At 48.9% G+C, this 72,089-nt stretch overlaps 2 protein-coding genes and 1 pseudogene across 6 annotated transcripts; 2 read left to right on the top strand and 1 right to left on the bottom strand.

The window, feature by feature from the left end:
- Positions 1–18,908: 18,908 nt before the first annotated feature.
- LOC147979889 (uncharacterized) lies at positions 18,909–19,788 on the top strand (annotated as a pseudogene).
- Positions 19,789–24,615: 4,827 nt separating this feature from the next.
- On the bottom strand, positions 24,616–35,768 carry ABCG10 (ABC-2 type transporter family protein). Of its 5 annotated transcripts, none has more exons than XM_087547225.1 (9): positions 35,454–35,768; positions 34,433–34,524; positions 33,848–33,968; positions 30,937–31,209; positions 30,740–30,856; positions 30,486–30,616; positions 29,428–29,493; positions 28,964–29,042; positions 24,616–28,843 (listed from the first exon to the last, which is right to left on the bottom strand). In XM_087547225.1, the coding sequence occupies exon 9, from the start codon at positions 26,740–26,742 to the stop codon at positions 24,925–24,927; it is 1,818 nt and encodes a 605-aa protein (XP_087403351.1). In that variant the 5' UTR covers positions 26,743–28,843; positions 28,964–29,042; positions 29,428–29,493; positions 30,486–30,616; positions 30,740–30,856; positions 30,937–31,209; positions 33,848–33,968; positions 34,433–34,524; positions 35,454–35,768; the 3' UTR covers positions 24,616–24,924. The 5 variants fall into 5 exon arrangements, with proteins under 5 accessions (XP_087403351.1, XP_087403349.1, XP_087403348.1 ...); XM_087547223.1 differs by having other exon boundaries at positions 28,964–29,051; XM_087547222.1 differs by adding an exon at positions 31,427–31,591 and having other exon boundaries at positions 24,616–29,051.
- Positions 32,003–32,714, top strand: LOC147979890 (uncharacterized). The gene is made up of 2 exons (XM_087515382.1): positions 32,003–32,021; positions 32,203–32,714. Exons 1-2 carry the CDS (start codon positions 32,003–32,005, stop codon positions 32,712–32,714), a joined length of 531 nt encoding a protein of 176 aa, XP_087371508.1.
- Positions 35,769–72,089: the final 36,321 nt, after the last annotated feature.

A 72,089-nucleotide genomic window follows, 5' to 3' on the forward strand; every position in this document is an offset into this window, starting at 1 on the left:
CAAGGCATCAACGATATGTTTAGTAAACGCTTTATTTTGACTATAAGCTGAGGAGAATTTAGCATGGATTGCAATAAGGAAATACAATCAATCAAAGATCAATTTTCATAGTTAAATTCCTTGAAATCCATAATAGTGGGTTTAGCAACATCTAGGGTTTTAATTTCTTCAATCCCACTTTTATCAAATTTAGCATCAAGATCAACAAATTCCGAATTCTTGGAACGCCTTCTAGGTAAAGGTGGATCATATTCAGTCCCATCATTATCAAGATTCATATTGCAAAACAAAGATTTAATAGGGGACACATCAATAACTTTTAGATCTTCATCTTTATTTTTATAGGAACTAGAAGAACACGCTCTTATAAAGGCATCTTTCTTAGCACGCATCCTAGCGGTTCTTTATTTGCACTCATCAATGAAAATTCTCATGGCCTTGAGAGACTCATTGATATCATGCTTAGGTGGAATAGATCTAAGTTTAAAAGAATCAACATCAAGAGAAATTCTATCAACGTTCCTAGCCAAATCATCAATCTTAAGCAATTTTTCTTCAATCATAGCATTAAAATTCTTTTGCGAAGTAATAAATTATTTAATATTAGATTCAAAATCAGAGGGAATCTTATTATAATTTCCATAAGAATTGTTGTAGGAATTACCATAATTATTAGAGGGATTACTAGGATAAGGCCTAGGATTGAAATTTCCTCTATACGCGTTGTTACCAAAATTGTTCCTACCAACAAAATTCACATACATAGATTCATTATTATTCTCAATCAAAGTATACAAGGGCATATCATTAGGATCAGAAGAAACACTCTTATTAGCAAATAATTTCATAAGTTCATCCATCTTTCCACTCAAAACATTAATTTCTTCTATAGCATGCACATTTTTATTAGTAGATCTTTCAGTATGCCATTGAGAATAATTAACCATAATATTATCTAGGAGTTTAGTAGCTTCTCCTAAAGTTATTTCCATAAAAGTGCCTGTCGTGGCCAAATCTAAAGATTTCTAGTAGCAAAATTCAATCCGGCATAAAAATTTTGTATAATCATCCACAAATTTAAACCATGAGTAGGGCAATTACGTATCATTAATTTCATTCTCTCCCAAGCTTGTGCAACATGTTCATGATCAAGTTGCTTAAAATTCATAATATCATTTCTAAGAGAGATGATCTTATCGGGAGGAAAATACTTAGAGATAAAAGCATCTTTGCACTTGTTCCATGAATCAATACTATTTTTAGGAAAAGACGAAAACCAAGCTTTAGCACGATCTCTAAGCGAAAAAGGAAATAGCTTCAATTTAACAATATCATTATCCACATCTTTCTTCTTTTGCATGTCACACAAATCAACGAAGCTATTTAGATGGGTAGCGGCATCTTCACTAGGAAGGGCGGAAAACGGATCTTTCATGACAAGATTCAGCAAAGCAGTATTAATTTCACAAGATTCAGCATCGGTAAGAGGAGTAATCGGAGTGCTAATAAAATCATTATTGTTGGTATTGGTGAAGTCACACAATTTAGTATTATCTTGAGCCATCGTGACAAGCAAGAAAACTAACACACAAGCAAACAAAAAGCAAGCGGGAAAAAAGAGGCAAGTAGAGAAAGAGAGGGAGGATAGAGAGAGAGGGCGAATAAAACAAAAAGGGTGAAGTGGGGGAGAGGAAAATGAGAGGAAAATGGAAAATAATGTAATGCGGGAGATAAGGGTATGTGATGGGTACTTGGTATGTTGACTTTTACGTAGACCTCCCTGGCAACGGCGCCAGAAATCCTTCTTACTACCTCTTGAGCACTGCGTTGGTTTTCCCCGAAGAGGAAGGGATGATGCAGCAAAGTAGCGTAAGTATTTCCCCTCAGTTTTTGAGAACCAAGGTATCAATCCATTAGGAGGCTACGCGCGAGTCCCTCGTACCTGCACAAAACAAATAAATCCTCGCAACCAACGCAAATAGGGGTTGTCAATCCCTATAAGGCCACTTACGAGAGTGAGATCTGATAGATATGATAAGATAATATTTTTGGTATTTTTATGATAAAGATGCAAAGTAAAATAAAGGCAAAGTAAATAGCAAAGGAAATAACTAAGTAGTAGGAGATTAATATGATGAATATGGATCCGGGGGCCATAGGTTTCACTAGTGGCTTCTCTCGAGAGCATAAGTATTCTACGGTGGGTGAACAAATTACTGTTGAGCAATTGATAGAATTGAGCATAGTTATGAGAATATCTAGGTATGATCATGTATATAGGCATCACGTCCGAGACAAGTAGACCGACTCCTGCCTGCATCTACTACTATTACTCCACTCATCGACCGCTATCCAGCATGCATCTAGAGTATTAAGTTCAAAATAGAGTAACGCCTTAAGCAAGATGACATGATGTAGAGGGATAGACTCATGCAATATGAAGAAAACCCCATCTTGTTATCCTCGATGGCAACAATACAATACGTGCCTTGCTGCCCCTACTATCACTGGGAAAGGACACCGCAAGATTGAACCCAAAGCTAAGCACTTCTCCTATTGCAAGAAAGATCAATCTAGTAGGCCAAACCAAACTGACAATTCGAAGAGACTTGCAAAGATAACCAATTATACATAAAAGAATTCAGAGAAGATTAAAATATTATTTATAGATAGACTTGATCATAAACCCACAATTCATCGATCTCAACAAACACACCACAAAAAGAAGATTACATCGAATAGTTCTCCACAAGAGAGGGGGAGAACATTGTATTGAGATCCAAAAAGAGAGAAGAAGCCATCTAGCTACTAACTATGGACCCGTAGGTCTGAGGTAAACTACTAACACTTCATCCGAGAGGCTATGGTGTTGATGTAGAAGTCCTCCATGATCGATGCCCCCTCCGGCAGAGCTCCGGAACAGGCCCCAAGATGGGATCTCGTGGATACAGAAAGTTACGGCGATGGAATTAGGGTTTTGGCTCTGTTTCTGATCATTTGGGGGTACGTAGGTATATATAGGAGGAAGGAGTACGTCGGTGGAGCAACAGGGGGGCCATGAGGGTGGAGGGCGCGCCTGGGGGGTAGGCGCGCCCCCCTACCTCGTGGCCTCCTCTTTTCTTTCTTGACGTAGGGTCCAAATCTCCCGGGTCTTGTTCGTTGAGAAAAACACGTTCCCAAAGGTTTCATTCCGTTTGGACTCCTTTTGATATTCCTTTTCTTCGAAACCCTAAAACAGGCAAAAAAACAGCAATTCTGGGCTGGGCCTCCGGTTACTAGGTTAGTCCCAAAAATAATATAAAAGTGGATAATAAAGCCCAATAATGTCCAAAACAGTAGATAATATAGCATGGAGCAATTAAAAATTATAGATACGTTAGAGATGTATCACCTTGTTGGTCAAATTAACCTCTCTCTTGTTGTATATGTTCAACTGGTCGACGACGACCTCGTGGGCCCAGAGAGAGAGGCACATGTGAGTGAGTGTCATAGGAAAAAACCACCGTGTGCATGTGCACGTGTGTTATGTGATGTTTGAATATCCAACGCATAACTTTGACATGGCACATGCTTCGCAAACCGAAAACGCACTACACCACCATACGTAGCCCCCTCACTTCAAGCTGGTGGGAGGGTGTGTATGCGCGTGATCGAACTTTGATATGTAATTTCACCATGATCCACACACACATGCCGAGATGAATCCATCTTTTGGTCAAATGCCTCTCGTTGTCGATGGAAACTGAAAACCTTTGCGGGCTAACGAATGGGCATGTCGTTGATAACTGCATGAGGGAGAGTGTCCGAGAGGACCACCAATGCATCCATGTGGCCCAAACATGTATGTATGAAAGGGTTGTGTAATGCTTTAAATAACCAATTCACGACTTTGATGTGGCATATATATATATATATGACTCACAAAATGATGAATAATCCCACACGGAGGTTCATGACTCGTAGTGTACTGCCGGACCCCCCCCCCCCATACACACAGACATACACATCCCGCACCACCACAGCCACTTTGAGGCATATCAAACTTTTTCTGCAGTGAACATGTGACCAAAGGCGGAGTGTCGTGTTAAAAAAACCAGACATCATTCGACCGTTTTTATACATTGATTGATTTCGTAGGGATCTAATGTGCAAAAATCAAATTTGAGCTACATGTGCACCAAAATGGATTACAAAATCATATGTGTCCCTGGGTGCATGTTTCCCTGTGCAAGAGATTTCAAAACATTGATAATATAAATTTTTAAAATTCAGTAAATCCAAACTTAGTTGAAATTCATGAAACTTATCGTGGTGTTATATATGGACACTAGTAGACTGTGATATTGTATTCTTTCATCAAATTTGAGACCCGTTTTGATATAATCTTCTTACAAACGGGAGAGTATTAAAAACTGGCAACCAATATCTCATACAGATTATTTATTCGGACCGTGTGCGTTCGACCGTGCCATGCTTCGGTTAAGCAGTAAAGCGGCGGAATGAATCATCAATAAACCAAAAAATATATGTGCTGCCACATGCCCCGTGTGCCGTGCGAGCAGGCGTTAGTTGACGGGACGCATGCGAGCAGTCCACCGCACAGCCTTTGACCGCCGCCCGCCTTGCTCCCACTGGTCCGTACTAATTACGCACCCGAGCCGCCGACCATAATAGGTGGTTGCACCCCCGGTCCATAGTGGTCACCAACGTCTGGACTCTGAAGTGTATGAGGATGCCGCCGAAGCGCACCATCGGATGGAGTGGCGACGCCGGGGCTGGTGAAGCACCCGCACAACGCGTGAAGCTGGGCGCAGAGGTTGATGTCGCCATTGACGAGGTCTTGCGCGGGTAGCAACACAACCTTGACTTCGTCGAAGCTGTTGTGCCCCCCCCCAGCCGGAGCCGGAGGTCAACAGCAACTCCGGCAACAACTGCGACTCCGACGGAAAACCGGTTAGTCATCTATACACCCATTTGTGCAGCAAACATATCATGTGTTTTCTCTGGTTACTCCTCCCTATAATTTTTTTGGAATACAAATCCTATGGTTATGTTCTCTTAGTGCATGAAATCAGAGTAATTAAGATCCGTTAGATGCACGTAGTGTATTGATTGTTTGAATGTTATCCCTATAGAGTTAGTGATTAATTGTTTGTTCTATACAGATGATTTTTTCTAATAATCCGACTAGGGTTAGCTTGCGTGCTAATAATTCGTGGCCAGATCTTGAGAATTGATTTTGAATGTCCTACATATATGTTTGTGCCTTTTTTCTTCCATTTCTTGAGAATTGATTTTGAATGTACTACATGTATGTTTCTGCCATTTTTTTTCTTTCAGATTGATATGTACACAAATGAGGCTCCGGCCAGCGCCACCGCCGGATATAGATCTTGGACCCGGCTGCACCATCAGAAGCGGCCACGGCCCCCCGGACCTGAGGAACCAGTAGAATCTCTGACGGACCACATCAGCGATCAGTAGAATCTCCAGTACTACCTCTGTCATAGTTTATTCTTTATTGGTCCCCTTCGTATTATGTAGTACCAAATTTTGAACTTAGATTTAACTAAGAATATATTAATACATGTCATCGAAAATAATATTGTTGGACGGCTATTCCCGGCTATGTTCATCTGCTATATGCAATAATTATCCATGTGCTTGCTCGCCGTTTAGGTGGCCGCGGCGCGCTCTGCTCGCGTGCCTTCACGCGCTCTACTCGTCGTTTAGATGCCCTCGGGTCGCGTCCCTCTGCGCGCTCTGCTCGCCATTTAGGCGCCAAGTCTCGCTCGAGTCACGTCGTCCCTCCGCGCGCGCTCTGCTAGCGGTTGGGGAAGCTTTAGTTATTTAATCTTAGATTATGTTAATTAATTATATCTCCAGAGTCGGAATCATCCGGCTCTGAAGGTATGTATGTATAATTAACCTAAACTATGATCTCCGGCGCCCGTTCTCGTCGCGCAACTCCATCCTGTTATCGGCTGTTGGGGGTATGCCGGTATGTGTGGGTAACTAGCTAGCAAGTGGATCAATAGCGAGTAGCCGCCGACGGCCATTGTTGTGGTTATTTATAGCTAGCAGCTGGCTAGGGGATTGGGGATTTTACAATTCACCTATGTGGAGCGCGGGAAGACTTGAGCACACAACCCGACAACCATATGCGTTATCATGTGTTACCGGATACGTGTTAACATAACGAAACGTATGTGTAACCTACTAATCATCGCACATGAGTACTCGCACATGCATCGTGTGTGATACTTCTAGCCATCGCAAGTAACTAGTATGCATTTTCAAAGTTTTTAGTACACACATAATCGCACATGAATTAACTCTAGTAACCGTGTGTGTTATATTTTCTCATCGCAAACAGTTCATCCGAGTGGGCTGTTTGCCGCGTATCACACACATCTTGTTTACATGAATCGTTTGTGTTTTTTTGGCTCATCGCAAACAGTTCATCTATGTGAACTGTCTGCAGCATATCACACATCTTATTAAGTTGAACCGTTTCTATTGTGTTCCCTAATCGAAAACAATTCGTCCGAGTGAACCGTATGCGGTATCGGTATATCACACACACCTTGATCTGGCTGACCATTTCTGTTGCATTCCCTAATAGCAAACAGTTCATCGGAGCGAACTGTATGCCGTATATCGCACACACATTGATATGGCTGCCCATTTAAGTTGTTCTATCTAATCGCAAACAGTTCGTATGGATCAACCGTATGCCCCGCATCGCACACGTAACTAAAATCTGAACCGTGTTTGATGTCTCCGCCATCGCAAACGTTTTGCATCTTTTTTTGACGGATTTTTACATCCCCGTTTGCGATTAATGCATCGCACACAGTTTTGTCAAAAGGTCTCTGATCGTAGTGTCGCGTTAGCAGCATCCTGCAGTAGTGTTAGGTACCAAGAAGACCCTCTCGGAGATGCTCGGAACGATGGACAAGTCCCCAAGTACACGGATGAAGCAGCACGACAAGAGGAAACGGAGAAAGGCTACAGGACCCGGACATCCGGCCCCTGAAGATGTCAACGACAGCAGCAGGCTAGCAGCCGAAGTGCTACAGGGCCCGGACATCCGCCCCGACGCGGGCCACCGGACATCCCCCCCTGCCCGAAAATCCGACCCGTCTTCAAGAATGCAAGCCCACTCCTGCCAGGACATCCGCCCCCATGCCCCGGACATCCGGCCCATCCTCGAACACCCGGACATCCGGCCCGATGCCCAGACGTCCGGCATGTGTGTGGTGCCAACCGGCCAGAGAGCCTTGTATCCTCCCCTCTCTCACCCCTTCGCCCCTGGCACTATAAATAGACCTCCTCCTCCCCTCTTCTAGGGTTAGCAATGTGATAGCTCATTTGTATGTGAGCTTTGCTCTTACCTACTCTACTCTTGAGAGAGAGAGATACCACTCCCATGGAGTTCAAGGCCTTCATGTGAGAATATCCCTAGTGGATTCAAGACCCCATCTAAGGAAGATCCTCCAATGATTCAAGACCTCCTTCATGGAGATGAACTAGTTCCTATGTATCCCCCTTTGTTGGATTTGAACCTCTGTATCCCCTTTTGTTGTGTTGTCGTTGATAGGTCAGGCCTGTCAGGCGGATGCGCCCGGGCCGCCTTATATTTGGGTTGGATATAACGGATGCTGGTCAGTTCAGGCGTTTGTCCATGGTTTAAGAGGTTCAGTTGGGTTATTTTTTTGACTGATCAGTGATCGGACGGTCTGCCCAAATATTTGAGAGATGTACAAGAGATCCGGCTGTAGATGTCCTAATTGCTGGCCTCCTTGCACTCCACCGATTGACAGCAAAAGTGCGGCATGTTTCGTCTGTCCATTTTGTGAGTGCGCCCACAGCATAATCTCCATTTCCCTGCACACCTTTTGACCAGCATACCATGTAACGTACTAGTACTCATGATGGTGTACGTACTAGGCTCGATCATAGACACGGGCACCCATACACAGTTGGGTTGGGTGGGTGGGAATCGGATATACATACACGGTAAAGAAAAGGAGCCGGCCAATGGAATCGCCGAGTAGATCGTGATGGAGTGGGGCATGCGTGCTTTGCTTTTGCATCGTCCTCACATCATTGATCACCTGGATCTCATGAACGCACCACATCCGAGAGCACCCATTGGATGCGCCAATGAACCGAGGCCAATCACATACCTCACCGTCAACCCACACCCTGCGTGCCGACGCCACACATTCTCCAGCTTACGGTGCGCGGCGTGTGCATGCGTGCACATGCCGGCCGGCCGCCTATGCGAAGCACGCTTCGTAGTGGCGGACACCGCCGCAAAGCCGCAAAGGTAGCCAAGGGCGTCGAGGACTCGTTCTTCGCGCGGGTCGCCGATCGACCGCGACGCGCGCGCGCCCCCGCCCGCAATAATATCTTCCTCCAATCGTAGTATCGAGTGGAGTGATGGACGCACCCAACAATACGGAGCACGAGAGAGCATGCATGTCACTGCCGCTAGACGAAATGGGTTGGGAGTGTCAGAGCAACTCTAACACACCCCGCATCCCGTCGCGCTACAAAATACGTTTGCAATTCACGCAAAACCGTTTTTATGGGACGGCGCGGGCTGTCATAGATGCAGACCTCGTATAATGGATCCGTAAAAAAGCATATTCGCGGAATATGCTTTTTTACGGGTCGGCTTCTGCAGGTTCTGATCTGACGCGGCTCCTTTCAACCCGTAAAACTTAGATTTGCAACTTAAATTGATCTAGCATAATGTTTTTCTTTACTTTTGCAACAACATTAGATACAAAAGATATCACCAAATCTTGACTAGAATAGTAAAACCAAAGAAAACAAGAACCACAAGTATGCATTTCAGAAGATTTCCAACTTCCATAACTGCTCCCACTAGTTGAGGCAATATCTTCTCCATGCACTCATTGTTGATCTGCGGATTCTTGATCTTACTTTCTTCATTCTTCATTTTTGGTTTCAAAGAAGTAGACGTTACTTTCCCTCTAGTTGCACATGCAGCCGCATTATTGCCTTCGATTGTACCAAGGAGTGCACTAACATCTATTAAATTTCTTTCTATCAATAAATCAATGTATTGACCTTCCCAAAACCAAAATGAGCATCCTTCGTCCGACACAAAAGAAGCTAAAAGTGAGCTACCGCAATCGAACTAAAGAATGAGCTATGAAACGAGCTACCGCAAGTGCACGTACCCCGTCGTTTTCGCATTTGAAGAACACCCATCCGGGGTGCTTCAGCGTGCTCGAAGTGAGCTGCAGTACTTTCCACGTGCAGCCGTCGCACTCTATGAGTGGCATCGACAAGCCACAAAGACGATGCGCGAGCGCCGAGCCCGGTGGACGGCCGGATGAGTCCATGCCCGCAAACCTTCGGCGACGGCGGGCGGACGAACTCGCACCTGCATGCGGCGATGCGCCCTTGCCTGGGCTGCGGGAGAGGCTCCCCGACCACTCCATAGCTTGGGGCAGCAACCGGCGGCCCGAAAAAGCCAAATCCGGCGGCCCACGATGAACTGCCGCAGATCTGCAAATCTGGCGTCCCGCCGACGTAGGGGGGAGGGGGAGGCCTCGTGTGCGTGGCGGCCTTCCGGCGTGCTCCTGCCGGCTGCGGTCGCCGGAATCTTGGGCAGCGGTCGGCGGCGGCGCGAGAGGGGAGAGGAGAGGTGGTTGGTGGGAGAAAGCGCGGGATGAAATGTCCCCCCACCAACCACTTCCGCTTATATGCATGGCACCGCAGCCGCGAGGGAGAAACCCGCGTTTTCCCTGGTTGGACTCGGGATTTTGCCGCGCCCCCTAAAAAATTTTGCGGACCGGGGCGGGATGCGGGGTCTGATTGGGCGGGTTTTTCTGTCCGGCCCGCATTTTGACAATTATTTTACGGGTCGAGGCGGGATGCGGGGTCCGCTAGAGTTGCTCTCACTCCGGTCTCTAGATCATCTGCCGACGTCGTTTAACTCACCAGCCGCCTCCTTTGCGTCAAAAGCGACTGCCACTCGCACACTCACTGTGCCGCTTGAATTGGGCTCACGCATTAGGGCATCTCCAGCCGTTCGTGTTGGGGAACGCAGTAATTTCAAAAAAATTCCTACGCACACGCAAGATCATGGTGATGCATAGCAACGAGAGGGGAGAGTGTTGTCTACGTACCCACGCAGACCGACTGCGGAAGCGTTGACACAACGTAGAGGAAGTAGTCGTACGTCTTCCCGATCCGACCGATCCAAGCACCGTTACTCCGGCACCTCCGAGTTCTTAGCACACGTACAGCTCGATGACGCTCCCCGGGCTCCGATCCAGCAAAGCTTCGGAGAAGAGTTCCGTCAGCACGACGGCGTGGTGACGATGATGATGTTCTAACGACGCAGGGCTTCGCCTAAGCACTACAATGGTATGACCGAGGTGGAATATGGTGACAGGGGGCACCGCACACGGCTAAGGAACGATCACGAAGATCAACTTGTGTGTCCTAGGGTGCCCCCCTGCCCCCGTATATAAAGGAGCAAGGGGGAGGGGTGCGGCCGGCCAGGAGGTGGGCGCAGGAGGAGTCCTACTCCTACCGGGAGTAGGACTCCCCTCCCCGTTCCTTGTCCAACTAGGAGAGGTGGAGGGAGAATAGGAAAGGGGGGCGCCGCCCCTCCCTCCTTGTCCAATTCGGACTAGGGGAAGAGGGGGCGCGCGGCTTGCCCTGGCAGCCCCTTCCTCTTCTCCACATTAGGCCCATAAGGCCCATTAACCCCCGGGGGGTTCCGGTAACCCCTCCGGCACTCCGGTTTTATCCGAAACTTCTCCGGAACCCTTCTGGTGTCCGAATATAGTCATCCAATATATCAATCTTTATGTCTCGACCATTCCGAGACTCCTCGTCATGTCCGTGATCATATCCGGGACTCCGAACTAACTTCGGTACATCAAAATGCATAAATTCATAATAACTGTCATCGTAACTTTAAGCATGCGGACCCTACGGTTCGAGAACAATGTAGACATGACCGAGACACGTCTCCGGTCAATAACCAATAGCGGGACCTGGATGCCCATATTGGCTCCTACATATTCTACGAAGATCTTTATCGGTCAGACCGCATAACAACATACGTTGTTCCTTTTGTCATCGGTATGTTACTTGCCCGAGATTCGATCGTCGGTATCCAATACCTAGTTCAATCTCGTTACCGGCAAGTCTCTTTACTCGTTCCGTAATACATCATCTCACAACTAACATATTAGTTGTAATGCTTGCAAGGCTTATGTGATGTGCATTACCGAGAGGGCCCAGAGATACCTCTCCGACAATCGGAGTGACAAATCCTAATCTCGAAATACGCCAACCCAACATGTACCTTTGGAGACACCTGTAATGCTCCTTTATAATCACCCAGTTACGTTGTGACGTTTGGTAGCACCCAAAGTGTTCCTTCGGCAAACGGGAGTTGCATAATCTCATAGTCATAGGAACATGTATAAGTCATGAAGAAAGCAATAGCAACATACTAAACGATCGGATGCTAAGCTAATGGAATGGGTCATGTCAATCAGATCATTCAACTAATGATGTGACCTCGTTAATCAAATAACAACTCTTTGTTCATGGTTAGAAAACATAACCATCTTTGATTAACGAGCTAGTCAAGTAGAGGCATACTAGTGACACTCTGTTTGTCTATGTATTCACACATGTATTATGTTTCCGGTTAATACAATTCTAGCATGAATAATAAACATTTATCATGATATAATAAATAATAACTTTATTATTGCCTCTAGGGCATATTTCCTTCAGTTTGCCCCCCCCCGGGGCGCCTAAATAGAGCGGCCTGGGGGCGTGCCGGCGCTAGTTCGGCCCCTGGGGGCGACCTAGCTCCCAGTCACGCCCCCACGCGCCGGCCCCTGGATGCGGGAAATTTAAACTTGGTCGTTCCCGCTCTCAAAAGACGCCGCTACGTCTGGCGTTACAAAAAACAGAGCGCCGCCGCCGCAAGTTCGCGTGCGCAATGATTCATCACTCGGCGGGGTCGGCTCCAGGCGTTGGCGGAGTCGGCGTGCGCGGGCTCGGCGGTGTCGGAGCTGCTTCGGTGCTGGGCTGTGTCACGTTTGGGTTGAACCCACCGTGCGCGTCGCCGTCGGCGTAGCCGGGCGACAATGAACCCCATGGAGATCCGACGCCTTGCTATCCCCAGGGCGCGTACTGGGCGTGGCTGACGACGGGTGGATTCATCCCCACCTGGTCGACCGATGAGGAAGACGCCGCCGCGCGCGCCGCGTTGTCGCGGGCCTTCTTCGCTATGGCCCTGTTCCGCCGGTCGGCGGTGACTGCTTCGCGCCGCTGAACTTCCACCCTCCACTCGGCGTTCGACAGGCCCGATGGCTTCGATGGCGGCGCCCTCGGCTTCCTCTGCTTCGGCTGGGCCACGGTGCCAGTAGCGGCTGCCGCCGCGCGCGGCATGGCGTACTTCTTCGGCGGCATGGCGGCGACTGGGAGGCGAGCGGGAGGGGGTTTGGCGGGAGAAAGGCAGAGGATGGCGGGAGGAAGGCGAGCGAGTGGGGGAGATGCGAGGGAAAAGCGTTAAGAAACGGCGGGAAAAGGCCCTCGGGTCGCCTCCAGGGCGGGCCCACGCGCCTTTTTCGCTTGTGCCGGCTCCCCAAGCGCCCCCCAGGGCGCCGGGTTCGGCCTGGGTCCGCCGGCACCAGTTTTGGCCCAAGCCGGCGAAAAACGGGCTTCTGGGGCGTGAATGGGGCCTTTTTTACGCGCCGGCGCGGCAAAATCGCCTGGGGAGGACCTGTTGGGGACGCGGCTGGAGATGCCCTTAGTCAGGGATGCAAGAGCTTCCCTAGCTAGGCTATGAGCAACAAGATTTGCATCGCCTCAAAAAAACAAGATTTGCATCCCTATTACAGAAAGAAAACTCAACTCTACCAAATACAGTAGCCTGAATACAAATATCCTCACAAAACGGAGGAGTTGCTGTGGACGAGAATCCTCATCCATTCATAGTTTCAATGGCCTCAAGACCAAAAAGAAATTTGTTATAAGACTAGCTATAGTAAAGAGTAACTTAGAATAGTAACATGCATTTACTAGTCATTGTAATCGTGAATCAAACATGGTAGCTCAGGAGCTAGCTCAGTTTGAACATGTTCATCCACCAAATATGTGGTTGGACTCGTCTCCCATCATTATTTTTGAACTTCTCGTGGATGATGTAAGCGTTATTTAATTTTAATAAAACTAGCCATGAAGGCCTTTCCCTAAAGAAAAGTCTATGTTACTATATTTATAGTGGAGAATAACATATTTGTGGTGTCATGCAACACTTTATTTATTAACTTATAGATTCATCTTGTTTTGGTATGTGTAATGTTACTCATAACAAGAGTAACTAGCTATGTTACCACACACCTCGCTTTCCTCATTAGTTACTTGCTACATCATCTATTTTGCTTAGATATTGTGATGTTACCACCTATATTATTCCCACTATGGATAGTCTAACCCATCTCATTTGCCAAAGCGATTCCACGTCAAATAGCTAGTGCAAATTTTTACTAGTACAAAACTTATTACATTTCCCTACACATAGTCATATTTTTGTTTCTGAATTTGCCGTGTCACTAGCAAATTTTGACTGATTTTTGCCATGTCGAAGTACAATTTTTTCTACATTTTGACTACATAGAGACATTTAAAGTCTCCGAGTTTTCCATGTCACTCATACACACTTTCTTCTTTTTTGCAATGAATTAGAGAAAATACTTTCTAATTTTTTCCATATCTTCTATATAGGCTTTTAGTTTTGCCATGGATCATGCCAAATTTGCTATTTTTTGTGTGTTTTTTAAAGATCATGGCAAATTTTATATGTGCTTGTGTTCACTTTTTCATTTAGTTTTTGCCATGGATCATGGCAAATTTGTTGTATGTAATTTGTGTATCATGGCATTTTTTGTTACATCTAGAAGAATGTGTAGGCACATTTGTGTCTGCGACATCACAAAGTTAAGGAAGATTTATTCTAGTGACATGGCATGTTCAGGAAATTTGTGTCGTGTCACTAGTGAAAATTTATTACACTTCCCTATACATATTGATATTTTTGTCTCAATTTCCCATCTAACTAGACAATTTTTTATTGATTTTGCCATGTCAAATTAAAAATAATCCTACATTTTGTCTTCATATGGACATATAAAATTTACCATTTTTTCATGTGATAAGTTAATATTTTTTCCAAAAAGCTGCCATGTTATGATTACAAAATTTCCAAAAAAATTGCTAGTTTTTATGTAAAAAAATCCTTGATTACAAGTACAAACTTTTTCGCTAACTTTTCCATGATCTATGGAACATTTTCTATCAAAGTTGCACGTGACCATGGAAATTTTTTAACTCTGCATGTTTTCTCACACAAATACAATTCTAATTTTTATCCTGCATATGTTTTTTAATGTATTTGTACCATGGAAAATTTATTGGACATGCCATGGCAAAATTATTTATCATTTCACGGCAAATTCTTTTTTGTATGCATCATGGCAATTCTATATCACATGAAGGCAGAATTTTTTCATTGTATCATGGCAATTTCTCTATGCTTTTTATAATTTTATTCATGTATATGAAATCTTGAAACAGAACAATTTTTATTTTTATATGTAGGGTGATTTTAATTATGATCATAAAAAACTCACTTGTTATATGAATTTGCCCCCCTTTTCTTGTTTTTCTATATGACAATTTTTTGGGCCCAGCAAATATGCTTTTTAGGAGAAAATTATGCTTTTGTTGATGGCAATATTTTTGCAAAAAACAACTGACTGGACAAGCCTGTTTATTCTGGGCCAGTTTGCGGTCGCGCTGAACATCCGCTGGAGCGAACGTTCTAGGGAACGTTTAACATTCACTCCGTTGCTCGGGGGGTACCTCCTGAGCTGATGTTCCCTGGTATTGGCATCCTAATTTGAAGGATCACATCTATAATTGTGTTTTGGTGATCCACAATATGGCTCATTGAGTTGCTTTTATGCTACATGATGGTTTCTCACTGGGAATGGCCTAGCAAAACTTGCTAGCTCATGTGCCATAGACCCATAGTATTCGACTATGGCAGAGAGTGTGCTGAAGGACGGCATTCACGAGCTGTAGTGACATCTGGTAGCAACATGGAAACATTTGCCTACTTGTGCTGTATAAACTTTTTGTATCCACAACCAGCTTGAGTATGGCTGAGATTTGCTCTATATGAAAGTTGCCACGCGACCTTTTTCCCCACAAATATATACACTTTGCCACGTTTGATGAGATTTTTTTCCTAAATTACCATGTAACCATTCATTTTTCTGCAATTTTGCCATGACATATAGAGCAAATCTGTTCTTTGCCATGTCACTTGTACTATGTTTTTCTATTTTTGTCATCATGTGTAGTACTTAGGCGACAACTGTTTTATCTGGTGACATGGTATTTTCATTGTATATGACATGTTTAAAATGTTTTTTTGTTGCATCTAAAGAAAAAATAGGTAGATTTGTGTTTGTGACATGGAATTTTTTAAGAAAAAATGATTTAGTCACATTGTCATGGTAATTTTAAAAATAATTTGCCATGTTACTTGTACACATTTTATTCCATTTCCCTACACATATTCATATTTTTCTTTCTGAATTTGCCATGTCACTAGTCGAAATTTTGATTGATTTTTGCCATGTCAAAGTTCAAAATTTTCTACATTTCACCTGCATATAGACATTTAATATCTCCAAGTTTGCCATGTCACTCACACATACTTTCATATCTTTTGTAATGAATTAGAGGACATCTTTTCTATTTTTTGCCATGACTGTTTAGATGCTTTTAGTTTTGCCATGGATCATGAAAAATTTGCTATCTTTTTGTGTGTGTTTTTAAATATCATGGCAAATTTGATATGTGCTTGTCTTCACTTTTTCATTTAGTTTTTGCCATGGATCATGGCAAATTTGTTGTACATAACTTGTGTATCATGCCATTTTTTTTGTTGCATCTAAGAGAATGTGTAGGTACATTTGTGTTTGCAACATCGCAAATTTAAGGAAGATTTATTCTAGTGACATGGCATTTTTAGGATATTTCTGTCGTATCACTAGTAAAAATTTCTTACACTTCCCTACACATATTCATATTTTTTTTGTCTCAATTTGCCATGTTACTAGACAAATTTTCATTGGTTTTTGCCATGTCAAATTACAAAATTCCTACATTTTGTCTTCATATGGACATATAAAATTTACTAATTTATCATGTGACATGTTAATATTTTTCCAAAAATTGCATGATTACAAATTTCCAACAATTTACCATGTGATAAGTTAATCTTTTTCCAAAAACTTGCCACGCGATGATTATAAAATTTGCAGTCCTTGTTTTATGTAAAAACAATCCTTAATTACAAGTACAAACTTTTTCGCTAAGTTTTGCATGATCTATAGAATATTTTCTATCAAAGTTCCAATGGATCATGTCAAAATTTTAACTTTGCATGTTTTCTCATACAAATACCATGGTAATTTTTATCCTGTGTATGTTTTTTTAAGTATTTGTACCATGAAAAATTTACTGTATATACCATGGCAACTTTATTGATCATTTCACGGCAAATCCTTTTTTTGCATGTATCATGGCAATTTCTCTATGTTTTTTATATTTTTATTCATGTATATGAAATCTTGAAACGTAACAATTTTTTTATGCAGGGTAATTTTAATCATGATCATAGCAGACTCTCATTTTAAATGAATCCCCCCCCCCCTTTTTTTTTGAGATGACGATATTTTGTCCCGTCAAAATTATGCTTTTGTTGTTGGCAATATTTTTGCATAAAACAGCTAATTGGGCCTAGTCCGTTTATTCCGGCCCAGTTTGACGTTCGCTCATTCGATCCGGGGATGGCCTAGCCAAACTTGCTGGGAGGTCCTATCTACCGCTCTTTGCAGCAGAATGTCGACCTGACGCACAGAGGGTCTCCCGACTGGGCCGGCCCATATCGCTAGCGACCAGTACCGAACGAAAAAATGCAGCGCTCGATAAAAAGAATGCCCTAAATTGGTTCGAACCTGAGACAAGAAGCTTCAAAGAAGTACAGCTTGCCAATTGAGTTAGAGAGCTACCTGGTTTGTAACGCATCACAACATCTTAAGAACAAAACCGAGCGCACAGCTGGATTTTCTTTTTTATTACGCAAAATGTTATGTTTGAGAAAAACAGTGAAGGTCGTGAAACAACGAGAGCTTCTAGAAATTGTGAATAAAAATTGAAAAAAATCACCAATTCGAAAAACGCAAACAATTTTTGGAAACGGGAACATTTTTGTAAAATCTCCCAGAAATAGAAAACGTGAAAGTTTTTTTGAAAACCCAAACATTTTTCAAATTCAAAAACAAATTTTGGATACTCACACATTTTTTTAAACTCCCGAACAAACCTTGAACACATGAACAGTTTTTAAAACATGCATACATTTTTTGAAACTCCCGAACAAAAATTGAAAATTAACATTTTTAGAATTTGCGAACAATTCTTTAAATGGAACATTTATGGAAACACGCAACCAAATTTGAAAACATGAACATTTTTTAAAACGTGCATACATTTTTTGAAACTCCCGAACAAAAATTGAAATATGAACGTTTTTTAGAATTTGCGAAGAATTCTTTAAATGGAAACATTTATGGAACTCGCAACAAAATTTGAAAACATAAACATTTTTTAAAACATGCGTACATTTTTTGAAACTCCAGAACAAAAATTGAAGCATGAACATTTTTTAGAATTTGCGAACAATTCTTTAAATGGGAACATTTATGGAAACTCGGAACAAAATTTGAAAACATGAACTCTTTTTAAATTGGTGAACAAATTTTGAAATGGGAAGATTTTTTGAAATCCCAAACGTAATTTGAGAACGTTAACATTTTGTGAACTTATAGACATTTTTCGAAAAGCAAATATTTTCAATAATATGGGAATATATTTTTGAAAATGAAGATTTTTTTAATTATTGAACAAAAATTAATAACAAGAACATTTTTTGAACTTCTGAACATTTTTAGAATTTTAGAAAAGAATTTGAAATTCTTAAGAACAAAAAGTAAATAAAAGGAGAAGAAGAAGGAATTGAAAAATGAAATAAGGGAACAGAAAATAAAGAAAGAAAAAAAACAGAAAAAACCAAAAAGAGAAGACAAACAGAATAAAACCAGTGAAAACTCGGTTCAAGAACCTTCTAGAAGGTTCCTAAAACCGGACGCTGTAGCGCGGGCGCTATTTCCTAATTGGGCCGGCCCATCTTGATCGCTTAGGTCGCTCCCCTCCCTCTGTGCGAAGCCTCGACAAGTTGACGCAACGGCACAAAATCATTTGTAATGTGCGCCTTTTTCCCTCTAGTTAGGGTTTCGTTCCTCTCGCCGCCTCGAGCGTCGTTGAGATCTACCTTCCCTCTTGCCGGGGGTTTCAAGCTTTGCGCCTGGGATCGAGGCAACCTTGTCGCTGTCAAGGCCCGGTGCTGGTTTATCACCATCGGGGGCTAGGGTTTTTGCGGTTTCGATCAGATCGTCCGCCTCGACCGCCTGTTCAAGATGGCGGGCCGGGGGAGTTCGTCGACGGCCGATCGCAAAGGAAAAGGCAACCTGGAGGAGATGATGAAGGAGCTGGCCCTCAAGGAAGATGACCTTGATGATGTAATCTTTGAGGATGATGATGCACCTGCAGAGGAGTCGCTCCGCTGGATGATTTTAGCCCGAGTTCATATGGACAAGGACTTTAGCTCCTATTGGTTCTTCCGCAACATGAAAACAGCATGGGATCTAGCAAGGCCGGGGAAGATCAAAACCTTGGAGGAGAACCTTTTCCAGATGCAATTTGACTGCTTGGGAGATTGGGAGCGTGTGACCCAGGGCGGACCATGGCACTTCAGGGGAAACCTAGTACTAATTGCCCCATATGATGGTTACACAAAACCCTCTTCTATTGAGCTTTTCACCTTCGAGATTTGGGCAAGGATCATCGAGCTTCCATATCGCTTTCCATGGAAAGGTCAAGGCGCTTGCATCAAAGATTGGGGTGTTTGTGGACTTTGAGCCTTCATCGTTTGATTTCGAAGGCAACTTTTTTAGAGTCAGAGTAAGATTGGACGTCCGTCATCCTCTGAAGAAAGCTATATCCTTGGTCCGGGGAGGAGAGAGGGAGATTTTTGCTGTAAAGTATGAGATTTTTCCCGATTGGTGTCAGGTCTGCGGCATGATGGGCCATGAATTCAAGGAGCATGGCGATGGGGTGCACCCCCCCTCTGCACTGGTGTTCAAAAATCTCCGGGCGCCAGCTACCACTGCGTGGGGAACTCGACGCCGGAACAGAAAGCAGCAGAACCAGAGGCAAGAGATGCATGCGGAATTCAGTCCAGAGGCAAGCCAGCAAGAGGCACATGTAGATGAAGGTATGGACCTAGATAACAACAGGAAGCGTACTTCCGATCAGGTTATTAGCTCTCCAAACCCTAAATCGACGGGGTTGGAGCTGGTGGCGGTGACGAAGCCAAGTGGGAGCACGGTGCCGATTAGTCCTCCTCCAAAGCAGGACCCGAAGAGGTCTAAACTCACGGGGCAGATGGGGAAGACAGGCGCTTCGGGCGATAAGGACGGGACAGTTGGTGTGCTGAAGAAAAACCCCGGTGGGGGGAAAAGCTCGGACGCGAGATTGGCGGCCTCCTCGGCGGAGGACCGCCGGACGCAATGAATCTGTTATGCTGGAACTGTCGGGGGATTGGCAATGCCCCGACAGTTCAAGAGTTGCGCGAACTCGCGAATAAGTTTGCCCCTAGAGTGCTTTGTCTAGTTGAAACCCAGATTAGTGGGGTTAGAGCTGAGAATTTGAAGAGTACTTTAGGTTATGATTGTTCTTTTGCTGTTGATGCCTCTGGTAGGAGTGGAGGCTTGGCTATTTTCTGGAATGATGAAATAAAGACTGAAATTTTGGGTTATTCTAAGTATCATATTGATTGCAAACTCGTTGGCGTAGGAGACCAACCATGGAGGCTATCTTGTTTCTATGGCGAAGCTCAGACGCATCTTCGCCATCACACTTGGAATACAATGAAAAACCTGTCCACCCTACAAGATCTGCCGTGGGTGTGCATAGGCGACTTCAATGAGGTGCTGAGACACGATGAGCATGACGGGATTGGCTCGAGAAGTCAATCGCAGATCCAGGGCTTCAGAGATGCGGTTGACGTGTGTGGCTTACTTGATCTCGGATACAAAGGTGTAAAATGGACTTATGAGAAGAAGGTAACAGGAGGCTCGTATACCCGAGTCAGGCTGGATAGAGCTCTGGATTCGGTGGATTGGTGTGGTATGTTTCCGTTAGCGGCTGTTGAACATGTCACGGTAGCGACTTCGGACCATTCGGCCATAGTGCTACAGCTAAGCCAACCGAATGGAGGAGCCAAGAAGGCCAAGCAGTTTAGGTATGAGGTCATGTGGGAGACCCACCCCGATCTGAAACCTGTGGTGCAGGCAGCGTGGGAGCCCAATGGCCATAATCTAACGGCGGGTGAAGTCTGCGCAAATCTCAAGGCCTTAGCGAATAATCTGGGAGACTGGTCACGTACCACTTTTGGAAGCGTCAGAGGAGAAATACGCAGTTTAAAGAAGGAGCTAGACCGCCTGTGTAGTGACTGCATGAGAGCTGGTCCTTCACATGTGGAAATCAAGATCAAGGACCGCCTTATTGAACTCTATCTGCGAGAAGAGCTGATGTGGCGTCAGAGGTCTCGGGTTGAGTGGTTATCAACAGGGGATCGGAACTCCCGTTTCTTTCATATGCGGGCATCTATGCGGAGGAGAAAGAACTTGATCAAGGCACTGCACAAACCAGATGGGCAAGTGACCATGGAGCTAACGGAGATGCAGCAGATGGCAACTGATTTTTACAAAAAACTATACACTTCAGAGGGAGTTGAGGGCCTGCAAGATGTTCTTCAACATGTGCCTTTGAAGGTTACTCCGGAGATGAATGCATCGTTGCTGGCCCCGTATGAGGCGAAGGAGGTCAAGAGTGCTCTTTTTCATATGTTTCCTACCAAAGCACCAGGTCCGGACGGGTTTCCAGCTCATTTCTTCCAGAGACATTGGGATGTTTGTGGTGAAACAGTCACCAGAGCCGTCCTGGCTATAGTCAGGGGTGAAGAGAGCCCTGCTTGCTTGAATGATACCCTACTGGTTCTGATTTCGAAGGTATCTAACCCAACCTTGCTCTCACAGTTTCGCCCTATAAGTTTGTGTAATGTTTTTTACAAGATAGCTTCAAAAGTGCTTGCAAATCGGCTCAAGGTAATCCTCCCGGATATTATATCAGAGGAGCAGTCAGCTTTCGTCCCCGGAAGACTTATTACTGACAACATTATATCGGCTTATGAATGTTTACACTTCATGAAGCGTAACAGATCAAAGAACAACAATTATGCAGCTCTGAAACTTGATATGATGAAGGCTTATGACCGGGTTGAGTGGACGTATTTGAAATCAGTGATGGAAAAGTTAGGCTTTGCAGCACCATGGGTGTCTGTTGTGATGAACATGGTGAGCTCTGTATCATTTTCAGTCATGTTCAATGGTGTGAAGTCAGAAGTTTTTAAACCTACAAGGGGTATTCGACAGGGAGATCCAATCTCTCCATATCTTTTCTTGTTAGCAGCAGAGGGCCTTTCGTGCCTCTTAAAATCTCAGAATCAATCATCCCAGCTCAGCGGCATTAAGGTGGCACCGTCGGCACCGGCGGTAAACCACCTTTTATTCGCGGATGATAGCCTGCTGTTTTTTAGGGTAAGTGTTGATGGAGCTGAAGCAGTGTCAAACCTGTTGGAAACGTATTGTAAGGCATCAGGTCAAAGGATAAATAAAGAGAAGTCTTCAATTTTCTTTAGCAAGGGCTGCCCCGAGATAGTCCGTGACGCTGTCAAAGGCTACTTGCAGGTTCCTAATGAATCGTTAAGTGACAGATATTTGGGTATGCCAACGGATGTGGGTCATTCTAAGAAGGGGACTTTCAAATATTTGAGTGACAGAGTTTGGGACAAAGTAAAGGGTTGGATGAGCAAATGCCTGTCTGCGGGGGGTAAGGATGTGCTAATCAAGTCGGTAGCTCAGGCTATCCCGGTGTTCTCTATGTCATGCTTTAAGCTGCCTCGAGGCTTGTGTGATCATATCAAATCCATCATAAGGAAATCTTGGTGGGGCTGCAAGCAGGGTGAACGCAAACCGGCTTGGGTGTCATGGGATGTGATGACACGTCCAAAACACCTAGGCGGGCTGGGATTCAGAGATTTGGAGATTTTCAACCTAGCTTTGTTGTCACGTCAGGCCTGGAGACTCTTGCAAGAACCTCTGAGTTTGAGTGCAAGGATTTTGAAGGCTGTATACTACCCTGACAGTTCGATACTTAATGCTGAGTTGGGATCTCGACCTTCTCAAATTTGGCGAGCTATCATGGAGGGGCTAGATTTGGTAAAGCAAGGAATTATTCGCAGGATCGGTAATGGACAAACAACGGAAATATGGAATGACAACTGGATACCGAAGGAGATGACGCCACGGCCCATCACGTCGTTGGTCGCCAATCCCCCAAGGTTTGTATCGGAGTTGCTGTCTCCAGCAACAGCCTCATGGAATGAAACTCTAGTCCGGTCAGTTTTCTTGCCGATAGATGCGGATGCTATTCTGAAGATCCCGGTATGCACGCGTAATATAGAGGATTTCTGGGCTTGGAACCCGGACAAGAAAGGCAATTTCAGTGTTAGCTCAGCCTATAAGTTTTTGCTCAAGACAAAGTTGCAAAGAGAGGAGTGGCTGTACGGGGGGAGTGGATCATCTCATTCTGAGAGAGATGAACAAGCCTGGACCTCGTTATGGAAATTGAAAATTCCGTCGAAGGTGCGAATCTTCCTTTGGAGGCTTGCACATCATTCATTACCCACAACGGATGTTTTGAAGAGGCGAAAAATGTCAGAACGAGATGTATGCCCCTTGTGCGGAGGGGAGGATTCATGGCGCCATGCCTTGGTTGCATGCACGATGGCCCGTTGCGTTTGGGCGCTGTCGGATGAAGCACTGGTGTCAATCATGTCTGAACACGAGGAATCCAACGCAAGAATTTGGTTATTCGAGCTGAGTGAGAAGATGGACCATGCAAGCTTCACGAGGATGGTTATAACGTTGTGGTCATTATGGTTATATGAATCGATTTTTCAGAACCCTCAACAAACAACGTCCTTTATAAATAACTATATTGATAAGCTAGGCCAAGTGAACGCCAAGGGAGTCCATGAAGGCACTCCTAGTGTTGCACCACCAAGACCGAAGCGGTGGCTTCGCCCGCCGAGTGGCAATGCAAAGATTAATGTCGATGGGGCTGTGGTGAGAACACGGAGAGGTGGAGCTGTTGCAGCTCTATGCCGCGACCAAGACGGACAATACTTGGGGTCATCGGCGGTGGTTTACTATGGGATCACTGATCCCTTAACTTTGGAGACTTTTGCATGCCGCGAGGCCCTTGCTTTGGCGGAAGATCTCGGAGAGCAGAGGATCTGTGTGGCCTCGGACTGCCAAGAGGCGGTGAATGATATAAACAGGGGAACAGGAGGCCCCAATGCTGCGTTGGTACATGAAATAATGAATCACTGTAATAGTTTTATTTCTTACTCTTTTGTTTTCGAGCGTAGGAACTTTAATTTTGAAGCTCATAATCTCGCCAAGTTTGCTTGTAACCTAGATATAGGTAGACATGTTTGGTTGGGCACCCCCATGACCCAAGCCTTGTACCTATGACAATTGCTTATGAATAAATAAAGCAGGCGAGATTTCTCAAAAAAAGAAAAGACAAGTTGACGCAACGAGGGTCCGTTAGGATATTCCAAACTTGCTAGCTCATGTGCAGCAGTATTCGCCTATGGCAGACATTGTGCTCAAATACGGCATTCACGAACTCTGGTGACATGTGTTAGCAACGTGGAATTATCTGCCTACTTGTGCTCTTTAATTTTATTTTTTGTATCAACGACCAGCTTGCTGACAAGACTAGTTTGAAAATAAACAGGTTATCTTTTTTTTTTGCGGGTGAAATAAACAGGTTATCTATCAGAATCCATCTCAGAACCAAAAAAAGAATACATCTCAGCCGGAGGGAAAATGTTAGTATCTCATCACGAAAATCAAGAGACGAGTTAGTCATATTGCGTGGATCTATCGTCTTCGCTGAGCGAACAAAACCAGCAGGACTCCTGTCAGTTAACACCTGGATCTTGGATACACCAGTTTTTTCATCCAGACAGATACAGATTAGGCATGTTTCCGACCTGCTGTGGTGTTGCCCGCACTTTTTCATCACTTACGACTGGGACTTGGTCTTGCTTTTCTCAGCTACCCCTTGCCCACAAACAAAGGCCTTCGACTAGACAAATTGCAAAATCCAACAAGAATGTGACAGCTTCCCTTTTGAGTTGGGAAGGAACACACCCAAAAAGTAACGATTTTTTAAACCCAAACAAGAACCGACTAAGAATCTCCTGATCATTTTCTTTCTATGAATCAGATCTAGTATTTACCTATTCGCAATTTCGTATCATCCATAAACTGCATTGTTGCTGTTGATACAGAAGAACAACATCCACTGGAACAGTAGAACTTGATCAACCTCTTCCCCCCGACAAATAAATATAGATAATCTTATCGGCCTAATCGGATCCAAGATTAAAATATCTTCAGAAAAATCACAGCAAAAAAAAACTGAAAGAGATTAAATTCAGATGATGACCAATTACAATTTGCATGCATGGCAATGGCAATGGCATGCTCTGCCGTCTCTGCACGCGCCTCTTCACCTCCTCATGCGGTGGCACCTGTACCACAGGAACACGAAGCAGAGCACCCTGTACCCGACCACGAACCCGAGCATGACTCCCAGGTTGCTCCACCTCATGCTCTCCCGCATCCCCTGCTGCCGCAGCAGCATGGTGCCGTCGAGGACGCACATGCCGCCGCCGGGGGCCGAGGCGAGGCACTCCTGCCCGCCGCGCGCGCCGCCGTACTCGTTCACGATGAGGGCCTCGAAGGGGTACTTGAACAGGCTGATGTAGTGCATGAACACCCAGTACTGCGGGATGTCCTTGCTCGCCACGAAGTAGCCGGAGAAGAGGAAGAAGCAGCCGATGAAGCCGGCGATGAGGGAGTTGCCGACGATGTAGTTGGGCGCCAGCGCGCTGAGGCAGGCGGTGAATGAGTTGGCGGTGAGCATGACGAGCCAGATGACGAGCGCGAAGTAGGCGAAGCTGGCTGGCTCGCGCGCCAGGCCGACGAGCCAGTACACGGGCGTCGCGTAGAGGAGCGCCGCGGCGAGGAGGAAAGGGAGGAACACGGCGGCGTTGGAGGCGACGTAGGAGGACACGCGGTACGCGCCCCGGGTGGTCTCCCTTTCCAGGATGCGGCGCTCCTGGAGGAACACCGGGAGGCCCTCGGTGGTGGAGGAGAGCACGAAGGTGAGGTTGAAGGCGAAGAAGCCCAGCCGGGACTGCAGGTCGGTGGTGCCCAGGAAGATCGTGCCGAGGAACACTCCGACCACCGCCGACTGCACCATTCGCGCCGCGAACAGCTGCGGCGTCCGCAGCACCGTCTTCACGAAGCGCCCCGACAGGATGCAAACCTCCTCCGCCGCCGAGTTGGCGTACGCCGCGCGGCGCGCTGACGAGGACGAGGGCGAGGGCACCGGCGCGGCAACATCTTGGTATGTGAGCGCGGTGGCGATGACGACGTCCGGCTTGAGGGTGTCGATGGTCTCCATGGCGTACTCGAGGACGTTGACGTGGGCGGGGATGGAGTGGCCGGAGCCGGCGAGGCGGGCCTCGAGGAACGGCAGGGAGCCGTGGTGCCGGACGGCGCCGTCGGCGAGGAGGACGACGCGGTCGAGCAGCTCGAGGATGCGGAAGCCGGGCTGGTGGATGGTGAGCACGACGGTCTTGCCGTGCGCGGTGGCCATGTCCCTGAGCATCTTGACAATGTGCAGCGCGGAGCCGGAGTCGAGCCCGGACGTGGGCTCGTCCAGCAGCAGCACGGCCGGGTCGTGCACGAGGTCGACGCCGATGGACACCCTCCTCCGCTCGCCCCCGGAGACGCTGGCGACCCTCGAGTGCGCGACGTGGCGCAGCCCGAGCTCGGCCATGAGCTCCCTGGCCCGCGCCTCCGCGGCGCCCGGCGCGGCGCGCAGCCGCAGGCGCGCGCTGTAGAGCAGCGACTCCTCGACGGTGAGCATCGGGAAGAGCGCGTCGTCCTGCGGCACGTGGCCGGACACCCGGCGGAAGTGCGCGGCGTCCATGGGGCAGCCGTTCACCAGCACCGCGCCGGTGAGCACCCTGGCCGGGTCCGCCGACCCCGCCAGCACCGAGAGCAGCGTGGTCTTGCCCGCCCCGCTCGGCCCCACGATGGCCACCACCTCCCCGGGGGCCGCCTCGCATGTGACGCTCCTCAGCAGCAGCCGCTCGCCTTTGCCGCCCCGCAAGAAGGACGACAGTCCGACGCCGCGCGCCGGAAGGACGTAAGACAGAGCCCTCGTCTCGAGCCGGTACCTCGGCCTCCGGCGCCCGGTCCCCGTCTTGCCCAGCGACATCGCCGGCGTCACCACTGTCTCCCTCGGAGACGCCATGGATCCCTATAAGCCTTCCAGTGGAGATCGTCCGAGCAAGTAGGAGAGAAGAGCGAGAGATTGTTACAAAGGCAGCAAGGGGTGGTGAGAAGGGTTGAGCTAACCGCACCAACCTCCCCCCCCCTTATGTACACTCGTAATGTTTGCTGTGTGGTTTGGCGCGCGCGCGAGGTCTGAAGTCTGAACCTGGTGCTGGTGCGACGCCGTCAGTTTGGTGCCACCGCACGGGAGTTTTCAAGGGTTTTGCTGTGTTTCCACCGGTGCGCTCGTCTCGTCTATCCGTGTGTTTCCGGTGGCTTGTGGATGCGGCGGACGTGCCGGTTCGGTTCGGGGCTTGACGCCCAAGCTTGCAAGCTTAGTACACCGGGACTGATCAACTCCTCTCACTATTTTTCTCTCTCTGTTCTCGCTCACTGCTCACATCGTTTAGATGCTGTATCAAATCGTATACACTAGCTTATTATTGTATGCTACTCGAACGAATACAGAGTACAGGCACGCTAAGAGGAGGATTTGGGGTTAATGGTTACACCCATTTCTTAATATTTTTGTGGGTGTCCATGTGTCGTGCCGCCTCGGTCCTTTTTAATTTTTGTGACCGTTTGGCCAGTTTTTTTTAGGGTCGTTTGACCAGTTTCCTAAAATCACTATCTTGCCTTGCGATGCTCATGAACTTAGTCCAAATGCACAAATCATATATGGAACGAACGAATTCAGAAAACAAAAAGGAAACGTTTCACTCGTGCGCGGGGGCTTGCCGGATCGGGTCGAACGGCGGGTTTCCACCGGTGACCTAACGGCTGGCCGGTCCGATTTGATCTAACCTGCGGGTGGGTTGTTGGTCTTTGGCTTGCGCGGCAGGCACAGGGTGAGGCAGCAGCCCGGTGCACGAAACCTTCGTCTCCGTGTGGAGTGCCGCGGGGTGCAGAGATTTTCTGATGAGCGGCACCATTGACCGCGCAGGCCACACCCGGTTGGTCACCCTCACTGCTCCCTCCCTGGCTTCGGTCACCCTGTGCCAATTGCCAAGCCAGCTGCCGTACTCGTTCAGGGCTAAATTAGAGAAAGGTGTAGCTACTAGCTACTACGTAGTATCAAATTGACGTCCTTTGCTTCAGTGTAATATAACTGGATGGATCACCCGGCTGACAACAGTGAACGGAGAGTCGTCGATGGGAGCCGCAGGCTAATGATTTCGCTTTTGGATGGGTACGGCTCGTTGCTCTAGCCGGTTTCGACAGAGGGAGATCATCAGCCATGCTTTTGCCTTCTCTTCCGAAAGGAAGATGATGGCCAGTGGCAACACTGGACGCATCCAGCGAGCGACTGGCTCAAGTTGAGAACGTCGGTCATGATGAAACAGCCAAACAATGGCAATGGTACGTTGGTCCCACTTTTCCATGCATAGTGGGATGTAGTATTACCTAGCTAGTCAACACAAGACGTACGTACTCTGCCCATGCATATACGTATGCCGTACTACGTATTGGCTGGAGATCCTGAGCAGCAGTACGTACGTGGCATGGGAAGAATAAAATCTCTCTCCGATATACTCCCTCTGTTCCGAAATAGTTGTCGTTGGGAAACTTCTCCGACCAGGTGAAAACAGGACAAAGTACCAAACTACCCTCAATTTGAAATTCTTATCGCCGGGGATCTTCGTCTTACTCCATCGCTCCTCCCCTCCGCTAGGCTCCATCCCACTGCTGCAGCTCCGGCGTCCGTCCGCGCCGGTCGCAGCTCCCTGCCTTCCTCCGCTTCAATCAAGAGCCCAAACTCGTACGCAGCTCCCTCGCCGTCCGCCACAGCCTCCAGCCGCCCGCGACTCCTGGCCTTCGCGCCGCCCGTGCTCCTCCTCCTCCTCCTGCCTGAGCCTTCCAGCTCCTCGATTCAGGCACTGGAACTCCGGATCCGGCCAATTGACCTCCGTCCGTGCTCCTCCCCGCACTGACCAACAGCAGCAGCAGCGCAGCCTGTGCTCCTCCTGCCTCAGCCTTCCAGCTCCTCGATTCAGGCACTGGAGCTCCGGATCCGGCCAATTGACCTCCGCCCGTGCTCCTCCCCGCACTGACCAACAGCAGCACTAGCGCTGCCTGTGTTGCTGTTTGAATTGATCAAAATTGTTAATCGCCAAAGAAATTGATCGCCGGAGTTGTACCACTTGTTCTCGCCACAGACAGAAATTGATCAGATGTGGTGATTGACCAGGACGTCTTCTCACCAGTCACAGCAAGCTTGAATTGATAGCCAGAGCAATTTTGAATTGATCAGCAAGGAGCAGCCACTGTCCATCTGTTCACCTGTCAAAACTAGCAGATCAACAGTAGGAGCAAGGATCAGCAAGGATCAGCAAGGAGCAGAAAATTGACAAATAAGCAGATCAACAGTAGGTGAGCTACTCCATTTTTATGTGCTCCATCTGCTACAAGAAATTCGGTGTACTCATGCTTGTAATTGTACTCTTGCAAACAAATTACTCCATGCTAGTACTCCAGATCATGATTAAGTACTCAAGAAAACAATGTTAGTTCTGGCACTAAGTGTGGCTCTGCATCTGTGAGATCACTTCTGGTGTTAGTATTGGGTCATGCAACTTCGGCTAGGATGTTCTTGGTTGCTTAATAACTTAACTAGATAGACATACTTAATGCAAAAAAAGCAGGCACAAAGATTTCTTATACTAACCGTGTAGGATATGACACCAACACCAAATCCTTCAAGCAATCGTCCCATATACAGGAAAGAAGTGTCCTGTAAAACAAACGCCGACAAGCGCGACAGGTTCAGAAGCAGCAATAGCAAGTGGTGAAACTAAGCCTTTGGAAAATGCACTACTGTCATACTTTTGCGAAGGAGATGGCAAGCCAGCCGATGATGTTAGGAATAGCAGCAATCATACCACCATCCTAATCCTAATTTTAATTTTGCTCCTAGCTACTCCTAATTTTTAAGTACTCTACAGTAACAGAAAAGGTACTGAATTTTCTTAATTTGATCATACCACCATCTCAATGAATCAATGTTAATTAAAGGAGTACATTTTCTTAATTTTCAGTAGTACAAATTCCAGCAACATCATCAGTCCAAAACATTAAGCTATTAACTGAAATTTGTGTGCATAACTGAATTTAACTGAAATTACATCTATCTCTGAAATTAATACCAACTGATCCTTTGGTCTAAGTGGTGGTAATTCTTGAGTAAGTACATTCTTGACAAAGAGAAGAGAAGAGAGAAAAGATTCATTTATTTTTAAAAGTACTGATGCAAGCAGTAGAGTACACAAAACCTTCATTAGAGTATAAAAAAGTTTATGCAAGCATTAAAGGAACAGTTTCAGTTATTTTAATTAACTGGGAAAGTTCCGGCTAATTTTATTAAAGGAAAAGGTTGAGTTAATTTTAATTAAAATAAAATAAGAGAAGAGAATAGCAGAGCAAGCAATGCTACTGCTCCAAGCTAATCTGACTGCAAATCATAAACTACTGCAAGCAGCTCCATGAAAAGAAGTACTGCAAGCAGGCTACTCCAAGCAGTACTACACTAAGTAATGTCACTTCAAGTAGTACTACACCAACTAATCTCTATTGATGTCATTTAAAGCAGTAATCTCATCAACTAATCTCTACTGATGTCATTTACAGTATTTTTGTAAACTGAATTTTTTGCCAAGGAAACAAAATTTTATAGCTTCAGGCCTAAGTACAGAATAGCTTCAGGAGCAAAGGAAAAGAAAAACATACCCAAACTTTCTGAAGTGTTTCAGGCATCTCCCAACAATCTGGACGGGCAAAAAAGGATTTTTATTCTCGTCTATGAAATTCATACCAACAATTCTTCCTTCCAAATCAATCAGAAGACCACCAACGAAAATCTGAAGAAAATGGTACCAATGTTAACAAGTACTCATTCAATAAGATCCATACAAAGAATGTGAGCACTTATAGAGCTTAATTTCTACTCCATGAGTATCAATGCAAGCAGAAGCAGAACTCACCATAGTGATATACTGAATGTTGTTGTCCTTGTTTTGCCTCTGAGGCTCCATTTGACAAGTGCTGACCATAAGTTCATCGCTTCAGCTGCAAACTTCCAGACTCAAATGTTCGGGCAACTGCAACGACCGGAGTAGGTGTCAGGAAGTAGGAGTCCGGGAGGTCGGCAAGCACCACCACGGGAAGATCAGCTTCTCACCTTGTGTAGAACAGAGAACAGGGAGCAAATCTGAACATGGAGTAGTCGATGTTCACTTTGACGATGCCTCCCCATCTGCAAAGCCGCCGCCGTCGGCCTTCGTGGCGGGGGGCTACTGCGCCGGGGGCGAGAACCCGCTGGTCTCCAAGCTGCAGACCCAGCTGGGCATGTCGTCACACATACAACACTCCTGTACTCACACATACAGCAACCATCGAAAGAGAAACTGAATGTTGTACACCTCAGCATGTCGTCCCTTTTCGACCAAATTATCTACAGAAACATTGTACATTCAGTTTTCAGGCAAAAATGTTCAGAGATAATTAAGATACAGAAAACTAATTATGGCTGGTAATGTTTCATTAACCTAGGAAACTAATTCTTGCTTTGACAGTAAACGGACAACAATTGATCATAACAATATTGTCATTCTTGCTTTGACAGTAAACAGACAACAATTGACTAATTCTTGCTTTGACAGTAAACATACAACAATTGACAGTACACAGACTGAATTTATATGTACTTCTTCTTCTTCTTCTTCTTCTTCTTCTTCTTCTTCTTCTTCTTCTACTTCTACTTCTACTTCTACTTCATCTTACATATTCATATCTTCAGGAGAAAATGGATCTCCCAGACCTCAACTTCACTCCACCTGCAGAAGATGTGGATGAAATGGATGAAAATGCAGAAAATGAAATGGAAGGACATGTAGGAGATGATATGGAAGGAGATGCCGGAGAGGGAATGGAAGGAGATGAAATTGTTCAAAATCCAGGTACAGTTACACTTGATCATTCCATCATTTCATCACTTGATCATTCCATCACTTCATCACTTGATCATTTCATTTAATCATTTTTTTGTTGTATGTCTTGGTGCAGGTGCTGGGCAAGTTGGTAGAAAAAATAAAACCCTCAATGACCAGCAAAAATTTGCTGCTTATGTAGCATTGCATACACTGTGTATGAGTAGAGGAGGCACTTTTAAGAAAACTGATACGCAAGATATTGCAAATTTTTTTGGAGTGGGTGTTTGGAATATACAAAGAATTTGGAGGAAAGCAATGTTGCAAATTCAACAAGGTCAAGAGGTAGATGTTGCCGATCAGAGAAAAGGAAATTCTGGAAGAAAGCCTAAGGACATTAACCTAGAAAAAATCCTAACAATCCCATTAAACAGGAGGTCTACTATTAGATCACTAGCCTGGCAACTGGGATGTAGCCCTACCACACTTCATAGAAAGTTCATGCTAAATTTGATTAGGAGGCATAGAGAAAGTCTTGCCAGCGATACAAGCAGTTTGGCCGGAAAGTGATGCTGGACAGACCATCTACATTCAGCAGGATAATGCTAAGCCCCATATCTTGCCAGATGACCAGGAATTTCTAGCAGTTGTCGCAAAAACTGGACTTGACATTAGATTAGTACAACAGCCTGCCAACAGTCCTGATTTGAATGTGCTTGACCTTGGGTTTTTCAACTCGCTGCAATTGCTGACAGATTGTCTGAGTCCTAAAACACTACAAGACCTTATTGCAGGTGTTTTGGAGGAATTTGAAGGCTATGATGTTTACAAGCTCAACAGAATTTTCCTAACTCTACAAATGTGCATGATTGAGATCATGAACCATGCGGGGGGAAATGGGTATAAAATACCACATGTTAACAAGGAAAGGCTTGAGGGTCTTGGCCAGCTACCTCCAAGACTAACATGCCCGAAAGAGGTTTACACGAATGCCCTATACAACTTAGAGGTAATGGGGAGGGTTCAGTGATGAGGCTTGTTCGGATGCTTGAGATGAGGCTTGTTCGGATGCTTGAGATGAGGCTTGTTCCGATGCTTGACATGAGGCTTGTTCAGATGCTTGAGATGAGGCTTGTTCCGATGCTTGACATGAGGCTTGTTCGGATGCTTGAGATGAGGCTTGTTCGGATGCTTGAGATGAGGCTTGTTCAGATGCTTGAGATGAGCTTGTTCAGATGCTTGACATGAGGCTTGTTCAGATGTGGAGTATGTGTAGTTCCTTGAGACGAGACTTGTGCGGAGTGCATCCCATGTGAAATTACTCCATATGTGTAATACTCCATTTTGTGAGGCTTGTATGTGTAACTGCATTTTGTGATCATTTTTACTCCATATATTTTTTCTCCATTTTGTGAGACTTGTATGTGTAATTCATTTGCTTGTGTGGAGTACTCCATTTAAATGAAAGAGAAGAGAAGAGAGTAGTAGGAGACAAGATTAGTGAATTTAGAGATGAGAAGATAATTTAGAGAAGAAGAGAACAAGCAAAGTAGTAGGAGAGGAAATGAGTGGGAGAGGAGAGGAGTATGGAGGGCACAAGGGAAGTACACTAAACTACAGATGCAAGAAGAGAAAGAGAAGAGAGAAGAAGAGAGAAGAGAAGTCCTGCTGTAACTGAAAAAGTTTCAGTTAAGTAACTGAAAAAATTCAGTTAATGAACTGAAACTTACACCAAACTATTGCTGTCCTACACTAAACTACTGATGTCCTACACTACTGCAAGTGCTATACTACTGCAAGTCTGCAACTGTTAAATTAACAAAAAAAGTTTCATTTAGTTTTACTTAAAGGAAAAGATTCATTTTAAGCTAATGTACCAAGACAACAGAAGATTAATGACAAGATTAACAGTAGCAGAAGCTTCATGTGTTAAAATCTGAAGCTTCATGGGCAAAATTACAGAAGCTTCATGTGCAAAATTACAGAATTTGCAAAACTGAAAATGTGATTCAGAAAATAAAACGACCCCCAAAATAAAATTACTGGAGAGCATGGCATTATACCTGAACTGTATAGATAGCCACTTTGGAAAATAAAACGACCCCCAAAACTGAGAAACAGGATCCCACATGGAGTACAGTACAAGGTTAGTGATGAACTCACCTAGCATTTCGCCAAAAGTTCACTGAAGAGATCATTGAGCAGGTCGCGCTTATGCTTCTCTCTCTCTGCTTTGTGAATAATCCTCGGGGCCTTCTTCTTGCACTTGCCATCAGTGACAGGCCTGCGATCGAAAGCTACTGCATAAGTAGCAGTGGAAACACGGGCCTCATTGCAGAATTTTGGAGCAGACGAAAACATCCTCACACAGATCAGCAGGTGATGTTTCTCTTTTGTTCAGAATTTTTTCAATGAAACCAAAATACTACTGCACTTCATTTTAAGCTACTCCATACTCCAGTTTACTCCATTTAGATTGGAGAAGATAAGAGAGTTTAGAGAGCAAGGAATATCTAAGATAGCCTCAATGCACCATTCGATCATGATGAGCAGCAGAATTGCATTTTTACTTGTTATTATGTCCAAAAAATCTACTCAAAGACATGAATAATGCATAACCAAGGACACGTTGTGCATCAATTTCATCAACGCAGTCTGGGTAGAAGGAAACCCATACTGATTAGTCAGTATACATTGCCTATGGTTCTGTTAGGAAACCCATTTTGAGCAGGAGAGAGCAAAGCTTACCCTGCAGACCCAATTCCATCAATTTCAGGTAGCCTCCAGGTTGTAACAATTCACCCACAATTCTACTCTATGACATGCACCCGTCGACCATCCTGTGCCACCAACAAATAAAGCAGGATATAAGCAAAAAATATCCAAGATAACAGTAATGCACCATTCAATCATGATGAGCAGCAGAATTGCATTTTTGGAGTAGATGAAACTTTTGTACTTTATCACTATTGGCTGGTACACAACCTCTGACAATTATGAAAGGAACTTTTCTTCCTTAATTTGTTGTCTGAACTATGATTCAGTGTGTGGAGTTATTACGAACAAAACCAAAAAAATCAAGTTCAATAACTCGTTCAAGATTTTCCTATTGATGATATATCATTGTCGGAGTTGCTGTAAGCCACAGAAGAAAATAAAGTGGGTCCTCAAAGTAGTTGGGCATCTCATTAATTGTGCAAAGCTAGAGGACATCAAGTCTCTGTTGGAGCAGGTTGAACGAGAGGGCATGGAAAAGACTAGAGAAAGAGATTACTCTTCCTCCTCTTTGCCCATTTATGAGTAATTTACAGTTCTGTCGCCCATATGTTCTCCTTAATTTAGCCAGAAAGAATAAGTAATTTCAGCAAAACTTGCAGGGCAGCCCTGGCATGATTTTTGCAAGGCAAATAACAAACTTATCAAAACAAACTTCTTGCAGTTGCAGAATCAGCCATGCATAGAAGAACTCTAGCCATCGATCGCAATGCAAGGCCTCGTGTTCTTTTAGTACTTAACCTTCAGTAAGACTCTCTACAGTCTACACACTACAAATCGAACAGCCCCGCTAACGCGGCCCTGCTTGGGAGCTGTATTACCAAGTTTAACTGAAACTACAACTACCAGCGCAGGTATACTGAAACTTAATTTCAATTAATCTGCCCCTCCCTCTCGCTCTCCCTTTTAACTGTTGGTTTCCAACCAACCAGCAACAGAGAAGCGGCGTTGGGCAGGGAGGAAAGACTCTGGCGTTGGGCAGGGGATTACTTACGTTGGGCAGGGGAGGAAGCAGCTACTCCGGCGAAGACGACGACGTGGGCACCGTGAGGACGAAGACTCTGCTCCAGATCCGCCGCTCCACTGCTCCGGCGCTGCTCCAGATCCGCCGCTCGGGTGCCGCTCCACATCCATGCCTCCGTCGCCCAGATCCAGCGCTGGTGCTCCACATCCACGCCTCCATTGCATATTCCAGAGTAGAAGCTCGTCACCGGCTCAAAAGATTGATTTTTTTACCTCCGAGGTGTGAGTGGAGGCGGGGTGGTGGAAAGGGAGAGGGGAGGGTGAGGCCGGCGATGGGGAGAGGGGAGGGTGAAGGCATCTCCAGCCGTTGGCCGCACGAGGGGCAAAAAATCGCCCCCTCAGGATGCACCGGCGCTAAACCGCGCATTGGGGGCGTGATGTCCCCCAGTCGCGACACCCACGGTTAGTTAAAAAAATCAAAAACAACGCAAACATGACTCAAATTTAACGCAAACATTGGCGAGTTCGTTCAAACTTAAACATATTTTACAAAAAAAAAGAAAAAACTACCGCGGGCTACCCCGCCGTCTCCCTCGCCGCCCGCCCACGCGGTTCTACATGCCGAGGAGGCTGTAAAACCGCGTGTAGTCGCCACCGCCGCCGCCGTCGTCGTCGTCGTCGTCGCCGGCCCCGCCTACGCCTCCGCCGTCCCTGCTGCATCCCTCCTCCGGTTGGCGCGGCGGGTTGGACGATCCGGGGGCGGCGTCGTCGTCGTCGCTGTCGAGGACCACGACGCCGTGCTCGTCCTCGCGCCCAAGCTTGCGGGCGGCGATCTCCTCCAGGGCCCGGTGCTGCCGGACCATCTCGTCGCGGAGGTAGTCGTCCCGCGCCCACCGCAGGGCGTCCTCGTCGGAGAGGCCGCGCCGGGCTATCTCCTCGTACTCCGCGGGGAGGCCGGGCTCTGGCTTGGGCTCGACGAGGACGAAGCGGTCGATGGGTGGGGAGGCATTGGCGCCGATGCGGACGCTGGAGCTGCGGGTGCGCGCGCTGACCGGCGTGCCCTGGGGCTCCGGCTTGACGGGGCGGAGGCAGGGCGAGCCGCCGGACGAGGAGGAGGACCCCCCGGTCTCCATGCGCCTCGGGGTCCAGGAGCTTCCCCGGCGGCGTGAGAAAGACGGGGGAGCGGGGTACTCGAGGCGCGGCGTGTTGCCGCCCTCGATGTACTCGAGGACGGCCTCCAACGTGCGCCCGGGCACGCCCCACCACCGACGCCGGCCGGCGGCGTTGAGCCTGCCGGAGGGCTCTACGCCGTTGGTGGCCTCGAGCTGCTGGGCGTGACGGCGGCGGAAATACGGCTCCCAGAGCGGGCTGTCTGGGACGTACCGTGGCCCCTCCCTCGCCGCCCGCGGCAGGTTCGAGCGGATGCGCGCGATCTCCGTGCGCCGCGTCGCGCCGATGGGTACTGGGGGCACCGGCACGCCGCCGGAGCTGATCCTTCACGCCCCCGGCACCCGCATGTCCGGCGGGACCGGGTACTCTGCCTCGTAAAGGAGGCGAGCCTCGGCTTCGTGAAGATGGCGGCGGCTTTCGCCGTCGCCTGGGAAGCGCTCGGCCATGGATGATGAACTGGAGACGGCGAGAGTGATAGAGGCTAAGGTGTCCCGATGTTTCGATGAGATGGTGGCTATCGTTTTCTGTGGGAGTCGACCTTGACGATCCGACTACGAACGTGCGAGACGTCGCGCCTTAGCAATCGCTAAACCAACTTCCGATGGTTATTGACCACGCCGGAGCACGATCAACCTGACCACGATGGTCTGTTTCCTGCGAGCAAACGAAGAATAAGCAAGAAACTGAGATTGCAATCGGGATGTTGCGAATATAAGATGAAAGCTTTATTGATCAAGGTAGGGTTCTGTGACGTCTTGGTCTGGTCGTTGGACACAAACGAAGTACGCGAAGTTGCAACTATGGCGAACTTTTAATCTAAACAAAACCCAAAGTCTAAACGACGCCATAAGGGCTGTATATATGGAGGAAGAGGGGGAATTTCGTGGCCCTTGAGGGTGGGGTCCGAAACCAACCCTAACTCTTGTTTCCCCACACATACGGACTCTAAAAATAGCATATACTTAAGTATTTCGAAATTACATGGGCCTGGCCCATTAATAAGGTGACGCAGCACCTAGAATAGCCTATGGACGAATATTATGAAGTGGCATCTTGTATATTTCGTCCAAGGCTTCATGCACTCCTTATGGCGGCTTCAAAGTCCTGAAATCATCACTTGTAACTCCGTTCTTGATCCCCTTGCGTATGCCATCAACTCCATGCGTGTTCTTGCTCCAATGTTCATCCTTCTCCAAGCTAGGCCCTTCATTTGTAAGCAAAACAAATGTATCCAATTTAGGCAGCATCATAATCTCATGAACATTAGAATCATTACCAAGAAACGAAAGTACCTGATAATTTAATTGGCGTGCGCGAGCTCTAGTAATTGGTCCAGTATATGTAACAGTAGGGGGGCTATGGGTGTAACAATGGTATTGATGTCCTCATCATCCTCCCCTTCTTGAAATGAAGTCGTCTTCGATGGAAGCGCATCTTCCTCATCCAAATAAGGCTTCAAATCTGCAATGTTAAAAGTGGGACTAACCCCAAAATCTACAGGTAGCTCAAGTTTATATGCATTATCATTTATTTTCTCTAACACCTTAAAAGGACCATCAGCACGTGGCATTAGCTTTGATTTGCGCAGATTAGGAAATCTATCTTTACGCAAATGTAACCAAACAAGATCTCCAGGCGCAAACACAACATGTTTTCTACCCTTATCTTCAGAAAGTTTATATTTAGCATTCATACGCTCAATGTTTTCCTTAGTTAACTCATGCATTTTTAAAATCAATTCAGAACGTTCTTTAGCATCAAAATTAACCTTCTCTGAAGATGGAAGAGGCAACAAATCAATAGGTGCACGAGGTAGGAAACCATACACAATTTCAAAAGGGCACATCTTAGTAGTAGAATGCAATGAACGATTATAAGCAAATTCAATATGAGGCAAGCATTCTTCCCACATTTTCTTGTTATTCTTCAAAACAGCCCTAAGCATAGTAGACAATGTTCTATTCACTACTTCAGTTTGTCCATCAGTTTGGGGGTGACAAGTAGTACTAAAAAGCAGTTTAGTCCCCAACTTAGCCCATAAACATCTCCAAAAGTGGCTAAGAAATTTCGTATCACGATCTGAAACAATAGTATTTGGCACACCATGTAAGCGAATAATTTCACGAAAGAACAAATCAGCAACATTAACAGCATCATCGCTTTTATGACATGGTATAAAGTGTGCCATTTTCGAGAACCTATCCACGATAACAAATATGATATCCCTCCCCTTCTTTGTTCGAGGTAAACCTAAAACAAAGTCCATAGATATATCCTCCCAAGGAACACTAGGTACAGGCAAAGGCATATATAAACCATGAGGATTGAGTCGTGACTTAGCTCTTTGACATGTAGTGCAGCGAGCAACAAAACGCTCAACATCCCGTCTCATCTTTGGCCAAAAGAAATGTGTAGCAAGTATATCCTCCGTCTTCTTGACGCCAAAGTGTCCCATTAATCCTCCTCCATGCGCCTCCTGCAACAACAAAAAACGAACGGAGCTAGCTGGAATGCATAGCTTGTTAGCACGAAACACAAATTCATCGTTAAGAACGAACTTGTTCCAAGTTCTCCCTTCCTTACAATTCTGCAATACATCTTTAAATTCAGCATCATGAACATATTGATCTTTGATGGTCTCCAAATTAAATATTTTAAAGTCAAGTTGTGAAAGCATAGTATAACGACGAGACAAGGCATCAGCAATAACATTTTCTTTACCCTTCTTGTGTTTAATGACATAAGGGAAAGTCTCAATGAATTCAACCCATTTAGCATGTCTACGGTTCAGTTTTGCTTCACTTTTAATGTGTTTCAAAGATTCATGATCAGAATGTATAACAAATTCCTTGGGCCATAAATAATGTTGCCATGTTTCTAAGGTCCGAACAAGAGCATATAATTCTTTATCATAAGTAGAATAGTTCAGACTAGGCCCACTCAATTTTTCAGAAAAATATGCAACAGATTTTCCATCTTGTAATAACACACCTCCTAATCCAATTCCACTAGCATCACATTCAAGCTCAAAAGTCTTATTGAAATTAGGAAGTTGGAGTAAAGGAGCATGTGTCAACTTATCTTTCAATACCGTGAAGGCTTCTTCCTGTGCGGTACCCCAAACAAAAGGCACATCCTTCTTTGTAAGCTCGTTGAGAGGTGCAGCAATGGTGCTGAAATCTCTCACAAAACGCCTATAGAAACCAGCGAGGCCAAGGAAACTCCTCACTTGTGTGACCGTTTTGGGCTGCGGCCAACTCTCAATAGCTTCAATCTTGGCTTTATCAACTTCAATTCCCTGTGGAGTAACAACATAGCCAAGAAAAGATACTCGGTCGGTGCAAAAGGTGCACTTTCCAAGGTTTCCAAACAAACGTGCATCACGTAGAGCAATAAAAACAGCACGTAAATGTTCCAAATATTCCTCCAAAGATTTGCTATAAATCAATATGTCATCAAAGTAAACTACCACAAATCGTCCAATGAAAGCACGTAAAACTTCGTTCATTAACCTCATGAAAGTACTAGGTGCATTAGTTAACCCAAAAGGCATGACTAACCACTCATATAATCCAAACTTAGTTTTAAATGCTGTTTTCCATTCATCACCCAATTTCATACGAATTTGATGGTATCCACTACGCAAATCAACTTTGGAGAATATTGTAGAGCCACTCAATTCATTAAGCATATCATCTAGCCTAGGAATAGGATGACGATAACGAATAGTAATATTATTAATGCCTCTACAATCAACGCACATACGCGACGTACCATCCTTTTTCGGCACTAAAATGATAGGAACAGCACAAGGACTAAGGGATTCGCGTATATAACCTTTGTCAAGCAGTTCTTGTACTTGACGCATAATCTCCTTCGTCTCCTCTGGATTGGTACGGTATGGTGCATGGTTGGGTAGCGAAGCACCGGGAATTAAGTCAATTTAATGCTCAATCCCTCGAATAGGTGGTAATCCCGGTGGCACGTCTTGTGGAAAGACGTCAGCGAACTCCTGCAAAATGTTAGTGACAGCAGGGGCAAAGAGGAAGGCACGTCCTCGAATGAAAATAATGCCTCTTTGCACACAAAAGCATAGCAAACAGATTTGCTAAAATCTAGCTCATCAATATCAGATTTGGTGGCAAGTAAACATGCACTTTTCAATTTAATTTCAGAAACAACAGTAGATGGTTTATTATTAGGCTTCATTTGGTGCTCAAATTCTTTTGCCACAATCTGATTTTCACTCTTATTTGTCTCCTGTTTTGCTTTATTAGCTCTATTAATATCATCTTTCAAAATAGAATCAGGAGTCATAGGAAGCAAAGTAATATTTTTATCGTTATGAACAAGAGTATACTGATTGTTTCTACCATGGTGTACAGAATTTTTATCAAATTGCCATGGTCTACCAAGTAATAAGGAACATGCTTGCATAGGTACCACATCACAATCAACATAATCAACATATGTAGAGATACTAAAATGCACATGAACAGTACGTGTTACCTTAACCTTGCCGCTGTTGTTGAACCATTGGATGTAGTAAGGATGTGGATGTGGTCTTGTGGTGAGAGATAGCTTCTCCACCATCTCCATGCTAGCCAAGTTATTGCAGCTCCCTCCATCTATGATCACGCGAACAGAACGTTCCTTCACAACTCCCTTTATATGGAACAAATTATGCCTCTGATTTTGCTCAGCTTGTGTAACCTGCACACTCAAAACACGTTGAGCAACTAAACATTAATACCCGTCAGCATCTTCAGGAGCCATGTATTGCGTCTCATGATCAGAATCGTCTCCACCGTGTTCTTCACGTGTAATAAGAGCCAAAGTCTCCTCATCATAGTCACTAGCGGACTCATACCCATCATTCTCAGTAACAATCATCACACGCTTAGATGGGCATTCTCTCGCATAATGACCTTCACCCTTGCAACGTCGACAAATAATATCATGTGTTTGCCCTGTTGATGCCATGGATGAAGAAGAGCTCTTTGCAGGCCCAGAAGATGTGCTCTTGGCAGATAGTGGTGATTGTGCCTGCTTTATTGTATCACGGTTGGAGGTGGCAGCCGACGGAGGCGCCGGTGTAGCAGAACATGTGGAAGTAGATGATGCACGTGGTGTCCATGATGAAGGTCGACCTGTAGAAAAGTTAGTCCGCGCCAATGCCTGTCGATCCTGCACTTCACGTTCAGCTTTACAAGCAAGATGGAATAAACGAGTGATATTAGTATACTCCTTATACTCTAGAATCGTCTGAATCTCTCTATTTAATCCACCCATAAAACGTGCAAGCATAGCTTCATTCTCCTCAATAATACCACATCTAATCATGCCAGTTTGTAATTCCTGATAATATTCTTCTACAGAATTTTTTCCCTGTCTTAAGCGCTGCAATTTTTGAAGTAATTCACGTTGATAATATGGTGGAACCCAACGAGTACGCATAGCAGTTTTCAAAGCAGCCCAAGTAGCCGGAATAGGATATAATCTACAATGCTCAGACCACCAAACACATGCAAAACTAGTGAATGCACAAATAGCAGCAGGAACACGTCTCTCCTCGGGATATTGTAAACATGTAAATCGTTGTTCAGTTTCTAACTCCCAAGTAAGATATATATCAGGAACATATCTACCCTCAAATGGTGGAATATTGAATTTTAGTTTAGGGAGATGGTCATGATCTCGTACCTGAGGGTGAGCCCTACCATTGCCATTATTTGCATGTGGACGACCTAGTGGTTGCTGTGCTGGTGGTGGCACGTAGTTCTGATTTTGATCAACCTCATCCTCATAATCTCCCACATAATCATCCTCCTCCACATCAGCAGTAGGAGCCACAGAAGTATCAACAGCAGCACCAGCAGTTTGGCCCAACTGAAGAGGGACACGGCTCGCTCGGCGGAGGGCTGTTTCCCGACGTGGAGGTAGTCGATGTTGTTGCTGTTGTTGCAGAGGTGCGGCAGGAGCAGCCGGTGGTGGTGGTGGAAAACGCGAAAGCAATTCAGCAAACTTGTTATCGAGCTTTCTTTCAAACGTCTTCTCCATGCCATCTATCTTCTCCATGGCCTCTTCAAATCTGTTTATCACATCTTGCACCTGTCCACTCATCATTTGCTGAAACGTATCATGAAGCTCCTTGTTTGTCAAGTTCTCCCAGTCAGTCTCGTCGGCTTGTGATCCTGGCATGGTTAGCAGCAATAGAAACACACAAGAATATGATCCTACAGACTACTAACAAGTGGTGGTGGTGGCGGGTGTCACAAATCCGTCAAGCAAATCTCAAATTCTTACCAGTTCTTACCCAGCAGCAGGCGGTGATCGGCAACCGTTGTAGTCAAAACTCTCAAAAGCTTGGATAGAGCGATTGCCAGGGAGAGTCAAACGCACGACGTAGATGTATGTGGAGCTGGGAAGGCTTATAGTATGGTAGCAAAAAGGGTCAGCAATAATCAATTCAGAGATGAAAAGTTGAATAAACGCTCAACGACGGTACTGTGCTGGTCCTAGGCTAGACCATGCTAGAGACGCGAGCCTAGAACACTAACAAAATCACGGCGCTGCACGTAAATAAGGGAAAAGCACACTCTGGAACTCTTTTTTTTCGCTCTTTTTTTGCGCTCCTTTTTTTTGCGCTCCTCTTTTTTTTGCGAAAAATCACTATAATGGCGAGTGTCTCAAAACTCTTCCCTCGTCAAACTGATAGGATGGGCACGAAATTTTTTTTCACTTTTTTTTGAAAATCAGGGCAGCGACGATGAAAAAGTGCGACAAAAAATCACTATGATGGCACGTGGTTCAAAAGACTCAGAAAAGCCTAAAAATAGGATAGGGAAAAAATTGCCCGTGAAAATTTTGGCCTAAAAACTGCCCGGGGGTCTCCAGACTTTTTTTTTCCGAGACCTACGCAGGCAAGGAAACACGAATCGGAATTTAGATTGATCTCAAGAACAAACCTAATATGAGAAGAACTCGGATTGGTGGTGGATATATGGTTGTGTATATGGCAGCGGTGGTGGTATATGGTAGCGGTGGTGGTATATGGATACAGATTGGTGGTGGTATATGGATACGGATTGATGGTGGTATATGGATATGGATTCAGAGCGGTGGCGGATAAGCAAAAGTGGTAGATGGGCGATGATGATGGTGCGGCGGCGTGACAACTTATGACCAGAACTCGAAACTCTAAAAGACTAGACTCTAAGACCAGCAACTTGACACGATGATGCAACCGTAAATTCAACAAAGCAAAAACCCTAAAAAGATTATGCAAAGGCTCAGATTGGTTTGGATATGATGAACTAACCCTAATTTTTTTTCTGGCTTTTTCGTGGACTGTAGGTATGAAGAACAGACTCGATCTAATCTACGAAAAACTGTAAAATCTCACCGAGCAACCTGGAACTCTGATACCACTTGATAGAGGCTAAGGTGTCCCGATGTTTTGATGAGATGGTGGCTATCGTTTCTGTGGGAGTCGACCTTGACGATCCGACTACGAACGTGCGAGACGTCGCGCCTTAGCAATCGCTAAACCAACTTCCGAGGGTTATTGACCACGCCGGAGCACGATCAACCTAACCACGAGGGTCTGTTTCCTGCGAGCAAACGAAGAACAAGCAAGAAACTGAGATTGCAATCGGGATATTGCGAATATAAGATGAAAGCTTTATTGATCAAGGTGGGGTTCTGTGACGTCTTGGTCTGGTCGTTGGACACAAACGAAGTACGCGAAGTTGCAGCTATGGCGAACTTTTAATCTAAACAAAACCCAAAGTCTAAACGACGCCCTAAGGGCTGTATATATGGAGGAAGAGGGGGGAATTTTGTGGCCCTTGAGGGTGGGGTCCGAAACCAACCCTAACTCTTGTTTCCCCACACATACGGACTCTAAAAATAACCTATACTTAAGTATTTTGAAATTACATGGGCCTGGCCCATTAATAAGGTGACGCAGCACCTAGAATAGCCTATGGACGAATATTATGAAGTGGCATCTTGTATATTTCGTCCAAGGCTTCATGCACTCCTTATGGCGGCTTCAAAATCCTGAAATCATCACTTGTAACTCCGTTCTTGATCCCCTTGCGCATGCCATCAACTCCATGCGTGTTCTTGCTCCAATGTTCATCCTTCTCCAAGCTAGGCCCTTCATTTGTAAGCAAAACAAATGTATCCAATTTAGGCAGCATCATAATCTCATGAACATTAGAATCATTACCAAGAAACGAAAGTACCTGGTAATTTAATTGGCGTGCGCGAGCTCTAGTAATTGGTCCAGTATATGTAACAGTAGGGGCTGTGGGTGTAACAATGGTATTGATGTCCTCATCAGAGAGAGAGGAGAGGGGGGAACGACGGCGTCGAGAGAGTGTGAGATCACCGAGCTCGCTGAGGCGCGCCTTATATAGACCGAGGCGCCGCCCGTACGCGTGCCCGTCGTGTGTACGCGTGGCGGGCGAGGGAGGTCGAGGGACGCGCGTCATCCGGCCTTCACTGCGCCGCCCGTGAAGCATCAATGGCGCAGGCTGACCGGCGCGGCAGCGCGGCAGTTTTGGCATTGATTCGCCGCGGGAAACGAGGCGATGAGGACGACGAAGGGCCGAGAAGAGAGCCGTGTCGCTGACGCGGCGGGCCCGCGGCTTTTTCGCGCCAAAAAAGTTCGCCCGGCGCCCCCGGGTGCCCCCCAGCGTGCCGGGTTCGGCCTGGGTCCGCCGGCGCTGTTTTTGGCCTAGACCGGCGAAAATCGGGCTCCTGGGGACGCGATTGAACCGATTTTTCGGCGCCGGCGCAAAAAAAACATCTGGGAAGGCCTTCCTGGGGGCGCGGCTAGAGATGCCCTGAGGCCGGCGAGCGACGGGGAGAGGGGAGGCAGGCGAGAAGGGGAAGGCCGGCGAGCGGCGAGAAGCGCGAGAGAGCACGAGCGAGTGAGTGCGGCTGGGCGAGTGAGTGAGCGAGCGAGTGTGAAGGCCGGCGAGGACAAAATTGGAAAGCGAGGATATTTCTGTACTACGCGAAAGTTGAACTAGAAACCTCCAGCGACAACTATTTCTAAACAGAGGGAGTAGATAGCTCATATCAGTAAGAGATCACAGCAAAAGTAATGCGAAGCATTGCAGCACGATCCACTGCCTCGTCGGAAAAGCGTAAGCCAGGGCCTGTGACGAGCAGGAGCAGCTCAAGTTAGTTGCAGAGTCGCGGTTGATCAGAGCGGGGGTTTGAATAAGTTCACACCGTACACCTTGCTACTAATAATAAGGATCTAGGGTCTCACGGTCATGAATTTACAAGCAAGCCATGGCACATGGCGATCTATATTGCAGCCTTCGGTTACATGCACAAACTTGCGGGCAATGGTTTATACAGCTGGCCGGGGTGAGACTACAATGCATGCAGGTGAGATCGCTTCACTGGCGCGCATCGGATTCCACCTAAAGCCTATGGTCAATCTCTCTCTCCCTCTCCCTATGCGGCAGCGTGTTTGGTTCGGGGGAATTAAAAATGAGGAATGAAAGTTGAAGCGTGAGAAAGCTAAAAATTAACTGTTTGATTAAAGGAAACAAAAGTTTAGATTTTTTTTGCGAGGGTAAAGGGAGTTTTATTGCAAGCTCATAGAGTTACGGTCGAGAGGCCACAAGTCCTCAATACAAGGTGGTACTGAACGAAGCCAGACAGCGGTGGCTCGCTCCGTTCGGCTGTAGTTCGCCAAACGATCGGCAACTCTATTCTAAGAACGATTAAGTTTCTGAGGTACAAACTCCCTACTACCAGCTAAGTGTTTAATCTCCAAGACTAACTGGCCATAAGCTAACCGCCGCAGAGCATCCGTGGACAAGCAAGATAACGCTTCCGAGGAATCCGATTGCGACATCATCAGAGAGTTTGAGTGTTGGATGGCCAGGGCCATACCTTGCATCATCGCATGTAGTTCCGCCTTTAGTGGATCATTGCAATGGAAAATGTATTTGTATGCCGCAAATAAGATCACACCCTCACTATTCCTTAGAACCATCCTGGCCGCCGCGGTGCCATCCTCCGGTTGGTACGAACCATCGACGGACAGGGCCACCGTACCCTGCGCCGGTGTCGGCCAAGGCAAAATAGGCACAACAGCCTTTTGGCGCGGCACCACAAGGGACACCGAAGGCATTTTCCCTTTGATAATATCCTCAACTAGAAACTTGCCCGCTAGGTTGATTGATTTATAGTAACTGTCCAAAAACTCAACCGAAGCAGGCACGGGTGGGACTTCCTTGCCGTGGTAGATGTCATTACGTATCTGTCATATACGCCAAATCAGCATAATAATCATATCTCCGACCATCTCTGAATAGGAGTTTAGAAGGAGCATTAGCCATTCCTTCCCATTATCAATGAGTAGGTCATCGTTAGGAAGCGGCCATCTCCTGCGCATGTTGATCCACAAGATCCTTGTCTGAGTGCAAGCGATCAAGGCATGAAAGGTACTCTCCTCCTCCACCCCACAGAGAGGACACAGTGAACGTGTAGCCAAATGCCTGTAATTCTTGCACTGTTGAGTAGCCAACGTACCAGTAACCACTCTCCAAGCTGTAATCTTCATCTTTTGAGGCACATTGGCCGACCAAACTCGGTTCCATAGTGAACGATTCCCCTTTGGGTTTGAGCTGGAAGATCCATTTGCAAAGGACACATTGTGATCACATGTGGCTAGCTTGTAAGCACTCCTCACCGTGAATACTCCGCATTTCTCCGGGAATCAGGACAAGAAATCACCACGCTGACGGGGCGATGCTCTGATTTTTACTATGTACTCCACGTCCATAGGCCAAAAAAACTCACGAAGGCGATCCACACGGCAAGCACCGTTTTCATCAAGAAAATCAGCCACCCGGTTCAAGCGGCAATTGCCCTTCGGTGAGATAGGGCGAAACATCGATGGACGGGGGATCCAAGGGTCCCTCCAAGTGCCGATATCAGCGCCGTCCCCCACCCTCCAAATGACACCTTTCTTGAGCAACTCGAGACCATGCAAAATACTTTTCCAAACTGAAAAACCATTGCCCGAGAATACCGTATCCAACAAATGTCCAGAAGGGTAATATTTTGCCTTTAGTAGTCGTGCACAAAGGCTCTCCGGCGTATCCAGTAATCGCCACACTTGTTTTGCTAACAAGGCTTGGTTAAAAGACCTCATGTCCCTAAACCCCATGCCACCCATGGATTTAGGGAGCCTCAGTTTGTCCCAGCTCATCCAGGCCATCTTTTTCTTCCCGTTCTCCACTCCCCACCAGTATTGACGTATCATACGAGTCAATTCGTCACATACCGAGGCAGGGAGCTTGAAAACACTCATAACATAAGCAGGTAGGGCTTGAGCGACAGCTTTGATCAGAATCTCCTTATTACCTGTGGATACATATTGCTCACTCCAATCTACGAGCTTCTTCCGTAAGCGCTCCTGGACAGTTTCAAAATTTCCTTTGTGAATTCTTCCTTCGGGGACAGGAAGACCCAGGTACTTGGGTTCAAAACTTCTTGTGTAATCTCCAGAACAGTTTTAACCTCCTAAACCACACTTGGCAAGCAGTTAGCTGAGAAAAGGATGGAGCACTTCGATGGGTTAATCAATTGTCCAGTCACCACCGTATACGTGTTCAATACACCTTTAACCAAAAGAGCCTGCTATTCTAAAGCATGGAAAAACAGAAGGGAATCATCCGCAAATAGGAGATGTGAGATGACAGGAGCACCTCTGCAGATCTTAACCCCTTGCATTCCCTCTTCCCTCATAGACTTGTTTAGAAGGACAGAAAGAGCATCCGCCACAAAAAGGAAGAGGAAGGGGGATAACAGATCACCTTGGCATAGACCTCTTGATGGAGAGAAGGTCTCCGACAACTTGCCATTAAATTTAACAGAGTACTTCACTGAGGAAACACACGCCATAACACGAGAAATCCACTGGTCAGAGAAGCCCCACTTAGAGAGCGCCCTTTCCAAAAAATCCAATCCACACGGTCTTAGGCCTTCGACAGATCTAGTTTATAGGCACATAAAGCTGGTGACACTAGTGCAGAACTAGGCTTTATCACCGGTTCCCTTTAGTGCCGGTTCTGTAAAGTCCCCACCCTTTAGTACCGGTTCTGCACGAACCGCCACTAAAGGGCCACCACGTGGCACGAGCCAGCGCCCGGGGCGGGGAGACCTTCAGTACCGGTTGGTAACACCAACCGGTACTGAAAGGTTTAGGGTGTTTTGGGTTTATGATTTCTTTTTTCCTTTAATTTTGTGTTTTCCATTTAATTCTTTTTCATTTGCTGGTATTTTACGATACTACATATTGTACATGTTATGCATATATATAAATAGAATTTCTCGTAGAACCGATCATATATGTATATATATCATCGAATGTCTCGCACCACCATTCACACATACACATGTATATATATACAATTTGGTATGTACAATTTCTCCTACATGGAGGCATTACTGCGGTAGCGGGTAATGATATTCTCCTTTGGGATCTATGACCTGGTCGAGCAAAAATCCCGCTATTTCCTCTTGATTTGCTCGTACGCGATCCGTTGGTAGGAGCTTATCCCGCACCTCATTGAACTTTTAAGAAGGAGATCAATATGCATGTATTAGTTGTGCGATTAGATATCGATGATGATGTAAAAATTGTGAATAGTATTCTGGCAAACGTACCCATAGCTGTCTAGCAAATTTGGTCCTTTCGGACATCATCATGCGAATGTTCTCGCAAATGTAGTATGCACATAAATCAGTCCCCGGCGCCTGCCTCATGGCCTTTACGAGAATAGAATTCAATCAGATAATAATTAATTAAGCATGATAATTAATGGTATTGAAATTAGAATTAAAGAGATGGTAGCTAGCTAGTACTACTTAATTACTTACCTTGGGTCGATACCAATACAGCTTTTGTTTCCATTCGCGTGAAACCTCTCTGATGAACTTTTGCCAAGCCCTGCCCGCCGGCAAAGATAATGAATAAAGGAGTTATTAATTAGTTGATATCAGGAAATGATGAACTAAAGAGGCCGACATATAATTCAATAATGATTGAAATTACCTGTTGACTATCCCCTTCACGATTGAGTAGTCACTAACGTCTTTAAGTAGTGAGTCCAGTACTTCAACTTTTCCTTCTTCAACTTGAATGACTAACAAGATCTAGTGGTAACTGCATGCGCACACGTTTGCATGTATAAATTAAGCAGGCATGTGCCTAACACTCATCAACTACTCTAAACCCTATACACTTATTAACACCTAGCTAGTAAGCAAAAACAGAATTTGTAGTACAAGATAGTGTGACTCACGTGAAGTTGTAAGGAAGTAGTATATCTCGATTGGTATTGAGGCACTTCAAGAACTCTAGCATGTTTTTCTCGACGTCTGCTTGATACCATTCATATGTCCATGTCTCTTCATTAATGGTATTTGGGTCAATGAACCCAATGCCATAGCGTCCAGCTTTTTTCATTTCATACATCTTCATCCTACATAATACCACAAAAAGAATATAGTGAGGATAATTACAGGTAATGATCAACAAGCACTACACTTAGCTAGCTTGAGACTTAAATTACAGAAATAAGTCACTTACAGACAATAGCAACTGACGATAGATTTGTCGAGTGCGTCTTGATTGAATAACTGAAACAGTTCTGAAAACTTAACATACAGAGCTGCCGCATTGAAGTAATGCTCTTCCTTGACTTTCACCATGAGGGACTCTCGATTGGTAGTCTTGGCAATTTTCATGTACCATTCATGCAATTCATACATTCTCGTTGAGAGATTCCTGACCTCCTCAGGCTTGACCAAAGGTTCTCCGTGGGCATATTTCCGTTTTATGTCCTCCTCTCTAAGCGTATCCATGGGCTCGACCTTTAGGAGTTGATAAATAGTGATATCCGGGTCGGGTTCGGGTAAGTTTCGGACACAGGCGGGGGGTCGATGCACTGTGCAAAAAGGGGTTTTCGGACCGTGCGATTGCATCGGACGGCTCCGGACGCGAAGAGGGGTAGGCATGGGCCTAGGTGGACTGTGGAGAGCGGGTTGGCCTGAGAGAAGAGGGGAGAGATGCAGCTCAGCACAGTTTCCGGAGACCGAAAACGTCCGACGAAAAGACCGGCTGTACTGCTGCTATAGTTATCCGTTGGGGCATCAAACAGACTCCAAATGCAATGAAACTTGACATGTGGTCTATATACACTATAATAAGACCACATGACAACTTTCATCCCATTCCGAGAACATTTTCCGGCCACTTATAAAATAAAATATCGGACATGCCACGGGCGCGTGCAAGTGTGTCTGGGCTCAGAACGGGCAACGAAGAGAACTGGGACCCGGACGAATGCAAGTTTTGAAAACATGATGATGCAATGCACATGATGACATGGCAAGAAGCGACACGCAAACAAATGACAAGGCAACAACAACGAATAACTGGAAGACACCTGACGCAACGGTCTCGGGGCATTACAACACTCCACCACTACGAGAGGATCTCGTCCCGAGATCTAGAATGGCACCGGAGGGAAAATGAAGAGGAAGATAAGAGGTAAAACTAAGTTGCTTCTTTGACAAACGAGTGAAACCAAAGAACCTCGAGAGGTTGACCAAATTGAAAGAAAGAAAACAACGAAGATGAACAAAGTTGAAAACACTCCGTTAGAAAAGAGGAACAAGGAACATCACGAGACCTTGTAGGTTGAAAGACATAAGAAAAGTGTTACAATGGACAAGAAGTGCATGCAAGCACTCCGGTAGAAACAAGATGTACAAGGAACGATAAGGATAAAATACGACAACACTCCGGTTAAAATAAGATAGAGAAGGAATAAGAATGATATAATTTGGGCAGCACTCCGACTGAAAAGTGATATGAAACTTGATAAGATGAAAAGAACTTGAGCAGAGGGCACAACACTCTGGTTAAATGGATAAGCACGAAAAGAAACATGATCCTCACCATTTGAGATGATGAGAGGAGAGAGCAACAACACAATGCTTCTGGAACAAAAGAATAGAAGTTGGATCATTGGAATGAAAGAATGGAGAAGAAAACAACATCTTCTACCTCATATGAGCTTGCAAAAGCATCTTTAGGAGAAGGGTCGAACGGAGTTGTTGGAAAAACCAACAACGAAAGGAGTAAGCTTGTAGTGGGCTTATGGAAAACATCTCAAAATTATGAGTTGAAAGTCTGCCACTAACGGAAAGAATGGATTTGGATTTATATGAACAAGGAGATGAGAAGCTTATCTCACTGGAAGGATAAATGAAGGCCTTGGGTCATTTATAAGCACCATATATAGCAACAATCCTTAGGTAAGGCTTTAGGTGAAACATGACACAAGATAACTCCAATGAAGAGATTGATTGGTTGAAAAGATGCTCATGCTCGAAGAAATTGATGGGTTTAAACTATCTCATACTTGACAACTTGTGAATCATGAAACACGAAGTGAAATTATCAAGAATGACATAACACCACCTCAAAAAAAATAAGAGAGAACAATTGCACTCCGGATTGCAAGATGACGAATGCTTGAACTCCTAAGAAAAGAATCTCAATGAACACTTCGAGAAGGAATTAAGTCCTTGATGAGCCATCATGTAGAACCTCCATGAAGAACTCCGGTAACAAAAGGATGATCAAACGAAAGAAAGAGAAGTTGAAAACACAAGGTGAAACCTTGCGATGATTTAGATGGAGCTTCGCGATGATATAATGCGGAAAACATGGAACTCCGGAAAAGAAAGATAAAGCATCTCGAACCAAGAATGTGATATGATGAACCACTCCGGAAAGCAGAAATTGAATTTACTCGATGAAACAAGAATAAGAATTACATTATGCTTATCCTTCACCAATTTAAATTGATGACAAGCAATGGATTGCATACAACTTATTCTCGTAGAAATGATTAAGATAGATATAGCACAAACTTGAGGAGGTCTTCAAGAAACCAGCGGTAGGATTTGGAAAACAACGGATGACTTGATATGATGACAAGAGGAAAAATAATCTTGAACGGACCACCGTAAGAATTGAAAAGAACGAATAAAACATGAAGAAACACCGGGAAGGATTAGCAAATAAACGAAGATGCTTGAGAGAATTTAGATCCATGAGAACGAAGAGATCACTAACTGATTAGAGAATACTTGATTTAAGCACCGGTATGAATGAAGAACGAGAGCTGAAAGCTGGAATGAATAATATTTGAAAAGATGGCCTTCGGAGGAAAGAAATGGAAACAACTCATGAAATGCTCTGGGTGGGTGAAAAGAATTCTCACAATCAAAACAATTATGAGAGGGTGGCGGTAAGCTAGCATCATGAATCTTCAAGAGAACGGATAAGGATTTGAGAGGAACTCTTCTTCGGTCTTCAAAATCCGAGAATGACGACGAGAAACACCACCATGAATTATTGAGATACCCTGGGAGAATGAAAAGCGAAGAGGTTGAGCCAATGATTAAAAGAATTATAAGATCTTGGAGAAACCATCTGACTGATGATAATTCATTCTTACGTCAAACTTAGAAAGATTTGAGAATAGCTCCGGTAAAATAAGAAGAGCCAGGTAAGATCCTGGGAAAAGACCTGTGGGTTAGGGCCCACTCAAAAGAAACACCATTGAACAATTGCTTGAAAAGAGAGATTGCACCGGTTGAATTAAGTGGCTTGAATAAGATAAGACCTCGAAATATCTTGAACGGATGCAAAGTGGAAACACGAATCTTTGAGATATCTTCAGTGCTCCGGAACAATTGAATAGCAAGCAGGGAATGATTAAGAGGTGCACCGGCATAAAAACATTTGAAACGAGGAAAGAATATGATCCACAAAGCTTGAATTGAAACCACCGGAGAAGAAAAGAATGATGAATGATGAACTTGTAGAGCATCTTCATGTGTACCACCGGGTAAGAACATTGACAGAAAAGAATGGAGAGACTTCACATCAATAAGATGGATACTTGATTAAGAAATCTGAGTCCTTAAAGAAAAAGGGGTGGGAGGGCGGGAAAACAAAGGCAGCTTGGGACGAATGAAACAAACACCGTTGAGAAGACTTGAGTTGATCTTGCAGATGTTGAAATGATCGGATCCACTTGAAGAGAAAACACACCGGTTCAGAAGAAATTGAGATGGCAAACTCGAAGATCAAGAAGGATTGGTATTCACATAGAAGTATGAGAACACCGCTTAGGAAAGGTATGGAATCAACATTTGACTTCGAAGCAACTCGAATACCACAAACCAAAACAAAACAAAGGATTGGCTTGCAAAATAAGCCATAACAAACATATGATAGAGATTTCGTCTGAAGTTTTCGTGGTGGGGCCCACACGGGATCGATCGTACAGCACATCATGTACAAGGCAGTGCACATGACATACGAAGCATCCCCGAGTCAGCATAGCCAAGGACTCTTTAAGACACAACGAGGCCACTATAAAACCAACCGTGGATGGGCGGACCACTAGACGTCGAACCCCAATCTCGTATCATACATCTAACGGAAAGATATCCTAAGACCTACTTGAATTCCCACTTATAAACTCCCGAAACATTCCGGTTACGCAATCAGGTGTTGGGGATACAGGGGAAGCATAATATCTCACCCAAAACTAGAAAATCCTACATCCAGCTGTATCCATCCTTCAACACATAACCAAGAAACCTTCGGAAATCATTTACCTCAACCTTCGAAAAGCATCCGTTATACGAGTTATGTCAATACTCCCGAACTCCCGCCCCAGTACTGGGTGGCGTCGAGGTTATCTCACCAACAACTCCATAAAAGAGAATTTCGATGTCGGCGAGCTCAGGTATTCCAGAACTGCAACGATAAAATTGTGACGACAACACCTCGGAGCTCAACTCCCCGGGACACGGCCACAACCCCTGAATGTCAGGAGGCACCAAGAACAATGTTCTCATCACAAAACCATCGGAACGATTCCAAGATACCCGTGTGATCCTAAATTTTTTTAGTGAAATTTGAGGAGAGAAGAGTTAAAACTCTACGTCAGGAGGCCTCAGCAGAGCGACGAAGGGACTGAGGAGTAAAAACAATCCTACTCTCTGATATATATATATAATCCTATAAGACTCAAAACATTTTTCTAGACTCAAAAACTCCAATGATTTGATCAAGCAGGGGGCTCCTAAGTCGGGAAGGCTCTGATTACCAACTTGTAACACCCCCGATGCGGCTATATCTCCCACGTGTCGGAGCATGACTTAGAGGCATAACCGCATTGTAGGCATGTCGCAAGAGGGGTAATCTTTACACATCCCATGTACTGAATAAGAAAGAGATAAAGAGTTGGCTTACAATTGCCACTTCACACAATACATAAATATAGCATTACATCATCCAGAATACAAACACGGTCCGACTACGGAACCAAAATCAAAGAAGACCACCCCTAATGCTAGATCCCCGATCGCCCCAACTGGGCTCCACTACTGCTCAACTGGAAACGGAACAACATAACGAACACAATCTTCATCAAGCTCCTCCTTGAGCTCGGTTGCGTCACCTGCACGGTATCATCGGCACCTGCAAACTGGTTTTGGAAGTAATCTGTGAGTCACGGAGACTCAGCAATCTCACACCCTCGCGATTAAGACAATTTAAGCTTATGGGTAGGAAAAGGTAGTGAGGTAGAGCTGCAGCAAGCACTAGCATATATGGTGGTAACTTACGCAAAAGAGAGCGAGAAGAGAAGCAAAGCACGGTCGTGAACTAGAAGTGATCAAGAAGTGATCCTGAAACTACTGACGTTCAAGCATAACACGAGACCGTGTTCACTTCCCAGACTCCGCCGGAAAGAGACCATCACGGCTACACACGCGATTGATGCGTTTTAGTTAAGTTAAGTTTCAGGTTCTCTACAACCGGACATTAACAAATTCCCATCTGCCCATAACCGCGGGCACGGCTTTCAAAAGTTTAAAACCCTGCAGGGGTGTCCCAACTTAGCCCATCACAAGCTCTCATGGTCAACAACGGATATTCCTTCTCCCTGGAAGACCCGATCAGACTCGGAATCCCGGTTACAAGACATTTCGACAATGGTAAAATAAGACCAGCAAAGCCACCCGATGCGCCGACATCCTGATAGGAGCTGCACATATCTCGTTCTCAGGGCAACACCGGATGAGCGCTCCGTACAACTAAAACCAGCCCTCGAGTTTCCCCGAGGTAGCGCTGCAAAGGACTCTAGTTCAGACCAACACTTGGACAAGCACTGGCCCGGGGGGGGGGGGGGTTAAAATAAAGATGACCCTTGAGTCTGCAGAACCCAAGGGAAGGTGGTAGGTTGTTAGTGCAAATGGTAAAACCAAGGTTGGGCCTTGCTGGAGGAGTTTTATTCAGCGAACTGTCAAGGGGTTCCCATTATAACCCGACCGCGTAAGGAACGCAAAATCAAGGAACATAACACCGGTATGACAGAAACTAGGGAGGCAAGAGTGGAACAAAACAACAGGCATAAGGCCGAGCCTTCCACCCTTTACCAAGTATATAGATGCATTAATTAAAACAAGAGATATTGTGATATCCCAAAATATCCATGTTCCAACATGGAACAAACTTCAATCTTCACCTGCAACTAACAACGCTATAAGAGGGGCTGAGCAAAGCGGTTGTCGGGTGGTAGGTGCGACATATGCCAACGGGTGGCTTATCATTGTGGGAGCCAGTAGGACATCGCTGGTGCCTGAAAACGGGATAAGGCGAAGACATGCACGCCGGCGGATCTTACCCAGCTTCGGGGCTCTCCGTGGAGATAACACCCCTACTGCTGCTCTGCAGGGTCTCCGCATGATCACTAGATCAACAAGTAGCTAAACAATGCTCCTTGAGCTGTTTGGGTGGGAGGAGGAAGAAGAGCACGGCTAGCCTGCTTCCTCTCCTTGTATGGTGTCTAAGACTAGCAGGGGGTCGAACCCTTTGCATGGGTGCCCCGGGGGGTTTATATAGGCCTACCCCCCCGGGGGTACAATGGTAATCCGACTGGGCGCGGGGCCCAGCCGTTTGTGACTGCGCTTGCCGGCTTCTGCGCCGGCTGCTGGGGCCCGCCGACTGATGGGTCCTGCCGGCTGCCGGCCCCTTGGTCGATAGGCAGGCCCCACCGTCCAGGGCCTGGTCGGCGGCTGGTTACTGTGGCTCCATCTTGGTGACGTGGGCCTCGTCGTGGTAGGCGCGGCTACAGTGCCGCCGCCCGTCGGGCGATCGCCGTAGCCTCACCATGTCTTATCTCCTTAATGGGGCGTCTCCTTCGAGGGAGGCGGCAAGCCGGCTGCGGGGAGCCGTCTCCGTCTTGGGCCGACTGGCTGGAGGCGTGGCCGCCTTCAGGCGTCTCTCTGCCCAAAGGGGCCCACCGTCTGTGGGCCAAGCTGGCGGCCCGTCGTGGGTGACATCGAAGTCAACATGGCAACAGTGCCGCGCCGGACGGGTCATGCCTACTCCGTACGGCGCACTGTGCCAGGCATGCTCCGGGATTTGGGGGCGACAGGCTTCACTGTAGCCACGCCCCATCGCACCGCCGTTAGGTGGGTGCAAACTTTGAGGGTACGGTCTCGACCACTTTATGGGAGCTGGCTTCTTGGAGTCGGCCTTCTCATGGCCGGCTTCCCGAAGTCGGCCCTCCCGTGGCTTTCTTCAGGAGAGCTAAAGTCGGACCGCCTTCCGAAAGCCGGCCTTGGTGGCAGCCAGCCAGGGGAAGGCGGCCCCATGTCTTGGATTCTTGAGAGCCGGACGGGCTCGTAATTTTTTCAGAAGGGCCAGGGGAAGCCGGCTAGGCTACCCATGGCTATTTACTCCAACAGTAGTCCCCGAAGCTGATCGAACTTCGAGGCGGACAGAGGGACGAGAAGCTTGGTCAGCTTCTTACCCTGAGGAGCTGGCTTTGCTAGTGTAGGCCGATTTCAGAGAGCTCCTGTGTCTCATGGATGGGGCGGTGGTTGACTTGCGCGCTGACTGCGGGCCCTCTCGTGGGCCACGTGGCGGCGGAAACCCGCCAACGCACGCGCGCGACGGGACGCCGCCGCAGGCCCGGGCCCGCCACTCCCTGGCCTCGGCCCGAGCGCTGATCTTTCGTGGCCCAGGGGGACTGCTCGCCTTCCTGTGGCAACTTTCAATTCGCCATTAGGGCGTAATAAACGCGGGACGTGGGAGGAGGGGGCACGATCGATCCCCACGTTCCCCCACGCCGCGTCTCCTCGGCTCCGCCACGCGAGCCTACAAGTAGGGGGAAGAGGGGGAGAGGCAGAGGTTCGCTCGCTCTCCCCCACTCCGTCCCTCCTCGTCTTCCTTCCTCTTCCTCTCGCTGCCGCCGCAGCTTCCCATCGCAGCACCCCCACATCGTCCTGCTCCCATGGCGTTGTCAAGCTCGTGGGACGGCTCCAACGTCCATGAAGACCATGTGGAGTTCCTTCGCCAGACTCGGCGCCTGCCCGGCGCCAACCTCGTGCAGGTCCGCCTGGCGCCGGAGACGGAGATCTCGCCGGCGCCGGAGGAGGGCGAGCGGATCGTCTTCCGCTCGCACTGCCTGCGCGGCTTCGGCCTTCCGGCGAGCGGATTTCTGCGCTCCTTCCTCGAGTTCTACAACCTCCAGCCGCATCACCTCACGCCCAATGTGGTGATGCTGCTGTCGGCCTTCGTCTCCCTCTGCGAAGGCTTCTTGGGGCTGCTCCCCACGCTGGAGCTCTGGGGAGAGTTCTTCTAGATCAAGCTCGGCACCGTCGTCGCCGGCGTGCCCGCCCCCTGCGGGGCCTTCATCGCCATGAGGAGGGCGAGCGAGAACAACCCATTCCCGCCCATCCCCCTGAGCCAGTCGGTGAAGGTCTGGCAAAGATCGTACTTCTACGTGAAGAACGTCGCCGAGCAAGGAGACTACATCAACCTGCCGGCTTACGTAGCCGGCCCACCGGCTGGGAGGCAGCCTTCGTGGAGTTTCCGGTCCCGGTCACTGTCTCCGGCCGGGAACGCCGCCGTCTCCCGGCTTCGGGTGATGATCCAGTCGGAAGGCCTGCGCGGGGCCGACTTGGTGGCCGCCTTTGTGGAGCGCCGGATTCTTCCTCTCCAAAGCCGGCCCCATATGATGTGTCAGATGAGCGGCCGCTTCGACCCAAGGCGGCTGAGCACATGGGAAATGCCCCACGTGGAGGTGGTGCTCATGGTTAATTACATCGCCAACTGCAAGCTTGCCGGGGACTGGCAATACGGCAAGGCGCCGTATTCTCGCGCCAATCCTCCGCCCGTGGTAAGCTTCTCTCTCTATCTTCTTTTTGTCGTCAGCCGGCTTCATGACGGCCGGCTTCTGACCAGTCGGTTCCTTTGAGCAGAACCCTCTTCTTTCGCCGCCGGCCGGGGCGGCAGGGATTGAACGCCAGTATGCCCCCGACCGCACGGTGGACGACATTGACGACCCGGACTTGGGGGCGGCCGCCATGGAAGATGCCGTCGTGGGGGACAACGCCGAGCCCGGAGGCTCAAGGTTCACCGCGAGCTTCGAGGACTGGCCGGACGATGCTGAAGCCGAAGTCGCCCCACGTCGCCAGCCGGCGGCCGACTATCAGGGCACGGGCTCGTCCATCGCACCGGCTGCCGGCGGTGCGCAGAAGCGTCGGGCCGCTTCAGGCCTCTTCGGCAGTCGGCCGAAGAAGTCCAAGCCCTCCACCGCGGCGACAAAACGAGACGAGACGGCCGCGAAGGCGGCCCGCTTCCGCAAAGCGGTCAAGCAGCCTCAGGCGGTCTCTGCGTAAGTCGCCAATCGCCTTGTCGCATGCTCTTCACCATTCTCTTTCTCTTCGAATATTCTTCTTAACTTTTTCTCGCTTGCTGGACAGGGCGCCGCTTTCCCTTGAGCGGGGTCCGGGCAGCTCCGTCGTGGGGCCGGCTGGAGGGTCTTCAAGCTCCCGCCACGTGGACCCCCGCGCCGACCTCAGGGAGGCCACAGATCGAAACCCCCGCGAAGCGCGGGAGGAGCGCGAGGCGGCGGAGAAGGCGGCCGCCCAGGCCGCGAGGGAGCAGGCCGACGCGGCAGCCAAGGCCCAGACGGAGGCGGCGACCGCAGAGACGGAGGCGGAAAGCTCGCGCAACCAGCCTCCGCTGCTCGCCATTCCCCTCCGAGCCGTAGCCCCCGACACCCCATTGCCCTTGGCGGAGGAGATCCTCCAAGACCCGCCGCTGATGGAGAGGGGGGAGGACCCCGTGGCCTTCGCGAGGAGAGCGCCGCCAGCAGCACCAACCGGAGCGGGCCAAGGCGGCCAATCGTCAGCGGCGCCAGAGGGGCCGACCGGAGGTGAGCCGGAGAACAGGGCCGGCCTCGAGGTGCAGCCGACGACGAGCCGGCGCACGGGGGGAGGCGCCGCTCCGCCGGAGTTGCGCCGAGTCGCGGGCGCAGGCCAGTCGGCGGAGGATCTGGAGGCGGCCAGCACTGCCACGTCCGAGTGGACTCCCAGTGGGGGGACTGGCGAGCTGAATGTGGCGGCTCAAGGGGTCCGGAGCCGGCTGCAAGCTCAGGCCGCCCTGCTGCAACAGTTCACCCAGGAGTTCTTGTCGACGCGAGCCACCATCCGGGTGGGTCCTTCGTTCTTGGCTGCTTTGCTTTCTTAATTTCTTCCGTGGGGGCGCGTCAGCGCACCCACTGGGTGTAATCCCCGAGATTCGGGCCGACTGCTGCGCAGTCGGGTCGGATCTTTCTCGACGGCTACCTTACTTTGCTTTTGGTCTGAATTTTCAGGAATATCACAACCTCCGTGCTGCCGCCTTCAACTCCCAGGCTCGGGAGTTTAGCCGGAGGACCGACGACCTGGCCGACAGCCGAAGTAAGTACTCGATATTGTCTGTCTCCTGTGGGGGCGCGTCAGCGCACCCACTGGGTGTAGTCCCCGAGATTCGGGCCGACTGCTGAGCAGTCGGGTCGGATCTTTCTTGACGACTCTTTCCTTATTGGTTTTTCTTTTTCTTTGTCTTCAGGGGCCAACGCCGACTTGAGGAAGGAGCTCGGCGAAGCGAGGGCCGCCCTTCATACCAAGGAGGCCGAGTACGCCGCCTTGGTCCAGGAACGGGATCGCCTAGCCAGGAAGCTAGCCGACTAAGAGAAGAGCCACCAGGCGGCCCTGCAGGCGGCGCAGGATAGCGAAGCCGCCTTGAAGGCGGAGTATGAGACCGAGGCGGCGAGCTGGGCTGAGACCCGGCGAGCCCTGGATGAAGGCTTCGGCCGGATCGAGGATTTGATCGACGGTAAGCCGCCCTCCTCGCCCTTCTCCTGCCCCTTGCCGCCTGGGTTTTTGGCTTATCTTGAGCTGCTGCTTGTTTTTTGGTGCATACTACTTCCCTGGCTACTCCGCCTTCGCCGCCCAAAGCATTGAGGCCCATCGCGAGGTGCGTTGTCAGGCAGGGGCCAACATCGCGCCGGATGCGAACCGGACGCTTGAGGAGTAGCTTTTGGCTGTTCAGGCGCGGTTGCAGCCGGCTCATCGGATGCTTCGCCGGCTCCAACGTGCCGGGGCACAAGTGTTGGCTGCCCTCTGGCCTGGCGAGACGATCCCCCGCACCCCAAGCCGAACCGCCGACTGGCTAGAGGTCGCAGTTGGTCGTTTTGAAGCTTGGAAGGCGTCGGCGGCCCGCCTCGGAGCCGGGCGGGCATTGGAGTTCGTTCGGGCTTGGTACCCAGGGCTGAGCCTGGACCAGCTGCGCACTTGGCGGATGGAGGCCGACGCGGAGCTGGAGGAGGTGAGGCCGGCTATCGCCCAGCGAGCTTCGACGATCGCCGAGTGCACCGACATCAGCGTTTTCGCACCTGAAATCGATGATGACGGTGTTGCTCAGCCGGAGGAGTGGTTCGGGCTGAACCCGGCGGTGGGCGAGGACTTGGCGGAGGAGATTGCCTCCAGCGACGAGGGCGAGGATGACGAAGAGGAGGACGGCGAAGACGTCGAGCCAGCTGGTGGAACAACCGGCCGACCTCAGGCCGACCGTGCCTCCAGCAACGAGGCGCGTGGAAGCGCGCCCTCTGCGGGAGGCAGTGACCAAGCCGAAGTTCGCCAGCCGGCCGCTCCTTCAGCCAGCACGACCGTCTCCGCCAACCAGCCCGGCTCGTCGGTCGCTCCGCCAGCTTGACCTGCCGCCTTTATCTTTCCTGCTTGTTGTCTTTTGAACAATTTTCATTAAGTTTCACAGTTCTACCCACTGGGGGTGTATCCAAACTATGTTGAATGCTGGCCTCTCGGAGGTCTTTTATGTAAATATTATTATGTGCATGTTGGTTTCCATTCGCGTATGCTTTTTATCCTTAGGCTTTTTCCTTTGCCGCCTTCCCTCTTTGGGGAGGCAAGTACTTGAGCTTTCTTGGATTGAAGTGAAGCGGATGGAAACCGGCCGGCCGGCTACTCTGGTAGCCAGTCGGCGGTGTGAGAAAAACCGGCTTTTGTTATATTAGTCCGTTGGTCCCTAGCTGTTTTTCGTGTGGGCGCCCGTTCCTGCCTTTAACTCTTGCCAGCCGGACAGCCGGTTCTTCGAACTACGACTTTTGGCAAAAAATGCTTGAGAGCCGGCACACTACTTGTCTGGCTGCGGGTAGGACTTCTAATATAACTCCAGTCGGCCAGTCCCCGAGCCGACTAGTCGAACCCGGTGCCGGACGGAACAAGTAAATGAAATGACAAGGTCATAAGCATGATACTTTTCATTCATAAATAAGGGATGGCAGTCCCCGAGCCCTCCTCGGGGGGCCTATTGTCTCGTACTTAATACAAAAGTTGGCGTGATACATACTGCATTTCAACTGTAAAATCTTCGAAGGAGGTTGGCGTTCCATGGTCGCTCCGACTCCTTGCCGGAGTCGTCTCTCTTGCGTGCCTTCGGCTTCTGTGCGTCGATCAGGTAGTAGGAGTCGTTGCCTAGAGTTCTGCTGATGACGAAGGGGCCTTCCCAAGGGGCCGAGAGCTTGTGCTGGCCGGCTGTTTGCTGGATCAGCCGGAGCACAAGATCGCCCTCTTGGAAAGATCTTGGCCGGACCTTCCGGCTGTGGTAACGGCGCAAACCCTGCTGGTAGATGGCAGACCGGCTGAGGGCTAACAGCCGGCTTTCTTCCAGCAGGTCTACGCCGTCTTCTCGTGCTTCCTTGGCCTCCGCCTCCGTGTACATGGTTACCCGAGGCGAGTCGAACTCGATGTCGGTTGGGATGATCGCCTCGGCACCGTACACGAGGAAGAAAGGAGTGAAGCCGATTGACTTGTTTGGTGTAGTGCGCAGACTCCAGAGGACAGCCGGCAGCTCATCGAGCCAACAGCCGGCTGAGCGCTCCAGAGGTACAACCAGTCGGGGCTTGATGCCGGAGAGGATGAGGCTGTTGGCTCGCTCGACCTGGCCGTTTGACTGCGGGTGGGCGACGGATGCTAAATCCAGCCGGATACCTTGGGCTGCGCAGAAACGTGCCAAGGCTCCTTTGGCAAAACTCGTGCCATTGTCGGTGATGATGCTGTGCGGCACGCCGTACCGAGTTGTTATGTCTGCGATGAACGTCACCGCAGTCGGCCCATCCAGCTTCTTGATCGGCTTTGCCTCAATCCACTTGGTGAATTTGTCCACGGCGACGAGCAAGTGCGTCATGCCGCCACGCGCCGTCTTGAATGGGCCCACCATGTCCAGTCCCCAAACGGCAAAGGGCCAAGTGAGGGGAATGGTCTTGAGTGCCGAAGCCGGCATGTGTTTCTTGGAGCTGAAGAGTTGGCACCCCTTGCAATGTTTAACTAATTCTTTGGCGTCATCCAAAGCAGTCGGCCAGAAGAAACCATGGCGGAAGGCTTTGGTGACAAGCGATCTTGAGGCCGCATGGTGGCCGCATTCTCCTTGGTGAATGTCTCTGAGGATTGCAATGCCCTTCTCTTGCTCGACGCACCGTTGGAGGATTCCAGTGATGCTGCGCTTGACTAGTTCTTTGTTGATGATTGTGTATGATCCGGCTCGACGTTGGACTTGTCTTGCTTCTGTTTCGTCAGCCGGCAAATCTTGGTTTACTAGGAACTTGAGGATGGACTGAGCCCATGATGGAGCCGCGACTTCTTCTGCTGCCAATGTGGCTACCGCCACCAGGGTGGGCGGGCTGGGTGGTGAGACGCTGGAGTCGGCCGCCGGCTGTTGTGCTGGTGCAGTCCCCGGGCCGGCTACCGCAGTCCCCGAGCCGGGTGTGGCAGTCCCCGAGCCGGTTGCTGAAGTCCCCGGGCCGGCTGCGGGAGTCTCGGGGCCGGCTGCTTTGTTCTTCTAGCCGGACCCGGCCGCATCGGGGTCAGGCGGCACGAAGATGGAGTCGGACTCTGGAGAAGGCTTGATAGATGGCTTGAGGAGGCGTTGTAGAGCGACGCCGGTTGGTATTGCTTGCCAAGCAGAGCCTATTCGAGCCAGGGCATCGGCTGGCTCGTTGTCGGCTCGCGGTACGTGGAGGAACTCGCATCCTTCAAAGTATCCGCTGAGTTGTTGGACCAGGAAGCGGTAGCTCGCCATATTCGCGTCCTTGGCGTCCCAGTCGCCAGATGATTGCTGGACCACCAGGTCCGAGTCGCCATAACATAGGATCCGGCGAATGCCAAGCTCTTTGGCAAGCCGGAGCCCGTGTATGAGCGCCTCGTACTCGGCCACGTTGTTGGAGGCGGCAAAGTGGATCTGTAGCGTGTATCTGAGCTTGTCGCCTTTCGGAGAGGTAAGGACGACGCCGGCTCCCAAGCCGGTGCGCATCTTGGACCCGTCGAAGTGCATGCGCCAATGGGTGGAGTCGGGAGCCGGCGGCAGGTACTGGGTCTCGGCCCAGTCGACGAGGAAGTCGGCCAGTGCTTGGGACTTGATGGCGGTGCGGGGCTGGTAAAAGATCGTGTAAGGGGCCAGCTCGATGGCCCATTTCGCCACCCGGCCGGATGCATCCCGGCTGCCTATGATCTCGGCCAGCGGGGCGGTGCACATGACCGTGATGGGATGCTCTTGGAAGTAGGGCTTCAGCTTCTTGGCGGTGAAGTACACGCCATAACACATCTTCTGGTAGTGCGGGTAGTTCTGCTTTGAGGCGGACAACACCTCGCTCAAATAATACACCGGCCTCTAGACCGGCTGGGCTCGGCCTTCTTCTGGGCGTTGGACTACGATGACGGTGCTGACCACCCGGCTGGTTGCGGCGATGTAAAGGAGCATGGGCTCTTTCTCAGTCGGCGCCGCGAGGACAGGCGGCGTGGCCGGCATCTTCTTCAGCTCGTGAAAAGCTTGGTCGGCCTGGTCGTTCCACTCGAAGTGAGTGCTCTTCTTCATGAGGCGGTAGAGGGGGAGAGCTTTCTCTTCGAGCCGGCTGATGAAGCGGTTGAAGGAGGCCAAGCACCCGGTGAACTTCTGAATGTCTCGAAGCTTGGTGGGGATCGCCATTCTCTCGATGGCCTTGATCTTCACTGGGTTGCATTCGATGCCGCGTTCGGAGACCAGGAAGCCTAGAAGCTGGCCGGCTGGCACTCCGAACACGCATTTCTCGGGGTTGAGCTTGATTTGAAATCGGCGCAAGTTCTCAAACGTTTCCTTGAGGTCTCCCAGCAAGGTGCCACGCTTCTCCGTCTTCACCACGATGTCGTCCACGTAAACGTGAGCGTTTCTGCCGAGTTGCTTGAGGAGGCACTTCTGCATGCAACACTGAAAAGTGGCACCGGCATTTCTCAGGCCGAATGTCATAGTCAGGTAACAGAAGGCTCCAAATGGCGTGATGAAGGCGGTCTTCAGGCGGTCGTCTGGATCCAACTTTATCTGGTGATATCCGGAGTAAGCATCCAAGAAACTCAATAGCTCGCATCCGGCTGTGGAGTCTATCACTTGGTCTATCCTTGGTAGGGCAAAGGGATCTTTGGGGCAGGCCTTGTTGAGGCTTGTGTAGTCTATGCACATGCGCCACTTGTTGTTCTTCTTTAGCATGAGGACCGGGTTGGCGAGCCACTCTGGAAAGAAAACTTCCATAATGAAGCCGGCTGCCAAAAGCCGGGCTATCTCCTCCCCTACAATCCCGCGTTTCTCCTCCGACAGTCGGCGAAGGGGTTGTTTGACTGGCTTTGCGTCTTCTCGAACGTGTAGTTTGTGCTCGGCGAATTTCCTCGGAACACCCGACATGTCCTTGGGGGACCATGCAAAGATGTCCCGATTCTCACGGAGGAAATCGACGAGCTCGCCTTCCTATTTGCTGTTCAGGCTTGCCCCGATGACGGCAAACCTCTCTGGGTGCTCGGGGTCAAGAGGTATCTTCTTCGTCTCCTTGGCCGGCTGGAAAGATCCTTGAGCATCATGCTCCTTGGGGTCGGGGGACACGGCCGACTGCTTGCCGGCTATGGCCACGACTCGGTCCAACATCTTCTTTTCTTCGGCGATCACAAGGGACTCGGCCAGCCGGCTGCTGGCTGCCGCGCACTTAGGGGACTTCTTGTAGTCGCCGGCTATGGTGATGACGCCTTTGGTGCTTGGTATCTTCATCTTGAGGTATGCATAGTGGGGAACCGCCATGAATTTGGCTAAGGCAGGTCGGCCAAGCAATGCATGGTAAGGGCTTTCCAGGTCCACTACTTCAAACCAGATCGCTTCCCGGCGGAAATGCTCCTTGTCCCCAAAAAGTACATCAATCTTGATCCTGCCAATGGGGGCGCGGGACAGGCCGGGTACGATGCCATGGAACACTGTTCGAGTAGGCATGAGCTGCTTCGTCTTGATGTTTAGCTTCTCCAGGGTGTCACGGTACAGGATGTTGATGCTGCTCCCGCCGTCTATCAACACACGGGAGAAACAGGCGGCGCGTCTGTCCATTGCAAGGGTGGCTTCCAGGACCAAAGCATAAGAGCCGGGAGACGGCATCACCTCTGGATGGTCGGCCCGGCTCCAGCTGATGGGCTTTTCTGACCAATGCATGTGTCCGGCGGGGTTGGCAGCGACCACGCTAACTTCCTGGTGCTCTCGGCGTTTGCTGCGCCGGTCTTCGGGCTGGCTTGTAAAGACGATGTAGGTTGCTTGCTCGTCAGGGAACTCGTCATGCACGGCTCCGACTGCGGGCCGAGCTGCCAGAGGCGGCGGAGGTGGAGGCGGCGGGCCGGCAGGCGGAGGCGGCGCGAGCCCCTCGCCTTTGGAGATTCGGGTGAGCCAATGGCACTTCCGGGTTGTGTGGTTGGACGGCTTCGCGCCGCTGTGGAACTTGCAGGGGGCGTCGAGAGTCTGCTCGTAGGAGAAAGCCGGCTGCCAAGCCGGCCTGCCGCCCTTGGGCTTCTTGGGCGCCGGTCGCTCTTCAGGCGGCACGTCTTCAACTGTGGGCACCTGCCGACTATTGGGAGGCGGCGCGGGGCCCTTGCGCTTGAGGTCGTTCGAGGGTGGGCGTCGGCCGGAATCCCCAGCCGGCGTCTTGGGCGCCGGGTTAAGTACTTTCCCAGACGCGTCTACCCGAAGCTCGGTCTTCATCGAGGAGTTGGCGGTGGCATACTTGTCCGCTATGTCCAGAAGCTCGTCGAGGGTAGTCGGCTCGTCGCAGAGGAGCCTGTGCTTGAGGAGGGTGCCTTCTCGGCATCCGGCTGTGAAGTATTCTATGGCTTGCACCTCGTGCACCCTTCGCAAGAGTTGCGGAGCTCGGCCCAACGCGTGAGGTAGTCGCGAGTGGACTCGGCGGGGCCCTGTACGCACAAGGAGAGCTGTCTGGGCTTGGGGGCCCGCTTGTAGGTGCTGGTGAAGTTGCGGATGAAAGCTTCGGTGAAATCTAGCCAGCTGTTGATGCTGAGAGGCTTCAGGCTGTTGAGCCAGGTCCGCGCCGTGCCTTGTAGCATGAGGGCATGTACTTCACGGCAACGCGCCGGTTGCCGTTGGCTATGCTGACCGCCATGGAGTAGTCAATCAACCAATCTTCCGGCTTCACAGAGCCGTTGTACTTGGGCGTGTCTCTTGGGAGCGAGAACCCTTTGGGGAAGGGCTCATCGCGGATGCGGGGGCCAAAACAAGGCGGGCCGACATCGTCTTCTTCTTCCAACGCCAGGGATCGCGCCAGGCGGTCGATCCGATGGCGGGCGTCGTTCTCGCCGACTCCTTCGCGGCGACCTAGTCGGCCGCTGAGAGTTGGGTGCCCCACTGGCGGCGGGGTGGGATATCTCTCTCCACGGGGTTGAGGCGGAGGCGGGTTGCCCCGCCATTCCATGGCTCGGGGATGGCCGTCCGCGTCTCGCTCGATGGAGATTCGGGTCCGGCTGCGGCTGGCAGTCGGCTCTTTTTCACGCCGCGCGCGGGTGTTGCTCGTAGTCGACGTCCGGGACGTCGCGCCGTGATCTCGGCGCGGGGGAGGGCTTCCCGCGCGGGCGTCCGCTTCGTGCCACTGCGCGGCTGCGTCGATCAGTTGCTGGATGCGCCGAGTCATGTGGGGGAGGTCTTCGGCCTCCAAGCCGTCCAACTCGTCTACGGCCGCCTGGGCGGCACGCAAGTTCTCGAGCGGAGTGGCATAGACCGGGCGGTCAACTCCCAGCATGTCGACGATGACGGCGCCGCGTTGCTTGACAAGGCCGGCGTGCCGAAGGCGGCGCGGTCAGCTTCGCGCTGGTAGGCCTCAGTGAGGCGTCTTACGGAAGCCAGCCTCCGGCCCTCTGTGAGGAGGGCGAGGCGGCGTGCCTCCAGTGCTTCGTCGTCGGCATCAGCCGGGAGGGGGGTGGACAAGTCATCGGCCGCCGCGTGCGGGGCGTCGTGGGCGCTCTCGCCGGCCGGGCCGCCGTGGCCGACAACCATCACTTCGGTGGTGACAGTATCGCAGCCGTCGGCTCGAGGGAGCGGGTCGTTGTAGATCGTGACGTTGGTGGGGAAGGTGTCGAACGAGGCCGTGTCGGAGTCGACAGGCATCGGGTCGGTGGAGCCAACCGACTCCAGGTCCACAGCGGGCTCGCTGGAGACATGAAGCTGACCGAGGAGATCGGCGAGGCGGCTCGCCGCGCAGATGCTGGTGACGCCTTGCAACGCGTCGTGGCGAGTGCCATCGGGCGTGCCGGGCTGGCTACGCTCGCGGGGGAGGAAGAGGGTTCCCGTCCAGAACAGGTCTCCGGACGACGGTGCACCTGGCCCCACGGTGGGCGCCAAATGTCGGGTGGTAGGTGCGACATATGCCAACGGGTGGCTTATCATTGTGGGAGCCAGTAAGACATCGCCGGTGCCTGGATACGGGATAAGGCGAAGACATGCACGCCGGCGGATCTTACCCAGCTTCGGGGCTTTCCGTGGAGATAACACCCCTACTGCTGCTCTGCGGGGTCTCCGCATGATCACTAGATCAACAAGTAGCTACACAATGCTCCTTGAGCTGTTTGGGTGGGAGGAGGAAGAAGAGCACGGCTAGCCTACTTCCTCTCCTTGTATGGTGTCTAAGACTAGCAGGGGGTCGAACCCTTTGCATGGGTGCCCCGGGGGGTTTATATAGGCCTACCCCCGGGGGTACAATGGTAATCCGACTGGGCGCGGGGCCCAGCCGTCTGTGACTGCGCTTGCCGGCTTCTGCGCCGGCTGCTGGGGCCCGCCGACTGGTGGGTCCCGCCGGCTGCTGGCCCCTTGGTCGACAGGCAGGCCCCACCGTCTAGGGCCTGGTCGGCGGCTGGTTACTGTGGCTCCATCTTGGTGACGTGGGCCTCGTCGTGGTAGGCGCGGCTACAGTGCCGCCGCCCGTCGGGCGATCGCTGTAGCCTCACCGCGTCTTATCTCCTTAATGGGGCGTCTCCTTCGAGGGAGGCGGCAAGCCGGCTGCGGGGAGCCGGCTCCGTCTTGGGCCGACTGGCTGGAGGCGTGGCCGCCTTCGGGCGTCTCTCTGCCCAAAGGGGCCCACCGTCTGTGGGCCACGCTAGCGGCCCATCGTGGGTGACACCGAAGTCAACATGGCAACAGTGCCGCGCCGGACGGGTCATGCCTACTCCGTACGGTGCACTGTGCCAGGCATGCTCCGGGATTTGGGGGCGGCAGGCTTCACTGTAGCCACGCCCCACCGCTTTATGGGAGCCGGCTTCTTGGAGTCGGCCTTCTCATGGCCGGCTTCCCGAAGTCGGCCCTCCCGTGGCTTTCTTCAGGAGAGCTAAAGTCGGACCGCCTTCCGAAAGCCGGCCTGGGTGGCAGCCAGCCAGGGGAAGGCGGCCCCATGTCTTGGATTCTTGAGAGCCGGACGGGCTCATAATTTTGTCAGAAGGGCCAGGGGAAGCCGGCTAGGCTACCCATGGCTATTTACTCCGACAGCGGTAACATAGCCAAACAATGGTTTGCTAGGACAAGGTGGGTTAGAGGCTTGACATGGCAATATGGGAGGCATGATATAGCAAGTGGTAGGTATTTCGGCATAGAAAATGAGCGAGAAACTAGCAAGCAAAGATAGAAGTGATTTTGAGGGTATGGTCATCTTGCCTGAGATCCCGCAAGGAAGAAGAACGAGTCCATGGAGAAGACAAACGGACGTAGTCGAACGAATCCTCACCACACGATGTTATCGGAACCAACCCGAAGAAGCACACCGGAAAGAAGCAAACAACATAGTAAACAACCACCACATCAACATGGCATGATGCACAATCAAGTATGATGCATGTACGGTTTAAATATGCATGGCATGGCAAAATGCATAAAAAATCCTACAAATTAAGTGGAGCTCAATATGCAACTCCGTTGCATAGTGACGAAACACCACGTGACTTATTTAGTTCTCTCTCGTTTATGTACTCAACAATATTAAATATTGGTTAGCATGGCAAGAGGTGAAGCATAAAGAAAACTACATATCTAGGCAAGTTTAAATGAGGCCGGAACAACAAACAACAAGTCCGGAAACTCCTCATGTGCATATTTTAAGGTTTGTTACTGTTCTGCCCTAAACACAATTTTAGAGTTATCAAACATGCAAAGTAATGCCACCATGTTAAACTAGGCATTTTTCTACCCCATTTACATATAAAGTTTAATAAAAACCGAGCCACGGTTATTTAGTTATGAATCAAATCATTTAGCATGGCATTTGAGCAAATTTAAACAAACAACATTTTAAACATGCATGAAAGTTGGATATTATGAAACTAGATGAAAAACTAAGCATTTTTCATATATAATGTTTTTTACAAAAGATGCACGGTTGGTGAGTTATGATATGCATGGAGCTTAGGGGTTTTTCTGCAAATCTGTAAATCCCTGGTAATTAGCAAAATCGCAGAACCAAAAAAACATCCACTGGGCTGAAACTTGCTGGCCCAAAAGGAACAGGGGATCTGGAGGGGTCTGCTCACATCGGGCCTAGCAGGCCGAAACTGAAGCTGGGCCAGAGAAGAGGCGCACTGGGCCGACGGGGAAACCTCATGGGCCGACCGGATCTGACCGATGCGATCAACGCGGTTGCTGCAGCGCTCATCGTCTGGTTCCTGAAGCGGGGACTGAGCGATGCAGGGGAGCTGGCGCGGTCAATGCCGAAGAAACAGGAGCCTTGGCGCGGCCGCGACATAGAGGACGCAGCGGCGGATGGAGCTTCAACGGGCAGGCGAGGTGGAGGCCGCCGGGAGCGGAGCAGAACGGTGCGGCGCGAGACTTGGCAAGGCGGCGACCTGCGGGGCTTCAGCCTAGGGTGGAGCTGCTCCCGCGAGGCACAAGGAGGAGAAGCAGAGGAGGCCGCGGGCTCCTGGAGGTCTTGGACGTGCTTGGGGACTCCTTCCTCGAGCCGCTGTCTGGGCACGGGCGGCTACAGGCTCGAGCACGGGGAAGCAGGGAGGCGGGGTCTAGACGACGGGAACGGCGCAGAGGAGGTCCTTGGCGGCGGGGGCTCCTCCTGTCGACGAACGAAGACAGAGGTAGTGACGTGAGAGCGAGAGAGAGAAAGAGAGGAAAACGCGGGGAAGGAGGATGAGAAGGGCGACGAAGCTCCGACCTAGTTGCAGCGGTGGTCGATGGGCATGCTGAAGCGGTGGATCGAGCCGGTGCTCGGGCGGACAGGGACTCAGGTGGTCGCGGTGGTCTCCAAGGTCGATGGATCATCGGTGAGTCAAGGTGGGGTTGAGGGCGACGAGGAGAAGCACGAGGTGCTCGGGCGCCTCGAGCACACGATCGAGCAGGGAGGCGCTGCGGCTGGCTGATTTGGCGCTACGGCAGGGTGGGGTTGGATTGGTGGGTGGCTGTGAGATGAGAGAGGTGGTTGGCCCGATGGGGATAACAAGGAAGGAGGCTGGTCGGGTGGCTCAATCGAGAGGATCAGGCAAGATCCCGAGGAACCAGGAACAGTGGGTGGCGGCGGCGGGGAGGATTTGATGGATGGATGGGACAGGGCTAGGGTTAGACTATATATATATATACCAGATGAAATTAGGTTAGGGGCTAACTCGTCCCTCCGATCAGAATCGGGCGGTCGAGAAAAATAGACTAGGAAGTCCAAATAAGAAAACGATGATGTTT

The sequence above is a fragment of the Triticum urartu genome, chromosome 3A, assembly GCF_056163025.1.
Source record: "Triticum urartu cultivar PI428250 chromosome 3A, HENAU_Tu73, whole genome shotgun sequence".
Classification (NCBI taxonomy): Eukaryota; Viridiplantae; Streptophyta; class Magnoliopsida; order Poales; family Poaceae; genus Triticum; species Triticum urartu.

Coding starts and splice junctions, on each gene's coding strand:
- ABCG10 (XM_087547225.1), bottom strand. CDS start 26,742: ATGGCGTCTCCGAGGGAGACAGTGGTGACGCCGGCGATGTCGCTGGGC.